We start from the raw sequence: 60948 nt of genomic DNA, 5'->3' as shown, positions 1-60948 counted from the left end.
ATAGACTTTCTGACTGGCGGAACCCCAGGCTATGATCGAGACACCTGCCTCCTGTTCACGGACTCTTCACACCCAGGGTGTGTCCAAAGCTCAGCTTTGCCCCCTGTCCACCATTAACGTTGTGGCTCAGCACGACGCGACAGTTGTAGGTCTGATGACCAACAGCAACGACACGGAGGTAAGTGATTTGGGGTCACAGTGCCAGGAAAACAACCTCCCCTTCGAAACGTCAGCAAAACAAAGGAGACGTCTGTTGACTTTAGGAAGAAGAGGAGGAAACACGCCCCAATCCACATCAACAGGGCTGCTGTACAGAGATTCAGCAGTTTAAAGTTCCACAACATTCACATAGCCAAAAACCTGTCATAGACTATGAATGCTACCAATGCTGCCAAGAGGCAGCAGTGCCTCTATTCCCTGAGGTGAAAACAGAAATCTGGCATGCACCCCAGGTCCTGAACAAATACTATCCCTGCCCCATTGAGACCATCCTCACTGGACAACTTAGAGAAACCCTAAGAGGGGATAACTAGAGACAGTATGTGTATGGCTGAGAAAACTTTTATTAAAGAGAGACTGTTTGAAAACGATAAAGAAGGCTTGTTTATGCCTCAAGCTAACATAATCTTTTGTCCTGATTTCATCCCCACTTTGACTGGGCTCAAATTCTCGTAATCATTACATATGATAGTTACAAAAAAGTTTAATCTATCCACTGTTTCTACATTGTGACCATTCCTCCCTGAATGCAAATTAGTAAACAGATAATACACAAAGTATTTCTGAAAGAAACATATTGATCGTTTTATGGTGCCAAATGATTTTAGAGTGTGGGATAATGACAAATTAAATGGTTTCAATCTACAGAACCGTCTATACTTAATATACCCGGCTACAATGTGTGCCTAAATACCTCCAGAGGTTGTCAGGAAGATCATAATGGTTCTTTCTATCGTCTACACCTTGTCAAAATCCTGTTTATAAATTAAGTTGAGGCCTTGTTTAAGAAGTTCTGTGGCATATTGTATGCTAAATAGTAAAACAGCAAATATAGTAAATAGCAACATTTAATAGAAACATTTAAGTAGAAACTAAATAGAAACATTTAAGTGACATTCTCAGATATACTGTACAATAGTTACATAAATTAATATATATATTTTTTTAAATGTCTAATTGTTAGCAAAACACTTCTTGTGTTATCTTCTCTTTATATCTGTCACCATAATCTTCAAAAATGCTCTTGTGATGTGTAATACATTCTCTTAACTGGACAGAAAACCAGACACCAACAATAAATTAGTGGCATTCGAGTGTTGGCACTGGAGAAAATGAGTGCTGACAGCCTGAAGAATGTTGATATAAAGATACTGTGAATGTATGGTGCTACGACATATATAATTTATGATCAATCCTGTTTATGGCTGCCAGCGTGGCCACTGTATATTTTCTTATAATTCACCTGTCTTGTGGAATGGTAAAGCTTTGTGATTTTTAGGAGTGAAATAAACGCTTGTTGTAGTTTCATACAGAAATGTTTTGTGAATGTGATTTAGTCTACCTTTTATCATTAAGTGTTTGCAGAATATTCCTAAATAACACTTTTAATAAATTATTTATTATGTGTTCGTAAGTGTACATACCCTGGCAGACATTGTGACATTTTGGCATTGATTTTGAAAATATGACTGATCATGCAAAAAAAATGTATTTTATTTAAGGATAGTGATATGAATATGAAGCCATCTATTATCACATAATTGTTCGGCTCCTTTTTAAATCATAATTATAAGAGAATTCACACAAATGGCACTGATCAAAGGTTTACATACCCTTGAATGATTGGCCTTGTTACAGACACACAAGGTGACACACACAGGTGAAAATGGCAATTAAAGGTGGATTTTATAATTGCAATTAGTGTATAAATAATCAATGAGTTTGTTAGCTCTCACGTGGATGCACTGAGCAGGCTAGATACTGAGCCATGGGGAGCAGAGCAGAACAGAACAGAACTGTCAAATGAGCTGCGTAACAAGGTACTTGTTAAACAAGGAACAAGGAACTTTATAAATATAGAAAATGATATAAAAAGATATCCAAAGCCTTGCAAATACTAGTCAGTACTGTTCAATCACTTATTAAGAAGTGTAAAATTCGGGGATCTCTTGATACCAAGCCAAGGTCAGGTAGACCAAGGAAGATTTCAGCCAAAACTGCCAGAAGAATTGTTCGGGATACAATGAAAAACCCACTTCAGGAGAAATTCAGGCTGGTCTGTAAAAAGAAGGTGTGGTTGTTTCAAGGAGCACAATATGATGACACTTGAACAAAAAATTTGCTGCATGGTCGAGTTGCCAAAAAGAAACCATTACTGTGCCAATGCCACAAAGCCTGGCTACAATATGCCTGACAACACCTTGACACGCCTCACAGCTTCTGGCAATTTGGAGTGACGAGACCAAAATGGAGCTTTATGGTCCCAACCATAAGCGCTTTGTTTGGACAGGGGTCAATAAAGCCTATAGTGAACAGAATACCATCCCCAATGGTGGTGGCTCACTGATATTTTGGGGGTAGGTGAGCTCTAAAGGCACGGGGACTCTGGTGAAAATTGATGGCAAGATGAATGCAGTATGTTATCAGAAAATACTGGCAGACAATTTGCATTCTTCTGCACGAAAGGTGCGCATGGGACGCTCTTGGACTTTCCAGCATGACAAAGACACTAAGCACAAGGCCATGTTGACACTCCAGTGGTTACAGCAGAAAAAGGTCAAGGTTCTGGAGTTGCCATCACAGTCTCCTGACCTTAATATCATCAAGCCACTCTTGGGAGATCTCAAACTTGCGGTTCATGCAAGATGACCAAAGACGTTGCATGACCTGGAGGCATTTTGCCAAGACAAATGGGCAGCCATACCACCTGCAAGAATTTGGGGCCTCAAAGACAACTATTACAAACAACTGCACACTGTCATTGATGCTTAAGGTGTCAATACACAGTATGAAGAAGTAAGGGTATGCCGACTTCTGAACAGGGGTCAGTTATTATTTTTTTATGAACGTGAATCCCATACGTTTTGCATGCTCACTAAAATTTTCTTTACAAATGTTACTTATATTACCAATTCTCCAAGGGTATGCAAACTTTTGAACACAACTGTAAATCCTCCATTATTTTCCATGTCTGTTATCTTTTTCATTCTCTCATTTCTCCCTCTCTCTGCTCACCCTGTTTTGCATTTAAAAAATTTGAAATCAGGAAAATCGCTTCCCTCCACCCAGTTTCTCTTCTTGTGTTTATGACAACACAAAGTCTCCAAGTAGCCTGCAGTGAATTTATATTTGGGTAAGTCAAGCAGGCGAACGTCTTACAGCCCTGGCTCCATGCCCTTCCGCAGGCTTTCCAGCGGAAGTTAGTGCCCTGTTTCCATAGCGCCAGCTGATTGGTTCAGTCTTTAATGGTTTCCTCTGCTTTCCACATCACAAATGGCATCCTATTTATTTAATAGTCCACTACTTTTGACCAGAGCCCAATAGGGCCTATGGGCCACGGTAAGGAGTAGTGCACTGAATCGGAGTAACATCAATAAGGGCGTATAAAGGCGGGTGGGCGGGCACACAAGCAGGGTTCTGCTCTCTCTCTTTCTGTTAGCCTCATCTGCGGTGCAGTTAAAGAGAGGTATCTGCCTTTTCTGTGGCCTGGGCAGATGACGTGCTTCATTATAAAAAGAACTGACTCAAATAAAAAATGAGAGCCGGCCATAAACTTTGCCACTGGTGTGTGGATTAGGGCAGGTTGACGGATAGTGGTGGGTAGGGTTTCGGCGTATGAAGTTGGACTAGAAAGTCAGACCGAGTTGCGAATGCCAAACGTAGTCAGGGCTGTATTCTGTGAGGACAAGCCTCTTCAAGCTGAGCGGGCCACGTGGCAGAACACTGCGCCGCAGCCGCCCTAGCGCTCTTTGACAAATAACTATGATGAGGATGTTTTTCGCTCAGGCACAGGAGCACCTCCGATACAGACAAGAGGAACAGAAGTTCAAGCGGCAGAACATCTGAGGGGCCGGTCCCCGGCTCAAATGAGCTCCTGTCATAGTTATGGCAATAACCAAAAGTCAGCGCTAAACACATTTGGGATGAGACTGGAGCAGTGGGGTTATAGCAGGGTTAAATTAGAACACTTTGATTGAAGCAATCTACTCTGGGCTTATATTGCAAGCCCACAGTAGCCTAGTGTAGCCTAATGTTTGGGTGAGTAAAACCATCAAGAGAACCGGGAACAATGTGCACCTGCAAAGCTGCACCACCAGACTTGAAACAACACAAAAAAACTCACTAAAAACAGAAGCTTTGGCCAAAACCACAACATAGGGCCTTTTGCCTAATCTGCTGGTTTAAAGGAGGATAAAACAGGAGTTTTGAAGCAGGGGAAAACTCCCAGTAAGAGAAACAGGCTTGGACAGAGCAGAGCAGCGAGCATTTATTTGCGTTTGAATTTGATTCGGCTAATTATGAGGAGTGGGAGTTAAGACATGCGTAAACACTCCGCTTCGGAAAAGAACAGGCCCCCGCTGAGATGAAACAAACACACACACACATTAATCAGTTTGAGTCTCGGAACAGTGCCGGCCGTAGCAGTGTGCTCCATTGCTTTTCTTGTAAGCAGCAACTGACACATGAAAGCAGCAACATTCACAGTTAGGAGATTACAAAATCAGTCAGTCTGAGTGATATAGAGACCTCCAATATAGGAAACCTGTCAAGTTTAGTTAAAATGAACTGAGATAAGTTGTCTTTTGAATTCTTGAGAATATCAAGTGTTGTGTGTGTTTATAATGTATGTGCATGTATTCTCTATAGATGGTTGGTGTGAGAGCTGCTTGGTTCGTCTACAGCTCAGTATCTGGGTTCAGGTTTAAGTTTCAGGCCTAATGACAGTCAGACTGTCTTTATCCGTTCCCCAACAGCGGCCTTCCAGTACGGCCTCTCTCCAGTGCACTTCAGTTCCTCTGGTTCCCGTAATAGAAGCAACATTGCACATCTGGTAGCTATGGACCACAGCTCTCTTCACCAGCCATCACACAATATGAAAGAGTCAACATTAACTGGGGACAGGTTATTTCCTTTAGCCCCCCCTCCAAAAGAACACATACGCAAACACAGATGCCCCCCCCCACCCCAACAGTATCTTCTTATCTTAGTGAGAGATCAGTGCTGGGGGAACTTGTACTTCTGCTTCTGTCCCTTAACCTGGGATGTGCTTTGAAGAAGGGAAAGTTACCAAGGTTTAAAGTGTTAAAGAGGGTTAAAGAGGGAGTAATGTGAGACCAGAAGTCATCTGACCGGGGGTAACCAGGGGTAAAGTGAGACCAGCGGTCATCTGACCGGGGGTAACCAGGGGTAAAGTGAAACAAGTGGTCATTCAACCGGAGGCGCCAAGTGTCCACTGGGTCTCAGAGAAACACTGACCTGCTGGAGAGTGAGCTGAAGACAGCAATATTTTCTTTGTAATGTTTTAAATATACAGACGGGTGACAAATTAAAGGAAAAAGCTGAATTAATGAGTGGAGGGACATAATGAATCAAGATGCTTCCAAACTGGTTTACTGCATAATTAAGCAATTAACAACATATCGTGCTCCATGGCCTGCTCTGAACCCAGCTGAACACCTATGGGAGATTTTGGACCGACGATGTTAGACAGCGCTCTCCAGCACCATCATCAAAACACCAAACATTATTTGGAAGAACTGTGTTCCCTTCCTCTAGTAGAGATCCAGATGCTCATGGAATCTATGTCAAGATGCATTGAAGCTGTTCTAAGCAGCGCTGTCCAGCATGCTCCCCACATGCATCAATGAGCCTCTTTTCCTTCCTTGGACCACTTTTGATAGGTACTGACCACTGCAGACCGGGAACACCCCACAAGGGCTGCAGTTTTGGAGATGCTCTGACCCAGTCGTCTGGCCATCACAATTTGGCCCTTGTCAAAGCCACTCAGATCCTTACGCTTGCCCATTTTGCCTGCTTCTAACACATCAACTTTGAGGACAGAAAGGTCACTTGCTGCCTAATATATCCCACCCACTGACAGGTGCCATATTAACGAGATTATCAGCGTTATTCACTTCAACTGTCAGTGGTCATAATGTTATGACTGATTGGTGTAAACACACACACACACCAACATACAGAACATTTCGTAGGCCATTTTTCCCTAACTTTGAATCACGGCCTTGCCTCAACACAGTAACTCAGCAGGTTTGGGTGGATTGAAGACCAAAACAAGTCATACAACACACATCTCACAGGCCATTCTACTTATTCACACATAATACACAAGCATAGGTCATTTCTTGCACACACGCAGAGGTAGATGTTGTCCAACAACCACAAGTGAGCTTGCAGGAGGCCAGCCAACCACAAGGAAACACTTGAGTGCAATGGGACAAGGCAGCCCTGTCCAATATCCCATGTAATCTGGGAGGCACTGAGACAATTTGCTCTAGATCACAGCCTACTTTCACAATTGTATATGTTTTTCCTTCATTAAAGATGGAAAAAGCATGAGCGCTGCATTAGTGCAATTGGCAAAACCATTGATGAAATGTTCTTGTGAATGCTTTTTTTCAAACCAATGAATTAAATTAACAAATAATCAAAGCCCACTGGTGAGCTACAGAACTGGCAAAAGCCGTTCAACCTTAAAATGATCAAGAGATTATTTTAACTCCACACTCCATATAAGAATATTGATAGAAATGGAACCAAGGAAGTGTGATTTGGTAAAGGGAGTTGTACATAGATGCTATCATAAAGTATTTACATATCGATTCCAGCAAAATGAACAACACTTAGTCCAAACTCCAGAAGGAGTGAAAAAATCGTGCAGGTCTGCCATTGAAGCTTTCATTTACAGACCGTTATTTCTATCAGTTAAAACAATTCATCATCCTTATTCCAATGTAAAAAAAAAACAATGTCAACATTTAATTAAACGTGCATCTACACATATTGATGTCTGCCTGAGGATGAATTAGTGGTGGGTTCATTCAAAATTCATCAGGTCCAGAGATAGACAGTAGAGGGACATCAACTTTGTTCAAAAATCACCTTTGCTTCCATTCTGTTCTGTCTTGTTCTGAAGTAAAGAATAGAGGACAAAATGGGTTAACATGCAGTGGATGAAAAACATCTAATTAATTGTAAATGCAGCTTTTGTTCATGTAAAGGCTGAAATCAAGACAAATCATGTCTTGATTTTGTAATCCTACTTTCAGATGCTTAAAAAGAACATTTAAGTAAAGTACAACAGATAATAATGACAATTAAAACACTGTCAATGCCTTGGTTACATGTGCACACCACCAACTAATACTTTATGAAAGCATCTTTTGCTTGGATTACAGAAGTCAGTTTGGAAAGGTCTCCATCAACCTAACACACCAGGAATCTGTTATTTTATCTCACTTTTTGCAGAATAGTTCAAGCTGAATCAAACTGTTAGGGTATCTCCTGTTCACTGCCTTCTTTAGGTCAGTTTAGAGATGATCTATAGGATTGAGTTCCAGGCTTAGACCAGAGCCATTCCAGGACAATGATTTTCCTTTTTGCAAGCCATTCCTAGGTTGATTTGGCACAGCCACTATCCTACTGAGAAGCAGCCCCATGGCATTATGCTGCCACTATCATGCTTGACAGTAGGTATGGTGAAATTTGGGTGCTGAGCCATGTTAGCATTGCGGCAATATATATTTAGCAATTAAGGCCAAATCATTTTTATCATAACACATGTTCCCACATGGTTTTGGAAAATAGGCTTGTATATTGTTGTTTTATTGTGAAAAATGGCTTTGGTCTTGCTACCCTATCCCAGAGCACATTATGAGAACCATGCTGTGCAGGATGTGCGCCCAGTTCCTGACAGAAAAGTCTGCAGCTCCTGAAGGGAAAGTATATTTCACGATAAGCCATTCTTTACTTTTCGCCCAGTCTGGAGTTAGCATCAGTAGCTTCATCCAAATTCAATGAAACTGTCACACCTGGTTAGCAAAAGCTGCATTGCATTGCATGCGGAAACTAACTTGAAAACCTTTCTAAATTAACTCGTCTGTCACAATAGCAGCAGCTTTTTTGATTGCATACTGCCAAAGTAGCTGCTGGAATTTGCTGGAACTATTTTCCCTGACCACAGCATCTGTTGCTCAGTGAAGATGTCATCAGAAAAAAAGAAAAATAACTACATGGGAGCCAGACACCATTATTAATAGGATATTTTATTCCGCAGAGTTTAGAATTGTGGAGATGCGGTAAAGAGGTTTTTAGAATCCACACAAACATAATGGACATTTTATAGAAATGTATGGGGGAAATATGACTTAGGGTAAAGATCATGAATCTCCTCAATGCCCCAAGCTTACATTTAGTCTACTGTTGGTAACTATGTGTATTTCACACTATGTTGAGCTGGTATGAAACAGATGCATATATATGCAAATATATGTTCATGTTACTGTCACTAATCCATTGCTTTGCAGCTGTAAATGTATTTTACTACAACCATTGATTTCTCCACGTCACCTGCACTAACAGGTATTGGAGTTAACCATGGCAACTTGATCAACCTGAAAAATACAATTTCTATCGTCCTGCTTTCCTTTTGGGGCAGGATATTTGCTCATATATTGGACTGCAAATTAGCTAACTTGCAAGCTAGCAAACTGCAAATAGTGTTTTGTTGGAACTGAAGTTATTTTGCCAGATTAGATAAAAAATGTGAGAACTATTTAGAGAACCATATTAATACTATTTGAGAAATAAAACTGACAGGTTAATATAGGAAGTATCAGGGCAGTAGAAAATAAGAAGAGTAGGAAAGAATGGCTTATTGTGAAGACAACAAGGGCCTTCAGACGCCCAAATAAGGTTTTAGGTCGAACAATCCCTTTAAGGTTGTTGGCCTCCTGGTAGCCTACCCGATAAGTGTCAGCTTACTATGGCATCAATTTTAGAGGGACGTCATGGTCTTGGCCATGTCCTTGTGGGGCCATCCTTCCGCCACTCCTTAATAATAGTCTTTGCAGTGTTCCATGATACATGTACAGCATTTCAAAGTTATTTTATATATAGTACCTCTCCTGATCTGAACCTATCAATAATAACATCATGCAGATCTTTTGTTAGCTCCTTGTGTATGCTACCAAGAGACCTTCACGGAAATCCTACAGGAACAGCTGATTATACTTACGGCAAATCGGATTTGGAATATGATTGGTTAAATATGAACACAACCCCTATAAAAAGGATGTGCACACGTATGGGCTTTGGATTCTTGTTGTTTATTTTGTATTTTTCCAACAAATAATCATTATTTTTCATAAATTAAAGATTTTGTTGCAAGATCTTATTAAACTTATAATAAAAAGTTCTGGCATGATTTGTCTTGATGAAACAAAGTGTGTAGACATTTGAAATCCACTGTAAATGTATATACAGTACACGTACATATGAAAGACTATAGGGAGATCCAGTCTCATTCTTTCATGTGTCATGCAGTGGTAGGAGGAGGACCTGTTGAGGCCTGCTGGGTAACCCTAGATCTTAGCTGGAAAGTACCCCGGTGTCTGGAGCACAGGGTTAGGGTTGAGGCTAAGGTTCGGGAGAGGTGGGGAGTCGGGGATGCCCGGAGCCGCTAAGACCCATAGAGTCTCAACAAAGCATCAGAAGGAAATAGCTCAATTTTGTCAAGACAACCTTCTAGTCCCAAGCTCACAAAATGTGTGTAGAAGCGAGGGAGGTGTGATGGTGTGCTGAATGCTGAGCATGTAGAAATGTATTTGGGGTACTTTCCCATGCGTTGTTATACCACAGCAAGCGACAACACGAATTGTCTGAAGACAGTTCTGTGGTTAGAGGGCTGGGCCTGTACCCGACAGGTCGCTGGTTTAAATCCTGGAATTGACGACGTGAAAAAACATAGTTGTCGCTATGCTCTTGAGCAAGGCATTTAACCCCAACTGCTCCAGTAAATTGCTCTGGATGAGAGCATCCATTAAACTACTAAAATTTACAGAAGTACGTCCCTACCCATTTTGTTAGTTTTAGCAATCGCACACTGCTTTTGTGTACAAACCCGATTCCAAAAAAGTTGGGACACTGTACAAATTGTGTGTAAAAAAGGAATGGAATAATTTACAAATCTCATAAACTTATACTTAATTCACAATAGAACATAGATAACATATCGAATGTTGTAAGTGAGACATTTTGTAATGTCATGCCAAATATTGGCTCATTTTGGATTTCATGAGAGCTACACATTCCAAAAAAGTTGGGACAGGTTGGGACTGGAGGATCAATTTGCAACTTATTATGTCAATTGGCAACATTATTGGGTATAAAAAGAGCCTCTCAGAGTGGCAGTGTCTCTCAGAATTCAAGATGGGCAGAGGATCACCAATTCCCCCAATGCTGCGGCAAAAAATAGTGGAGCAATATCAGAAAGGAGTTTCTCAAAGAGTTTGAAGTTATCATCATCTACAGTGCATAATATCATCCAAAGATTCAGAGAACAATCTCTGTGCGTAAGGGTCAAGGCCGGAAAACCATACTGGATGCCCGTGATCTTCGGGCCCTCAGACGGCACTGCATCACATACAGGAATGATACTGTAAAGGAAATCACAACATGGGCTCAGGAATTCTTCCAGAAAACATTGTCGGTGAACACAATCCACCGTTGCCATTCGCCTTTGCCGGCTAAAACTCTATAGGTCAAAAAAGAAGCCGTATCTAAACAGGATCCAGAAGCGCAGGCGTTTTCTCTGGGCCAAGCATAATTTAAAATGGACTGTGGCAAAGTGGAAAAGTGTTCTGTGGTCAGACAAATCAAAATTTGAAGTTCATTTTGGAAAACAGGGAAACTGTCATGCGGACTAAAGAGGACAAGGACAACCCAAGTTGTTATCAGAGCTCAGTTCAGAAGCCTGCATCTCTGATGGTATGGGGTTGCATCAGTGCGTGTGGCATGGGCAGCCTACACATCTGGAAAGGCACCATCAATGCTGACAGTTAAGTTCTAGAACAACATATGCTCCCATCCAGACGTCGTCTCTTTCAGGGAAGGCCTTGCATTTTCCAACATTACAATGCCAGACCACATACTGCATCAATTACAATGTCATGGCTGCAAAGAAGAAGGATCCGGGTACTGAAATGGCCAGCCTGCAGTCCAGATCTTTCACCCATAGAAAACATTTGGTGCATCATAAAGAGGAAGGTGCGACAAAGAAGACCTAAGACAGTTAAGCAACTAGAAGCCTGTATTAGACAAGAATGGGACAACATTCCTATTCATAAACTTGAGCAACTTGTCTCCTCAGTCCCCAGACGTTTGTAGTCTGTTATAATATAATGTGTTTATGCCATGAAATTTCAAATCAACTTATTTTTCCCTTAAAGTGATACATTTTCTCAGTTTAAACATTTGATATGTCATCTATGTTGTATTCTAAATAAAATATAGAAATTTGAAACTTCCACATCATTGCATTCTGTTTTTATTCGCAATTGTACAGTGTCCCAACTTTTTTGGAATCGGGTTTGTATCCTGGTCATGTTAGCACGTCTGTATCGCCATAACCACTCACGTGCGCCGTGTGTGTGTGTGTGTGTGTGAGTGCATCCATGCGTGCGTGCATGCGTGAGGGTGTGTGAGATCAGCTTTTGGTACAACACCTCCCAGCCACACAGGTGCACAGCTTTGACATATTCTCCAATTACATTCCCTTCCTCCTCAGACTAGGTGATCGTCAACGCCAGCCCCCCCCCCCCCCCCCCAGAGTTTTTGCCATAACAGGTTGAAACAATAGTCATTTCTCTACCCAGAGAACTGAGGCTGAAAGGCCCCCAGAGTGCACCTGGCAGCTTGACACGCATGCTGCTCACTTCCACAGGCGAGCAATTGTGGGGGAAGCCCTCTTGAAGTGAGGACATAAAATAAGATAAAAAACAGGCCTGTAATTTGGTTAGCTAGTGGGTCGGGGAGCTAGTGCTGGCTTCTCTTCTCAGAGCATTCTAAAGGACGGGTTTACCCACAGGGTGTTGAGTCCCAATGGCAACCTACTCCTTGTGCATTCCTGGTTATAAGCAGTGCACTACATAAGGGATAAGGTGAATTTGAGGAGGCATCCATGGTCTGTCCTCATCTGAGGAGATAATGTATAATTTCATTAGATCAGAGGGGTTTTGTGTGTGTTTTATGAGGGGGGGCTCAGAGGCAGACATAAACCATGCAGGTGAGATCAATGGTAATCATGAATCATCGTTTTCTTTGTTCGTTCGGATTAAATGAAGACATCCTAGGGCCATTATTAACGACCTACCTTATCTATTTTATCTCTTATGTCTGCCTATAACATCTGTGTCAAATTCTATATATAATACTCTTCAGGGTTGGAAATGAAGACCGTAAAGATCCTATAACTCAATGATAGGATCAAGACATTTAAGAGGGGGAACTCACCGACAAGGTATCACGGCATGATATCACATTTATTTTCATCTAGTTTATTACATATTTATTTATTTATCACATCGTGTCACTGATAAAATGTTTCATGTAATCTACGGATACCGAAGACAATAAATGGAGGTTGACAAACCAGGCCTATCTGATTAAGTAACCTTGCCTTCGGACCGGTACGCGTTCTAGTTTTTGGTAACAGCCATCTGCAGATGTAAGATCTACAGCAAGAAAAGAACGCTGCAGCAAAAGGAAATAATGTGGATAAAATAACATTTAAAAGAGTCCAGTATTAATATTATTCTAATAATAATACATTTTTGTAAAAGTTGATATCTGAAAATGTAATCAAAAGGAAATTACACTTTGTGGGGCGATTAACTGAAGAGCCGACATCTGTAACCATACAGTGGTGTATTGGTGTTAACAGCCAAAACATAAGCCAAAAGGCTTTATTTCAGTGGAATACTATGATCTTGAGAGGCACAGACAGCCACAGGTTTGATACCCAATCTGTTAAATAATATGCTAGTTTAAATACACATTTTTGGTAGCGTGGACACGATGTGTGTGTGTGACAGAGAGAGCATACCAACCTGTTCTGTTTCCTGTAGTGTAGGCTGATCATTACCCACATAGTGATCAGGGTAGCAATGGAGAACACGGTACCCAACACTAGTCCCAGGAGGTTTTCTGTCAAAGACACACAAACGGTTACTGTTTAACACTCCCCTTAAAGCGCGGTTGTTCAAACTCTGACGGCTGATAGGCTGGAAGCCGTGATATAGGAGACCGTATGCCACGGGTATGGCAACGGTTATATTGTGTTGGTGACCAGTTCAGAATAGCAGTCCGGGGTTTGTGCTGTTCGGACAATACAGCACAGCTAAGCGATTGCTTATTTAGACGACATAACGCAATTGTAGCACGTCTCTCCAACACAAAGACATTTAACTGAAATATTGAACAGCTGGTCACACAGATCTCCCGGTGTACATATACAGGGTCATCCCAGCATTATCATTGGTATAAGGAAGGCAGAAGGGAACAAGTCAACAACAAAATAAGATAAAGGGAGCGAACACACATGCTGGTGTTGTACCAGAAGCTCATACACATGCTGGTTTTGCTGTATACACAGACACACAAACACACACACACACACAGTCATAGTGTCCCCCCTGAAGTTTTCCAATGAATCTCTCTATATCAGGGGGTAGACAGTGCCGCTACCAGCAGTCCCAAAGCCTGGGGCACGGGTAAACAGTCAGCCCAGATAAGAGGCCAGCCTGTGGGATTGTAAGCTAGGGGCCCATGGGGACTGGTGGTCAGTCACGTCTAACATTCCTCTGATCCTGCTTCACTCCCTCAGGCGGATCATTACTCCTCCAATCCTCCCTCTTGATCTCATCGCACGGCGCAAGGGAACAACGCATTAGTGGTCCGACTGGACCATCTGATTACCCCAGAGGGGGACACGTTCGCTACACAACCAGTGGGGATTCCAGTCATACAGTTCAGTTATATTTCATACGATTCGTCCTGTTTGAATCACTTATTCAATAAATTAAATCATTCATTTTGATCATATTACTTACTGCTAAAGCACTTGGTTTGGTTTTTCAACAGATAGATATATAGATATATTAACATGTAGACTTTTTAAAAATAACAAAACCTTTTTTCATTATAATTATTTAGAGAATATAATGACCATTACGCAGTTGTGAGAAAATATTTTAGCTTCTGACATAACCAGCAGCCTAATTGCACACCAGTGATTAACTTTTTTCTTATCTTTAAGAAAAGTGAACCAGTCCTCTAAATCAGAAAGAAACTGCGCATCATCACAGACATACAGTCCCTACAGGATAACGTTGAGTTTACAGGACACCATTTGGCTTCACACTTTTAGACTTCATGTATGGTTGTAGGTGTTGGTTACCATATTATTAGACATATTAAACCTTAATACGTTTACTGTGATTGGTTAAACAAAGTTACAAAACACACATAACCAATTGGATTTTCTTATTCATCTCCCAAGACGCATATTGAAAGGAGCCTTTCATTGAAGAAAAGTAACTTTGTGGTATTATCACATAAGATTTCACTTGAACTTCGAGTCTCAAAGTAGAGAAAACAATAATCAATTGGATGAGAATGAACACAAAGCTCTGCAACAGTATATTCTGTGAATATAAATGATACTGAGAGAAAAGCAGCGATATAAACCAATAAACTAAGCTCCCTTATATAATTCTAACATCAAACTGCAATACGCACGCAAACAGGCATGCACACTCACACACACACACACACACACACACACTCACACACACACACACACACACACACACACACACACAAATCCCTAAAGCTTAACTGGTATCAGGGTTGCTGACATTTCTTTGAGCCTTAGATGAGTTTTTTGGCAGAGATGATATCATCTAAGTAATGCTCTGCTCCGTTTTTCATCAAATGCAACTTTTTGCCTCTCATCAGAATTAGTGACAGGAATAATATCCAATGTGTGGAAGTCACGTCACACAAACCACAACATCAATTTGGAGAGAGTAAAGGAAAAACTTTTCCCGCACCATTCTCCCCCCCAACGGAGTCTTCGCTTCTTGGCACTCAGTGCCTTTCTCTCTTTCTCACTCGCCCACCAACCAACACAGGAGTTCATTTGGGATGCAGGTATAAACACCCCCCCCCCACACACACACACACACGTGCGCGCACACACACACATTCTGAAATCGATAGTGCTAATAAGGCGTTGTTTACAGCTAGCATCTATGGGGGCTCTTAGAAGGACCAGTGGCAGGCTGATAAAAGCCTGAGAGGCTGTGGGCTGAAGAGCACATTACATCACACTGGACCGAATCAGTGGAACCCAGATCAAAGGAACATGAGTGGTGTCAAAGGGTTGCGTCCCAAATGGTGCCCTATTCCCTACGGGCCCTGGTCAACAGCAGCACAAGGGCCATTTGTGACTCCAACCAAAGGAATTCTTTCCCTTTCCATTACGTTGCCTTCAAGTCAAGGAGAATGACCTTCAAGTGTATCTCTAAGCGTTCTGTTCCCAGACAGTGGGTGTCGATAAGGAGAGAGGAAAACACCTTTAACGTGGAGGCTGGGGGGGTGAAATAAATGGGGCCCCTCTTCATTGCCCCCCCGCCTGAGCACTCACTCTCTTTCGACACCAGGATCGTCTTTCTTCTTCGGTGTCCTCTATCTCTCATTCTCCTTTATCTCTATCTGTCTCCCTCACTCCACCCTTCCTCGATTCTCCTCTTCGTATTAGCATGCTCCCTTTCGCCTCGTTTTCTCTGTCTCCCCCTTGTCCTCTTGCCTCCCTCACTTCTCCCTCTTTCTTTCACTCTCTCTCACTCTCTATCTCTGAGGAGATAAGCAATGTTGTCAACTTCCAGCTCCTCCTAACTGGTCTCTATCCAGAGAAAGCTCCTTCCAGAGAGACAGACAAAAAAAACTGAGAGAAATATTTCCAGAGACATGGCAGGTAAGAGGGTCAGGACAACCCAAGTTGAACAGACGTTCTCTCATTCATAGTTTGACCATAGTCAGAGCCTGCAAGTGGCTATAGGATGATAAAATACCATGCTAGCTTAGTGTGACAGTCTTTGAGCTAACATTTGCCTGCCAAATATGTGAAATGAGGTGAAATCTACAATATGGAAATGATGGGTTGTACTGTATACCAGGACAATTTCTACACAGCATCTGAAAGCTTCTAGAAGCTTCCGCCATTGTGGGTTGATTTTAAGTTCAGAGTACTTTAGATTTGGGAGGAGGTCTTAACTGTCAAAATCTATGGAGAAATACTGGATATACATTTTGGGGAAAGATATAAATAATATAAAGCCTAAATAATACTGGATATACATTTTGGGGAAAGATATAAATAATATAAAGCATAAATAATACCTCCTCCGCACAAACGCACATGCACACTTTTCTCAGCTTGGCTCTGATCCCGCACACAAGCTCCCCCAGGTCTTTGTGACAGCAAGACCGAGAAATAGTCGCAAAAGAATATGAAATAAAAGCAACGGGAGTCAAGATAAAGGAATCAGAAAACAGGCGAGGAATATTGAAGGCTCTTTTTAATCACAAAAGCCTGTTAACTCTGAAGTACCAGGATAGGTATCTGGTTTATTCACGAGTATCTTCATTCAAAAACAGTGGGGAACAGCCACTGGTTTAAATGTCTCTGACTATGGCGGCCTTTCAACAGCTCTCCCTCTCTCTCTCGCTCCCTCCCTCTACCTCTCTCTCTCCCTCTCTTTTGCCCTTTCTTTCTCTCTCGCACTTTCTGCACTGTCCCCTGTTCCCACAAGGACTCGGGAAATAAAAACGAGGGGGACCTTAATTCATTGTTTTCTCTCCACTGCCTATTTCAGTCAGCGTCACTCTACCTCTCTGTCTCTCTTCTTTCTTTCTTGCTGTCACCTCTCCTTTGATCATCCTTTCTTCTCTTCCTCCTCTCTATGAACTCTTAAAGTCAAACCCTGCCATTATCCCAGACACCAGCTGCGTAGCAGCAAGCACCTGGCTGGTCCGTTGACAGTTACAGTTAGAGTATTGGTGTTAAACTCAGTGCCGTTGGTGACTGGCCACCTAATCAACGTCCTGTTGGCTCATCCATCCATAATTCATTTCACATGAAACGTTTCAAATAATGTACAGTACTATATAAAATGCATGCAGTCGCCCAAGCGTGACATCGCTCTGGATAAGAAAGGATTTTATTTGTACGCATCTATTCCTCCATCTGCAATGGCATTGTTTTGCCAGAGAGCCCAAGAATGACTCAGCCCAGCTCCAACAAACAGTTATAACGCTTGAACTTCATTATTTCTCCCAGGCTCTTTCTAAAGTTATGAAGATCAAAAACATTCCAGTGACTTTTTGTCTTTAAGAAAACCTCCCCTGCCTCCTCATGACTATCTTCTCCCACCAGATAACATTAAAACTGATCATCAGGCTTGGCCCAAATGGCCCTGTATACGCTACTTAGCCCACTACTATTAATCAGAGCCCAATTGGCCTGGTGCACTTCCTAGGGAATATGGCGCTGTTAAGGACCATTCCGAATTCACCATCCATTACGCCCTCATAAAACCTTACAAAGTAACTTAAACGGACAGCTAAAAGCACACTGCAAGGCAAATTGTCGGTGAATGATATTAAATTATAATTAGGGACTGGCAATGTTCCAGTGCTGGTGAGAAGGAACATCCAGCTACAGTATATAATCTGCTTTGACAGAAGAAACCTGGGCGCCGCCTCTCAAGTCACTATTGTCATTATTGGAGCCAGGCTCCAAAGAGTATTTTACATTTTCTAAACATATATTCACATGATTTGCTTCAATAAAATACAGCCAAGACTTTTCCATGTGATACAGAATAGTGCTTGAGTCTCAGTAGTACAACCACCATTACCTAATTACTCCTACTGCTGAGTGTCGTTTGAATGTTTACCCTCGTCTTTAAGCGCTGGCGTGACTCACACAGGGTGAGCAGGAGTACACACAGATGCAGCTTTCCCGGTCTGTACGCCCCGTTTTGATCTTCAAAACTTGTCCAGTGTTTACGGTACGGCTAGCAGTCACATCGGATGCATCCCAAACCACGCCTATTTCCCTTTAAAGGTCACGGCGTTTGACCAGGGCCCATAGGGAGCGCGTCTCTCTCTCTCTGTGAGCGTGTGCGTGGGGCATGCGTGTTTGGACCATGCTCTTAAAGTGGCCGGATGACATCCGAATGGCCCACCAGGCAGCGTGTTGGGAAACCAACCTTAAAACAGTGTTTCGTGGAGACAACTCTACAATGATAACGAACGACGCTCTCACTTCTCATGTGCTTCCAGACCGGATCGTGGACCATCATGACTCTGGTGCAGAACACCTAACGAGGGCCAGGTGTTGTTCCATGACCCCAAAAAACTGGTTATGATGTCCCCCCCGTGTCTATTGTACACTTGATTCATTAATGAAAACAAGACGGCCTGGCCTCAAGTAAACAGCACGCCAGGGTGAACAGAGAGAATTGTAATTATAGGACGAATAAATCTGGAGTGCTGGTCTGGTTAGAAATACATTTTAAAACGTAACATCAGTGATTTTATTACTTTCAGTAATGTCCTGACAAGTTAATTCAAGAATAAATGAAAAAACAATGCCTGAATTACATTATCATTCTAATAGGAACAAATCTGTTTAGGCTCTATTCTGTCCAGCTGTGATCCAGTATTTATGTCCTTTTGGCCAGAGAAAGATCAGATAGCTATCAAAAGAAAGTCTATGTTAATGAAAAGAGGATGGAGGTAAATAGAGAAGGGAATAATGAGATAGAAGACGGATACCTCCATCTGAGTTTGGAGAGATGAGGGAAGGAAACAAGTGCATGTGGTTTGCTTCTCCAATGGAAATTATCCAGGAAAACACTGACATCTGTTGGTGACAACCGAACACTACAACAGACAAGGGAAAATGCTTGGCAAAGGCCGCCGTACCCCTGTTAGCTATTAAAACCCAATGTGGAAACACAGGTGGTTCTCATTCAAGAGCAGAGAGACAGAGAGATAAAGAGTTAGAGAGGAGAAAGAGAAATAAAGAAAGAGGTGACAGCGAGAGAGAAAGAGAGAGAAAGTGAGAGAGACCAGGGCCAAAGCCAAACCATGGTTCTAATGGAGTAATGGGATAATGGTAAGGCCTCTAGCTGAGAACACAAACCACAGTTACTGGAACTGTGAGTTTAAGTCAGGGTAATGTGCTTTTCAAATTCCCTCTGTCACAGGTTCTTATTCAGGACAGTCACTGCAAATGGTTTTTTATATTTACAGAAGCATGTTATCTGAACCACACCCTAGGAATCACGGAGCAAATGGTACCAAGTAGGCCTTACTAGCATGGGTCAATGGTGGATGTAAAATATGGTTATGGCAATTAGTTACGTTAGGGCAAGGGTTTAAGATAAGTATTGAAGGAAAGGCTTGGCGGTTACAAAGGAAAGGTTAGGCGGTAGAACGCATGTTGTACACAAAGTAAGTCAGCTCAATTCCTATATCAAACTAATTACATTGTAAACCAGTTCTTAACAGTAATAAGGAACCTTGGGGGTTTGTAGTATGTGGCCAATTAATATTGGTTAAACTAGAACTAAAGTCTTCTGTAATTGGTCTCATGCTCCAGTTACGTGTTAAGAGATTACGGTATATTGGAATCAGAATGAAAAGCTCCACCTTCACTTTTAGAAAATTCTTTATGAGACAAATCTCCCCTCCCATTCTTAGATTCAAAAGATGCTAACACCTGCGAATTTGGGATTTGTCCAAGGCACCGGAAGTGACGCTGCTCGTAATCTCACACACAAACTGTTATTTTAAAAGAAACGTTGGTACTGTTTATGTTTACATAGTTGGTCCATGAGAAATAAATGGCCAATATACCGTGGTTAAGGGTTCTGCGTTGTTTCATGCTTAAGAGCAGCCTTTCGCTGGGTTATATAGATAATTCACCACACTGGTGTGTTACTGCTGAAGAAGCGTTGAATGTCGGTCCTGCATACAGTACACTAGCATAGATAAACAGAGACTTAACCTTTGACATACACAGATAGTGGGTAAATGGGCTATGTGGCTTAGTTGGTAAAGCATAGTACTATGACAGGGTTGTGGGTTCAATTCCTGCAGGGGACCAGGATAAAACTGTGCACTCCTTTAAGATGTCTTGTCTAAGACTGTCTGCTTAAATACTCAGACTTCTACATAAAAAACACACATTTCTAAAGATCTTTGGGATGTCAGTTTTTGAAAAACATCTATGCCGGTCTTATTGTTTGTTTTTATTCAAAAAAGCACACATACAGCACACCTTTTTGTGTGCTAAAAGAGATTTGTTTCTACAGGTCAATAGGAAGGGATTTACCAGATAGGCAGTAGGTTTCATCTCCGCTCCACTCTCCACTGGGCAGGCATGTTCGTTCAGTAGAACCAAAGAGACCGTAGCCACTCTTACAGGAAAAACTCACTATCGCCCCCTCTAGGTATCGCGTCCCTTCCTTTTCACCGTTCCTTGGAGTGGCCAGCCAATCACAGGACACCACTAAAAGACAAAATGATGTTATTTACTAATAAATACATCAATATATTCAAGATTTTGCTCCAGAAATCTATTGGTTGTAGGTGTCAATGCACCATTCTTATAATTCATGTAGTCTTCATTTAGAACAGACTGGTGCAAAGTACATTCATTAACATACATAAATACAATCTGTACAAGTCACGGCTCATTACTGAACACTTTAGAGAAAAATGTGTCCCTGCATCAATCAATGCAAAAAGTAAAAAATATGAGCACAAGGCTAAATTGTGCTCCTTGTATTGAAGTGTTGGGTTAATGAGTGGACAAATGAACAGTTTGAATGTTAATGTCACTGTCCAATGGTAGTTTGTGTAATAGTGACATACCAGGCAGCAGGTCATGCAGGAGGGCCTCGTGACTCTGGAAGGACATCAAGGTGGAGTTGCCCACAGCCAGACTACGGGTGATCAAGGTGTCGTACTTGCAGAACAGGGCCCCCTCACCTATAAATTAGCAGGTTGCATTATATTATTTTTCTACTGCACAAAAGGTCAGACCGAAAATTAACCCTTCCCTTCAGGGAGCAATCATGGTTAACTGTCTTGCTCAAGAACAGTTACATACACTGTCCAAAAAAATTAAAAGAACACTTAAAATCACACATCAGGTCTCTATGAACGAAACAGTATATTAAAATCTTTAATTTGTTGAGAACAAAATGACGTAACAACGGTCAATGGAAACCAAAATCACCAACTGATTGAGGGCTGGATTCAAACTCTCACTGAAAATCAAAGTAAACAATTGAAATCACAGGCTGTTCCAACATGAGTGAATTTCATCACGGCAACTCATAATGTGACTCAGTAGTGTGCATGGCCACATGCCTGTATGCACTCCAACAATGTCTGGGCATGCTCCTGATGAGACAGCGGATGGTGTCCTGGGGGATCTCCTCCCAGAACTGGATCAGTGCATCAGTGAGCTCCTCGACAGTCAGTGGCGCCACTTGGTGGTACCGGATGCACAGATACTGCACGTAACATCAGAGGTTCCCAAATGGATTCAGGTCTGGGGAACATGAGGGCCAGTCAATGGCATCAATGTCTTCGTCATCCAGGAACAGCCTACACACTCTGACCACATGAGGCCGGGCATTCTCCTGCATCAGGAGGAACCCAGGGCCCACTGCACCAGCATAACGATGGGTCTGTGGATTTCATCCTGGTACCTAACAACAGTCAGGGTGCCATTGGATAGCATATGCCTCCCCAGACCATCACTGACCCACCGCTAAACCGCTCATGCTGGGTGATGTTGCAGGAAGCATAACATTCACCACAGCGTCTCCAGACTCTTCCACATCTGTCACATGTGCTCAGTGTGGACCTGCTCTCCTCTGTGAAGAGAACAGGGCGCCAATGACAGACCTGCCAATTCTGGTGTTCTCTGGCGAATACCAATCAAGCTGCATGGTACTGGGCTGTGAGCTCATGTCCCTTAGTTTTTATGAGCAATGTATTTAAATTGCCGGGTCTAGGGTTGGATTTAGCAACCTTTCAGACAATGGTCAGATGCTCTAACCGCTAGGCTTTCTGTCGCCAAAAAGAAATTTCAATACAGGGCATTGAAAAAATGCATTTAAATGTGCTTAAAGCGTATGCTACTTTTGTTTAAATGTGGTTGACTGTCATGAAATGTAAACAGTGGTTAGTTCCAAAAAAGTACTGTTTCCTCTGGGAATAGGGCACTGCTTGATTATACCTGGATTTTACCAAAGCCTTTAAGATTGGAAAGCAACCAGAGGTTAGTGTTTTGTACACCAACGTTGTCTCTGGTTCCAATCCTTTCTGACTTGACTCTTTTTATGATTTTCTCTTGTATTTACACTACCGTTCAAAAGTTTGGGGTCACTTAGAAATGTCCTTGTTTTTTAAAGAACTTGTTTTGTTCAGAAATAGAGTGTAGACATTGCTAATGCCAGCATCCCGGAGGTCAACATCCCAGGGGTCACCTCTTCACTGTTGATGTTGAGACTGGTGTTTGGCGGGTACTATTTAATGAAGCTGCAAGAGGACCTGTGAGGCGTCTGACATGTTTTTGACCTCCCAGTTTCCATTCCGGTTAGAGACAGTTTGCGCTGTTCTATGAAGGGAGTACTACACATCGTTGTACAAGATCTTCAGTTTCTTGGCACTTTCTCACATGGAATAGTGGTCATTTCTCAGAACAAGAATAGACTGACATGTTTCAAAAGACAGTTCTTTGTTTATGGCCACTTTGTTTCTGGCCCACAAAGGCTAATTCTCCAGATACTGATCTAGTCTGAAGAAGGCCAGTTTTATTGCTTCTTTAATCAACACAACAGTTTTCAGCGGTGCTAACATAATCAAAAAAGGGTGTTCTAAAGATCAGTCACTCTTTTAAAATGATTAACATGGATTAGGAAACATGCCATTGGAACACATTGGATGCCATTGGACTGATTATTGTTGATAAAGGAGCGTCTGTACACCTACAGTGGATATAAAAAGTATACACACCCCTGTTAAAATGCCAGGTTCTTGTGATGTAAAAGAATGAGACAAAACTTTTTCCACATTTAATGTGACATTTAACGTGAACAATTCAATTGAAAAACAAACTGAAATCTTTGAGGAAAAAAAACCTGGTTGTATAAGTGTGCTTGGGAACTGGGGATGTGGCTGTGTTCAGAGTTAACCAATCACATTCAAACTCATGTTTAACAGAAGTCATTACATACCTGCCATCATTTAAAATGACTCTGATTAATCACAAATAAAGTTCAGCAGTTCAGGATTTTCCTGACATTTTCTTAGTTGCATCTCAGAGCAAAAGCCATAGTCCACAGAGAGCTTCCAAAGCATCAGAGGGATCTCATTATTGAAAGATATCAGTCAGGAGAAGGTTACAAAATAATTTCCAAACCATTAGATATACCATGGAACACAGTGAAGACTGTCATCATCAAGTGGAGAAAATATGGCACAACAGAGACATTACCAAGAACTGGACGTCCCTCCAAAATTGATGAAAAGACGAGAAGAAAACTGGTCAGGGAGGCTTCCAAGAGGCCTACAGCAACATTAAAGGAACTGCAGGAATTTCTGGCAAGTACGGGCTGTGTGCTACATGTGACAACAATCTCCCATATTCTTCATATGAATGGGCTATTGGGAGGGTGGCAAGACGGAAGGCTTTTCTTACAAAGAAAAACATCCAAGCCTGGTTGAAGTTTGCAAAAACAAACATCAAGTCTCCCAAAAGCACGTGAGAAAATGTGTTATGGTCTGATGAAACCAAGGTTTAACTTTCTGGCCATAATTCCAAAAACAACACTGCTTTGGCACAAAATCAACAAAAACATCACCCAAAGAACACCATACCCACAGTGAAGCATGGTGGAGGCAGCAACATGCTTTGGGGCGGTTTTGCAAAGAAGAGTGGGCAAATATTGCCACGTCAAAATGTGCCATGCTAACAGACTCCTACCCAAAAAGACTGAGTGCTGTAATAAAATCAAAGGTGCTCCAAAAAAGTATTAGTTTAAGGGTGTGCACACTTAGGCAACCTGGTCATTTTGAGTTTTTATTTTTCCCCCTGAAAGATTTCAGTTTGTCTTTCAATTAAATTGTTCATTTTATAGGTCACATTAAATGTGGAAAAAGTTCTGACGTGATTTATCTTCTTTTACGTCACAAGAACCTGGCATTTTAACAGGGGTGGGTAGACTTTTTATATCCACTGTACGTAGATATTCCACAGAAAATCCATCATTTCCAGCTACAATAGTCATTTACAAAATTAGCAATGTCTACACTGTATTTCTAATCAATGTAATGTTATTTAAATGGACAACAAATTTGCATTTCTTTCCAAAACAAGGACACTTCTAAGTGACCCCACTTTTGAAAGGTATAAAAAAACACTTATTGAGAGAAAGCGCTCCCTCACCGAAGCACATGTTCAGCATATCCAGCACCAAGGGATCCCTGGGGTCTTCCACCACAGAGAAGGCCGGGACGAAGCCTGGGTCATGTTTCACATAGTAGTACGTGTCCAACAGATGCTTACTGTCGTAGGTGAACAGAGACGTCTCATTGGATGTTTTCCCTGTGCAGGAGACATAACAGCTGATGATCTAAGACCGATGGCCATATTCATTAATCTAATTAGTTATGCAGATCTAACACCAGGAGACATATTTATAAACCCCTATCACAGTAGGAGCACTGTTCTGACGTTCAGATAAGACAGTGAGGGGGACATACCAATCCAAATCCAGCCGTGTCAGAGTAGGACTACTGATCTAGGATCAGGTTTGCCGTGTACTGTTAATCTTAAATGCCATATTAATCCTGGATCATTACTCCTACAAGTCTCTAAGGCTCAGAATGTCATCTGGTGCTTACTTGGTTTGAATTACAAAGACGCCCTGTTTTTAAACAACGGCACAGGTGCAGGATCATGACCTGCCATTCATTTACAAAAGTCATCTCAGAAATGTAGTTTCTACAGTCAAAGGGACTTAAAAGGAAACAACAAAGAAACGCTTCCCATATGTTCTTTGTATAAAACACTAATTTAAAACTATTACAATGGAAAATATTTCATGCTTTGTAATGGATGGACAACACAACCCTATTGTGAAAGCTAGTACTAGATGAAACCATGGATCCTCATGACAATTTTCATAAAAGCCTACATTTAAACTGCAATATTGCATAGTGTAATATCTTTTATACTGTATGTATATAAATGCAGCCACATTACACTGATGGCTCAATGAAAGTTGTAAACTCTCACAACAGGTTTCAATCAAAGGCCATTTTTTAGTTCCAAATAGCATGTGTTTGCTGCCAGTTCACTGCCAGTGCCCATAGGAAACACCAGATAAAGCATCACAGCATGAGAAACATCCACAGCATCTGAGAATCCCAGGGCTGAAGCGCTGCCCGTTCCTCCTTGTCTCAGAAAGCAGCCACGTGGATCAATACCGTGGTCTTTGCCTAAGCCCAGAACAGCCGGTCCACCACCGGGCTCCTGCAAGCCATGATGTCCCTCCCTCACTCCATGTGCTCAAGGCCTGTCATCTATTGAAGCCCTTCAGTAGATTTTTAACTTTAAACAGGTGGTTTGAAGAAGGCAGCGCCAAATGTTCCACTCTTCCCAGAGGAGAGCTAGGTCAGAACTAAGAGGGACTGTTGTTCGCCATCCTAGATGTGCCTACTTTTATTAATCTCATAATCCACAATAATTTGACCTATTTGTGCTGTAGAAATATATATAGGATCTTTACGGTGATGCTAAAAACCAAGCAAAAATAACCAGCATACATCTGCAGTTAATGTTTTAAGTTAATGTTTCAAATCATATTTTTTACTAAATAAATCTGAGGGAAACCCATAGAAACTTTCTCGGTGGTCTATGAGTTTGCATTGATTTCTAATCTCCTTATACTCACTTTAGACACTCACGGTCTCGTTCGGTGAGGCAGGAGGAGGAGACAAGTGTTATTGTTTAGAGGCAGGAACCCACACAGTGCCCCTTTAAAGGGATTTTTCTCTCCAAATTAGAAAATAACATAATTACTTCCTTACTCTGTAAGCTAGGCAGTCTATAGACATGGTATGATGACAGATATGCCTGCTTTGGGTTTGTTAACCTGGACACTGTTTTCAATGATACCTTTATAAATATGTATCTCCTCAAGCATTATGGCATGACACCAACAAGGGACATTAAGGAAAAGGAAAGAAAACAAGGAGGTCAGAAGGAAAACACTATGCAAGCATGAACTCACATCCAGCTCCAAAGTTAAATATATCCTCAGGACTGGCTTTATCAGGAGAGACGACCTCATCCATGCTGGTCAGTAGGTCATCCGAAGGATCAGAGTTCATCTGTCCCAGCAGACCCTGTGTGAGGTTGGCATAGTCTGAGGGGAGCAACACAGTGAGGGCAATTGCACCTCCCTCTCGCCCCCTCACCTCTACCCCTACCCCCGAGGAGAACATGACGGTCACGTTCTGGGTTGTTGGGGAGTAAAGGAAAACACCTAAAATAGAGATGTTTATGTGTTGGTTTGGGCGCCAGAAACATTCAATGTAATCCCTGAACACCTGAAGCGTTTTGCTCCAGATGATTAAGCCCACATACTGTAGTTACATTGCAGTTACCCTGAAAACACTATGAAAGGTGTATTGAAGTTGAATGTACGTATGGTATGGTCTGACCACAAGTCAAAGAACAATGCAGTATCTCACCATGCAGGTCCATCCATGTCTGTTCTGTGAAGGAAAGTACCTGCTGGTTCCTCAACACCTCTAGATGGCCCTGCTGCTGAACCTGGCGCACCTCTATGACATCAGAGGTATTCTCCCTCATAGCCACGGCTGATAGTCTAGTAGCCTTGGCTAAGGTACCTGAGGGAATCAGAAATACCACATGTTAACACGCGTTAAAGTAACACACGATTATCATAACATAACCTTACATAACAAAATGAAAATGTATCATAACATATCATTACTTATCAAAGGTACTGTGCCAGCAGGGGATTACTTAAACATCATGCTCATCATGGTGGTATCCATATATATTACATAAGGGACCTACAAATTTCAAATGAGGAGGATTTCTCTGAAAAGTATAGGCCAAGGCTTCGGTTCTCAACTTCAAGTCTCGGGACCCAAAGTACAGCTGGTTTTCATTCTAGAAATGATTCAGATGTGGGATATTGGGAGAACGCAATTAACTATTAGGGAGAATTAAAATAAAAACAACCTGGGTCCTTAGGCTCAGAGTTGAGAAACACTGGGCTTCAGTACCAGAGAAAGCTTATTAACATGAAACTGTCTGGAATGCTTCATTGCCTTTGCTGTCGGCCTGAAGTGTGGACCCATAATAACATATCCTACTGGAAGGGATTACATTTCAAACACATAGCATAGAACCTTAAATATACAGAAGATATCATCTGAAATGACAGCTCTTGGCAGCAGCAACCCCAATCCAGATGTTCAACTAATCTGTCAAAAAGACTGAGCTGAATACCACTAAAATCTGTCCGTGTTCATTGATCTGGCTACAGCTGTGCTTTATGTTAAGTAAAGGGTTTGGAGAAGCTCCTAACCGACTCAGTTTAGTACGAGCTTCGCATCAGTAGCTCAGGTGAACCCAGATTGACCTCTGGAGAGTCTGGGTGAGAACAAGAGGAAACAGAAGAAATAAGCACTCTTTTTATACCGCCAAAATATTTGACTCCCACCAAGGAAGACCGCTTCCCTCTGTTGTTGCATAAAATAGAAGCATGTGTGAACACCTACATTTTTTTTTCAACCAACAAATCTATCGCAGAATTATTATCTTCCTATTGCCGGAAACCCTCAGCAGCCTAACAACGAGATCCTGAAACAGAGACAGATCAAGGGAGAGACAAAAAGAGAGACAGATCTAGGGAGAGAGACAAAAAGTCAGAGACAGACAGGTAGCTAGCATAGCCACCTGGGGTGAAAGAGGCTACACTCCAGACAGACAAATGTTTCCATGGCAGAGGACAAACTCACCGTTCTCTAGCATCACCTGCTCTGTTCGGCCCTGAACAATCAGCCCTCTTTCCGGGGACTGGACCAAATAGTACTCTCCTTTCCCATTGAAGGTGTAGCTCAGGCCGTCAAACGTTACAAAATGGGGGTCCCCCAGGACAGCACCTAAGAGGGCACTTTTGGTCATTGAAGGGATAAAGCGGCAAATGATTCAACATGACACCTGTAGCACATGACATCTACTAGATTTACACACAGACTAAACATGTATCCGTTACAACCACTACATTTTAAATGTACCAAATTTAGCATTAGCACTTATGCAGAGCAACTTGCAGTAGTGAATGTGTACACTTTCATACACTTTAGTACTGGCCCCCACTGGGAAAACCCCCTGGGGTTTTAAAGCTCCATGCCCTACCAACTGAATTCCATTGTACCTGTTGCTACCTATACAGCATTCTATCATATCCCTATTACCTTGAAAGGGACTAATCTGGAGGCTCTAAATGTTAGAACTGAAAATTAATGATTTATACATTGATTTGTATTGAATACAGAGTCATGAAGCCTCAAAACCATGTTCCAAGTGTAATTTTCCTCACATCCTTAGCTCTTACATTGAATTCCAGAATGGTAGCTTTTCTTCAGGCCCCATCCTTCAGATTTTAACAGCAGAATGCTTTGTTACTGTTGTAACAGCAGACACCTACTTTAAATCTTACTGAAGTAAAAATGTTTCAAGAGAGACCTGTCCCATTCAGTTTCCTTCCATTCTTTTCTAAACAGCCTGGGGTTCCTCACCAGCTCTTGGTGGATTGTAGGCTCCACAGCCACTGGAGGGTCTGTGGCGGAAGTAGATGTGACAGTTGTCCGACCACAGACAGCAGTAGTAGAAGGTCAGGACGTCATACTTCCAGTGGGAGAGGCCAGGGATCCGAGGGGGGGATCCGTAAGGAGGAGAGCCCCAGTCGTGGGCCCGATCTGGGGTGCTGCCTCCAATCGAGTCTCCTGTCAGAACCTGGGCCCCTGTGTGGTCATAGCAACACTGCTGACCAGCTCCGAACTTTGGGCTGCGGGTGGGAAAATTGTCTGTTAATGAAATATTTGGGAGTTTGCTACTGTTTGTGCCGTAGATCGATTAAAGACTTAGATAAGACTTCATAAAGCACTTGCAGTATTTAAAAAAAAATCTAAATAAGGCATTAGATTTAATATGTGTGCAATAAAATATACATGACACACATGAGCTGACATATCAATATCTCAAAGTTACAAAATGTATTTTGAGTGGCACATAATGCTGTTGACAGAGGAGAGAGAGTAGAGTGCGCTGAAAAGGCACTGGGACGGATTGAAACCCATGCTAGTTGTATATGTTCAATGGAGGCAGTGGCTTAGAAAGCAGGGTAAACATTCACTGATACAGTATGAGTCATAGTCCCCTTAAAAGTGTCTATTTGCATCCTTACAACATGAATTGCTTATATATGGGATTTTAGAACCACTTTAAATAAGGTCTGTGTTTCGTGTAGGTTTACACCACCTCTGTGTTTTGATAACCCTGTAAATATCTATAAATTTACCTCTATCAATATTGTCTACATATAAGTAAAGGCATTTATGTAGACAAACGTCACCTTGTCTGGAAGTGCTTTACATGGTAATAGAAACGCACACCAGCGTAAGCCTAAACAAAACACATACCTTATATGATGTGATACATTCCTCATGGGATAAATGAATGGTGAAATCCGAAAACAACAAGAGGCACATTTTGCCGCTAGGTTTTATGGGGGTCATGACACTGACTATTTCAGTCTATGGTCCACCATTGCAACACAGGTTTTTGTCACATAAAACACAAATTGCTCAAATCTGCAGAATCACCCCAAGGTTGACACAAAAATTGCCTGTCGTCCCACCTGGCTTGTATGGCTCGGACACAGTGGACAGCACCCGGGTGGTAGGTGCAAACGCTTCCCTTCTCAATGTCACAGCCGTAGTCAGTCTGAAACAACAGAGACATTTACAACCGTAGTCAGTCTGAAACAACAGAGACATTTACAACCGTAGTCAGTCCGAAACATTAGAGACATTAACAACCGTAGTCAGTCCGAAACATTAGAGACATTAACAACCGTAGTCAGTCTGAAACATTAGAGACATTTACAACCGTAGTCAGTCTGAAACAACAGAGACATTTACAACCGTAGTCAGTCTGAAACAACAGAGACATTTACAACAGGAGTCAGTCTGAAACAACAGAGACATTTACAACCGTAGTCAGTCTGAAACAACAGAGACATTTACAACCGTAGTCAGTCCGAAACATTAGAGACATTAACAACCGTAGTCAGTCCGAAACATTAGAGACATTAACAACCGTAGTCAGTCTGAAACATTAGAGACATTTACAACCGTAGTCAGTCTGAAACAACAGAGACATTTACAACCGTAGTCAGTCTGAAACAACAGAGACATTTACAACAGGAGTCAGTCTGAAACAACAGAGACATTTACAACCGTAGTCAGTCTGAAACAACAGAGACATTTACAACCGTAGTCAGTCTGAAACAAAAGAGACATTTACAACCGTAGTCAGTCTGAAACATTAGAGACATTTAAAACCGTAGTCAGTCTGAAACAACAGAGACATTTACAACCGTAGTCAGTCTGAAACAACAGAGACATTTAAAACCGTAGTCAGTCTGAAACAACAGAGACATTTACAACCAGAGTCAGTCTGAAACAACAGAGACATTTACAACCGTAGTCAGTCTGAAACATTAGAGACATTTACAACCGTAGTCAGTCTGAAACAACAGAGACATTTAAAACCGTAGTCAGTCTGAAACAACAGAGACATTTACAACCGTAGTCAGTCTGAAACAACAGAGACATTTACAACCGTAGTCAGTCTGAAACAACAGAGACATTTACAACCGTAGTCAGTCTGAAACATTAGAGACATTTAAAACCGTAGTCAGTCTGAAACAACAGAGTCATTTAAAACCATAGTCAGTCTGAAACAACAGAGTCATTTACAACCAGAGTCAGTCTGAAACAACAGAGTCATTTAAAACCGTAGTCAGTCTGAAACAAAAGAGACATTTAAAACCGTAGTCAGTCTGAAACAACAGAGACATTTAAAACCGTAGTCAGTCTGAAACAACAGAGACATTTAAAACCGTAGTCAGTCTGAAACAAAAGAGACATTTAAAACCATAGTCAGTCTGAAACATCAGAGACATTTACAACCGTAGTCAGTCTGAAACAACAGAGACATTTACAACCATAGTCAGTCTGAAACAACAGAGACATTTACAACCGTAGTCAGTCTGAAACAACAGAGTCATTTACAACCGTAGTCAGTCTGAAACATCAGAGACATTTACAACCGTAGTCAGTCTGAAACAACAGAGACATTTACAACCAGAGTCAGTCTGAAACAACAGAGGCATTTAAAACCGTAGTCAGTCTGAAACAACAGAGACATTTAAAACCATAGTCAGTCTGAAACAAAAGAGACATTTAAAACCGTAGTCAGTCTGAAACAACAGAGACATTTAAATCCGTAGTCAGTCTGAAACAAAAGAGACATTTAAAACCGTAGTCAGTCTGAAACATCAGAGACATTTACAACCGTAGTCAGTCTGAAACATCAGAGACATTCCCTTGGTGTCTTTCCCACAATGGAGAAATACAATAATGGACCACCAAATTAGGTTGAAGCTGCTCATTTTTAGAGATGGTAATTAACATATAACAAAATCCTTACATGGAACCTGCCAGTGTCCGCGCGGGCCTGTGCCAAGGTACAGGGACAGTCCACAATCTCTTCCAGGAAGTTGGGGAGGTTTTTCTCCTGGGCATCCCAGGACAGACACCGGTCCAGGGCCCAGCCTGCTGAATCCTGCCTGAAGGTCTCCTCGAGATGCCAGGCCAGGGCGTGGGCCCCACTCCATACAGCCTGAACATTCCTGGATACATTTACATGGTTAATATACAGTGGTTTATCCATGCACATTCACAGCATGTACATTAACAAGTGTAAAATTAGCTAGTGTGTTGTTATAGTTATTCAGTCAAGACTGCTGTCTGAATAAGCTGCCGGGCCAGGGCATGACTCCAATTTACACAGCCCTGATGTTTACCGAGCCCGGGATGGATGTATGATGTTAAAATAACATTTATTGAAGCAAAGAGGCCCTTAGGAGAGTAGTATATGGCCAATATAAACTGCCTTTCAGTCTATTAACATTAGGGTTTAAACCACCAGATTAAAAATACACTATATACTCTTGAATCGTTTTACAATCTGCAAGGTCCAGCTGGATGTTTGGCAGCATATTTAGAATTGGATTTCTATGGGTCTATTTACATGGGCCTCTTTTGCATAAAAAGCATATATTAAAAGCTATCCCAATCAAGTCCTTGACTACTGTGATGGCAATTTCAAAAGTCCAAACAATTTACGAAAATGGTAGGTAAGACAGAGGAAAACTCAATTGCACAACAAACAGTTTAATTCTTGCAAGGAGAGAGTACACAGGTTACAAAGTAACGGTGAATAATCTCTAAATTAATACAGGACAATCAACAGTATTTAAAGGGAAAAACTGTCCCAACTCAACAGGAGACATTCCCTTTGTTCTATCACTACCTATGCTTCGCACAAAGGACAGGCTGTCCTTCCCCCCATGGGTAACCTCTTCAATTCTAAGAGTTCCAACCGAATCCGGACAGACAATGGGATGCCCTGATGAGTTATACAGATGCTCAGATTAATGAGTATCCCTTTCATCTGCTGACACCAGTCAATGATGCCCCCTAGGCAAATACCAGATCCCCCACTCCCACATTTCTTTTCTAATTTGAACAAAGAATAAATTTTTAGAGAAATTTCTCTGACATTACCATTAGGACTGCACCCCTAATCCCAGAACAAGCTAATCAGGTCCAACCAATAAAAGATATTCAGGACCAGGTGTAGTGGGCCAGAGCAAAACATCAAGTGTTCATATTCCATACCTGGCTCCCTCTGAGTAATTACTGGAGCTCACTCGGACGCTGCCCATCTCCCAGTCAGAGTATGGTTTCTGCGAAGGCTTGGGGGTGAAGCTGAAACTGCCACTGTTGACCACGCCTCTATCCAAAGAGTACAGGTAGGTCCATTCTGCCCTCAGGGGGGCTGACGCCTCCTCCCCCGTAGCAACAGTAGTAGTGGTATTGACCTCATTATACCCCCACAGTTCTATGTTGACTGTCTCTGCTCCAACCAAAGAAGGGTTCCATGTCATCCTCAGTGTTCCAGTGGCATTCGGTGTGCCATAGTATTGCCACTGTGTTGAATTCACCAACGTCACCTTAAATGCAGCATCCATTTTACTGGGATGGACTAGCATGAAGAGATTAGAGAATGTGTTAAAAATGCTTGAAGTTGCAACTGTGTAAGGAAATTGTAAAGAAGAAAAATTTATATTTGAAAACGCTAAATTCTTCAGTGGAAGGGCCGTATAATGTTAAAGTAACGATATAATTTATTTATCCTTATCTAATCTTGATTAAAATGTTGGCAATTCAATAAACGTTTGATTGTGGTATACATTGGATCCTTTAGAGGACCGCAATCTTGTTTACGGTCAAACATGAGTTCTTACCGGACAGGAATTCTCCAGACCTGTTGTAGGTCTGTCCATCCGTGGAAACCTCGAACGGAACCCACCCACTCTGAAACAGTAAGGGAGAGACACAGTAACCCTGGCCTTCTCCGTCAGTAAAACCCACTGTCTCAATCTCACCCCTGAACCTGTAACACAAACAGAACCGACTCATGTCCAGCAGGTAAGGATGAGGTCACCCATGGTAAGGTCAGTTTAAGGTTGGTCCTAATGGTTCTCATTTGGCATTGGTGGGTAAGCTGTTAACAAAGTAAATAAACTGGTGTCATTCAAGACGTTCCCTTGAGCTTTTACTGCAGTGTGATGAAAGAGTCCAGGGTTAACCATAGTATATCTCAAAATCAGTCATGTGTTACAAAGGTCATTACAACTAGACATGCATGCATTTTTGTTGTGTGTGTGTGTTCATGACCATATACTAAATTGTTCAAGACCACATATATTTTCTACAGGACCCCTTAGAATTAGGGTATGAATTAGGATTGGGGTTAGTTTTATCATTACGGTTATGTTTAGGAGTTTTGGTTAGGTTAAGATTTGGGGAAAAGATTAGGGAGTACTTCTTGAGTCTCCAAAAGGATAGTGCTACCTAAAATGTCTGTGTGTGTGTGGACATGTTTGTGTGTGTGTGCTCTACCTGCAGGTTAGCTGCTCTTGTTTGCTGGAGTAGAAACTGGCATTGAGGATAGAGAAGACTGTTCCCCCCATCATGGTTCCCGAGTAGGGGGAGATCTGGATACAGGACTCTCTGTAGTCTCCACAGCAGCTCAGTAAAGACTCACATGCAGCACGGCAAGAGCACATTTCAAATGTTTCACCACAACGTCCATTACATGACTGACCTGAAGAAAGAAGTGATTCTGAGATAAAACTATGAAACATAGACACATGGTACCATTACATTTTTTCGAACACCAGTTTAATGAAACAGGCATGGGGATCTTGAACCCTAAAACATTTGGCCCAAATTGCTACATTCTATAGACTAAGTGCCACAAGGCACAGAAGTCCGTTCCTCCACTAATAAACCAGGGAGACCATTTTTTTTCTTCTGACGTATCTATACAAATATATACAAGACAAGAGGTGGAAAAGTGTAACATATCTCTCGTTCTACTTGTCTTTGAGTTTGAGAAAGACAGTTTACTCTGCTTTCCTGGATTACTAATAACTATATATATATGTATACATAATTATGAGAACTTACCATTTATATCAGAAATGTATAGAAGTATAAGTCCTGAAAGCAAAATACTGTCTCTCCACATAGTTGACATTGACAGTTTCTTCCGTTGCTTTTTCTGTTGCTGTTCTGGTTGTAGTGCAAATATCTTTCTGGTAACGCATGCAGACAATTTTAATGTCACTGACACACAACACTGAAACGTTCGTAGATTTTATAGAATAGTGTATAAGTCCTTGAGAATAATGTATTCGATTTTAGAGAATACAACTTTAACGTTGAGTAAATATGAGTCATAGTCAAATAGATTTAAATGCTCGGTGTCTGTTCTGTTCCGCTAGCACCAGGACACTATATTGGCCGCACGAACGCGGAATTTGTTTTTCAAAATGAAAGCGCTCATATCAATGCATTGCAATTGCCTTTGTTATAATATAGTAAATTATTACAAAAGGCAATTTTCCTGGTGTTTGAATGAAATGCTAAGTGTAATTATTGGGAAATAATATATATAAAACATTTGTTAATAAAAAAAAAAGAAAGAAACCAAAGCATGATATTGAATTCTATGTCAGATATTTAAAGTATTTTGCTTAAAACGTTTGTTTCAAATATTTTGTTATTTTCCCAAATAATTGCAATGCTTCAAAATACCATGACAAAGGCCTTTGTTTTCGGCTCACTACCTATAATGAATTTAGCACCTTGCAATACACTGAACTTAACGCTTTTATTTTTGAAGGTTCACTCATTACCATAGGACAGTTATCTGAAGGGTTGCACGCGTGCGTAAAACGCATTTATACTAACTGTAGCGCTAACAGGCTAACCAAACTGGCTACCAACATGTATTGAAATTGTTTATTTGAACAGTTTCTCTAGACCTGTTTGTTTAGATACTATTTATATTAAATGTCATTGAGACTAATCTCTTCTATATGTAACGTTACGCCATGGATGTTTCGTGTCTGATAATGTCGGCAAATTCTATAACTACAGTTAGCTAGCCGCAAGCTTGCTTGCGCTTCGGACAGCTAACAAGTCTAGTCACAAGATTCACAGTGGCATTCATCATTTGTAACCAGCTTACTTACAAAATGTATATTTTGTACACAATTATTGCTTCATTGCTTTGTTATTTGATTTTGAAATGGAGTAAAAAAATGAGATATTGTACGGATGTGAAAAGACTGGATGGCAAAACAGTTCTCATCACTGGTAAGGCAAGTAGCAAATACATGAATTGCATAATAGGACCCCGCTCAAGCATGGGTTTAATATAAATATTGTAATTAACAATCGTAACATTTATAAAAACGAACTCTGACAGCTTTTCGTGCATATTCTTATTGCAGTGTAGATAATGTAATTTTTATGTAGTCAATACATTGATTATACTAATCTATTTTGTGTTATCCACTCATCTCCTTTAGAAATGTGGTCATGCGAAATAGAAAGAATAGAAAAAAAAAGAAAAACATAAATTAAACCCCCCAGAAAATTGCAATGTATGTCAAAGCAACAGGTTACACATAAATCACTAGTATACATTTTCAGTCAGTATTGGCACAATCAATCTCAGCAGAGCAAACTTGGATTAGAAACGTGTACTGTATATCTGGAACTCCTAACTAATTTGTTTGTATATTCTACATCACTATGAACATTTCATTATATTATTAGGCATACTAAATAAATAGAAATGCAGTTAGGAAACTCACCTTCCCTATTTAGGTAACCGTTGTTGATATGCTATTGCAAATTCAAAGATTATCACAGTATTTTGATTGGCTGGAGCTTATTTGACATTATTGTCTTAAGTCTGCCTCATTGGACTTCATAGCTTTGTCATCGATTTTATAATAATTAATACCAGTCCATTTTCTCATTCTTCCCACGTTCTATCCAAGGTGGCAATGCTGGCATTGGCAAAGAGACGGCCGTTGCGTTGGCAATGCGCGGCGCCCGCGTAATCATAGCATGCCGTGACGTGGACAAAGCTGAGAAGGCGGTGAGGGAGATTAAGGTCAGGGGTCACAACGTCAACGTGCTTCACATGGAGCTCGACCTGGCCAACATGCGCTCCATACGAGACTTCACTAAGATCTTCTTAGAGAGAGAGAAGAGGCTGGACATCCTCATTAACAATGCAGGTGATGCTGAACTACATTTTGTTGTCCTAGTACTCGTCTTGTACCGAGAAATGGCAATAAAGTTGAATCTCATCTCAGGTGATCATTCCTGTGGTTTTCTAAATTCCCGTGGTTTTCTAAAGTTAAATTCCTCAAAGGCCTATTCACATTGCTTGCAGGAAGAAAGCAGTTTGATGCAACAGTCTTTGATTAGGAACAGTGGTTTCTATCTGGGGTTGTTCTTGTCTCCATTAGGACTTGTTTCTAGGGTTTCAGGCTTTGCCCTTCTGGCTGTACATTCACAAGATATTACAAAATCCCTGTGCTCAGCTATCAATGTTACCAATAATACCCCCCTTTACAGAAAAATGGAACCCCATTGAGAAGGCATCATTAGAAAATGTAATGCATATTATTTACTCTCGTTTTCTTCACCCAGGCATGCCCAGCGTGCTGGATTGGACCGACGACAACTTCAGCATGTGTTTCGGAGTGAACCATCTGGGTCACTTCCTGTTGACCAACCTCCTGCTGGGCCGTCTGAAGGAGTCGGCCCCCAGCCGCGTGGTGACCCTCACCTGCTCCAGCTACAAGTACCAGAAGTTAGACTTCCAGGACCTTAACTACAACCTTCTGCCTTTCTTCACCTACTGCCGCAGCAAGCTGGCCAATATCTACTTCAGCCAGGAGCTGGGGAGGATTACGGAGGGGAAAGGAGTGACCACCTACGCTGTACATCCCAGTGAGGCTCCATGCCATAGTATTTACACACTGGGGATAAGTGGAAGAAAATGGTCCACCACCTCTCTTGTTTTATTTGAATAAAAACGTAGTATAAAGAATAAACATGTACTATTCATCTCATTGTACTCCTGTGTTCCACCATCCTTCCTTCCGGTCTCCATTTCTTTTCCTCCTTCCAGGTTATGTCCAGAGTAGTTGGACATACCACTACTCCATCTTGTTCCGGATGCTGATGCAGGTCATCATGTTCATGTTCTTTGTGCCGTGTGAGATGGGCGCTCAGACCGTGGTCTACTGTGCCGTGTCGGACGAGGCCGCCAAGCACAGCGGGGGATACTTCATTGACTGTCGGCCCGCCACGCTGAGACCCTTCGCCAGAGACGCTGGTGTGGCTAAAAAACTGTGGGAGGCCAGTGAGAGGCTGGTCAAACTGGCCTGAGAAAGACTCATAGGGGTCTTTTAGCCTAAAATTTATTTTCACCAAAAACATTTAGAGTATTATAAGAATTCAGTTTTGGATTTCCAGTCCATGGTTGTTTTTCAGGTTTGTTTTAAATATAAATAGAACAAAAATAGAACAGATTCCCTCATTTTGTCGGATTCCCATGTTCCACTATTGTAATGTTTGTAAAGTTTAATTGTAAACTTTCTGTCTAATCAAGATATTAAGATTGGTGGACCAAAACCTAAATTATCAAATAAACTAAGCAAGCAATATGGTCAAACAACTTGAATGTTTCATTTATTTATTTGTATTCATTAATATATATATATATTTTTTTATATATATATATATATATTGGCCTGTCTGTTTTTTTATCATTGCAAAATGTCATTGATTTTGTGGGTTTGTGTTGGGTAATCTGACCATTAACAATTACAATATGTATGTATGTATGTTTTATTGGAAGTGGATGTGCCTAGATAATGAGAACAACAGAAACCTCTTTGTTTTTATTACCTCTGTAGGTTGCGCTTGGATAACAACAGGAATATTTACAATGACCATCTGGCATGGGGGGTTAACTTCTAGAAACATGATCTGTGCTAGGTAGAAACGCCCTTAATATATAGGCTAGCTGGCAACTAACATTACATTGAGAAGATAATGGAACGTTCACCAAATGACATCTGTGTTGCAATTTTCCAGTAAACTTGAGTGAACTTCTCCCTCGATTTGATACGGGTTCTACATTATTCGACCACTATGTAGCCGCTCATTTCTAACACTTAGGTGCCGTGACCCGGATGGTTGGAGATTTAGATGCTACCAAAAACCACTGTTTTTTGCTGGAGATTCTGAGAAAAAGCTGCGCACACCCGCAAGGGAGTCTGTCTTTGTTCCTGTTTCTCAAGAACAGCTGAATGGTTGGTGAGTCTGAAATCCACACCATTTAACGAACAAATCGAGTAATACAAGAGCACAGGTAGTGACAGGAGACCTAGTTACTCCCTGACTAGGCCACAAATTGCAATTGTGTAAAATATCTCTGGGGGGGATAAATTGGAGAGAAGACCTGGTTAGTCCCTGTCTAGGCTACGAATAAAATTGTGTAAAAATCTCCAGGGGTGTATAACTTGGAGAATTGAACTGAATTTCGTTGTCAATGCTAATTACTTTAGGCGATTATACAGTGACTTGTACAAGTAAAATATAATGTTGTCCAGTTGTACAAATACGACGGGAAGAGGAGTGCAGCCTCTGGCATGATGCGTTCATATTTAAATAGCAAGGCGCGATTAGGACACCATCATTAACGATGCATGGAGTCGAAACGAACAGAAAGAAAAATAACTTTTTCCAGCTAAACAAGATGAATTCAGAGGAAGTTGTATATGGACAGATGGAGAGTGTGGTACATACGAAGAGAGAAGACAAAGGAAAGTTAAGATGGCCGAGAAAGGACAACAGTCGAAAGGCGGGAAAGGAGACATTTGAAATGGACGAAGATTCATTCTGTTTGACCACCTGGTCTCAAGATGGAGTCTCTCTTATGGGATCCTGGAATCATGGACGATACTAGGAACTAACGTGAGCTTTCATAATCATTGATTCAGAGTTCTTAAATGTTTATTTCCTAATCGTACCTCACCATTAAATGAAGCTGGAACTTAAAGGAAACCTGATCACCTTCCTCGGTAACAGCCAAGCTTATTTAATAATAGCATCAACAAGGCATTTTCGCCCACAGGACTGCCGCATACTGGATGTTTTTCCCTTTTCACACCATTCTTTGTAAATCCTAGAAATGGTTGTGTGTGAAAATCCCAGTAACTGAGGAGATTGTGAAATACTCAGACCGCCCGTCTGGCACCAACAACCATGCCACGGTCAAAATTGCTTAAATCACCTTTCTTTCCCATTCTGACATTCAGTTTGGAGTTCAGGAGATTGTCTTGACCAGGACCACACCCCTAAATGCATTGAAGCAACTGCCATGTGATTGGTTGATTAGATAATTGCATTAATGAGAAATTGAACAGGTGTTCCTAATAATCCTTTAGGTGAGTGTATATTGTATAAGTGGCAGAATGAAGAATCCTCATGGTGATAGGCTTTGACTTTAAGGACAATACCCTGTGTCCCATGAGGACTGAATTTGAATCCAATATAGTCATAGCCTATAAAAGAGGGTAAAACAGCCAAAGCGAGTTTACTCCCCAAAATAAAAATGTGATGTATTTTAAATGCTAAATTGAGTTTGGTTAAATATTATAAATTGTTATTTATAGTTACCAATGATAACTGGGATAGTACTTGTTTTAAAACAGACGCTTAATACTTGTTAATGGAATTTAAATTCTAAAATGGTAAATTGACTAATGAACAAATAGGGTATTGTTGTAACAGTGTTTAAGGCATTGAGTGTCCTTTGGATTACTTATTGTACCTTAATTTTAGTGACGTTATACATCTGTTTTCTGTCTACATCGCCATTCTTAAGAGTTCTCTTAATTTCCACCCTAATGTTGATTTGCTGTGTAGATAATGATAATAATTTACAAACTGCAAAAATATTAGATGGGTTGGACACTAAATCTAAATCTTCAGTTAACAAAAGATGTGGGTTAAATTGAAAGGATTGTCAGAATTTCTATGTGTGGGAATTTATACTCATATACTTTAAACAAACATTTTGCCTTTTTAATGGCTCACCATATGTGGGTGGAGCTCAGAGCTTCTTTTACTAAGGGTTAAATTAAAGTGTTCAGACTGGTCTCATCTGTGGTAATTTAACCAACACAAGCACATTCGGTTTTGGGATAATCAAACATTAAGTGAAAGCTAAATATATTTTCCTCTCAATAGCTTTAATGATTTTGTGAGGGTAGAGACCTAAAGTCATCCCCCATTTTTGCTGATAGAACAATTAATAGAACCACAGATGTGGTCAAAGAAAAAGCATAAAGTTGTGATTTAGGGTTAAGCTGACCGCCCCTATTTGGAATAAAAATGAATATAACTTTGCGAATTCCCTAAAATTTAGGAGGTTAATCAAGACTCTTTATGTTTTTCATTAAGTTGTTTGGCTGTTGCCTGTAATAATGCTACATTTGTGTGCTGTAGCTATGCTAATACAATTGCCCTGGTGGTTGCAAGAGGTAAATCACTGCACACGGCTTTTTCACTCCTACAATTTAGTTTCACAGCTTATCCCCTAGGGGGCCAAACAATTTAGTTAGACGTGCCAAGAAACTACAGGATATTATAAATCCATGATTGCCATTTTCACAGACCTGTGTGATGGTACTGTGTTAAAGTCAAATTTGAGAGCTGTTTATCTATGTTAGACATGGGGGGTTAACTGGCAACTAACATTACATTTAGAAGATAATGGAATGTTCACCGAATGACATCTGTGTTGCAATCTTCCAATAACGTGAGCGAACTTCTCCCTACGGGTTCTACATCATTTGACCACTATATGAACCGCTGATATCTAACCGTGTGATTGCTGTTCTACAATGCTTGAATTCTAACACAGCTTTTTCTTTTGTTTCATTCAAGCCAAAGTCTGGAATAAGATATCTGGCAATGAATTCCTGACATCTTGTGATGTCTTGGTATTATGATAATGATAGGATTTAACTTGAACTACTTACAGGAGTCAAAGTAAAACAGGTTTTTATTCAGGAGACGAATATGTTCCAGAGCAGACTACAAAAGGTTGTAAAATAACACTTCTCTATAAATACACAAAACTCAATGACAGCCCATTCTTGTACCACAATCTCTATGTAGAAATTAGTCCCTGGGATTTTATGTACACGCAGTTTAACCACAATAGAAAACAAAATCGACTCATACACCCTCCGTTCCAGAACGATGTGATGGAAGTTCTATTGATTAGAACCCTTTTGGGAGCAGGTACAGAGACAAAATTCCCTTAGCACAATATACATTTGCATATTTATCTTGTTGAACACAATATGTTCCTTATCGCCTCCTGCCCCTGGTTGTGTGTCTTCCTCTATCCTGTCCTAAGTGTTTACCCAAATGGGCAAATTGCCCCTACTTACCCAAAGAAGGGAGGTGGAGAGAGGATAGTGTTTGTTTTACACCTGTTGGAGACAGGTCCTCCAATGAGACTGTATGGGGAAGAGGGGTGGGTTGCAATGGCCAATCAAGAGCTGAAATAAACAATGTGTTAATTATCTATCCCATGTTCTACTCCTGAACAATGTGTTAATAGTCTATCCCATGTTCTACTCCTGAACAATGTGTTAATTATCTATCCCATGTTCTACTCCTGAACAATGTGTTAATAGTCTATCCCATGTTCTACTCCTGAACAATGTGTTAATTATCTATCCCATGTTCTACTCCTGAACAATGTGTTAATTATCTATTCCATGTTCAACTCCTGAACAATGTGTTAATTATCTATCCCATGTTCTACTCCTGAACAATGTGTTAATAGTCTATTCCATGTTCTACTCCTGAACAATGTGTTAATTATTTATCCCATGTTCAACTCCTGAACAATGTGTTAATTATCTATTCCATGTTCAACTCCTGAACAATGTGTTCATTATCTATTCCATGTTCAACTCCTGAACAATGTGTTAATTATCTATTCCATGTTCAACTCCTGAACTGTCACTGTGCAATAGATGTTTCATTCTCACCCTTCTGCTACTCACCATCCTCTTTAACTCCTGGACTAAGGCCTCTATCTCCATGTCTTCAAGGACCTTTTTGCATTGACTCCTGCCCAAGCCTGTTTATATTCAGCCTGTCCTTCCTGGATTCCTCTGTTTCTCTCCATACACACTCTGCTCCTTTCCACCTCCTCATTCCACTTCCTCAGCCTCTGGTTCTCCTTCTCCATCTTCGCAGCATTTCCCTTTGCCCGCTCCTTCTCTTTCACCAGCTGCTGTCTCCACCTCTCCAGTTCTTATCCCTTCACCTCCACCTCCTCTGCCCAGGTCTTGATCTTCTCCATCTTTTCCTTGACAGCCATCCTTTCGATGCTTAGGGTCTCAAACTGTAGGCCTCTGCTCCCTCTTCCTCTTGATAAAGCTCTCTTTTTCTGCAGCCTTCTTCCTCCGTTCCGCCTGCACCTCCGTCTTTCTGCACCTTCTACTCCTCCACCACATGGCTCTTCTCATCTGTCACCTCCCTTCTTGATGTGGCTCCTTCCTCCTCCTAAAATCATTCTCCATCCTCCTCACCTCCTCCTTTTTTGGTTGGCCTAAATAAATTTTTACTCCTGTTCCATGGCTCTGATCCAAAGGACAGTCTAAAAGAATCACAAACAATTAAGTTTGGAATAGAGATGCCAATTTCATCTTTGAGTGCCAGATGGGCGTGGTTTACTGATTTAAAACAACTTCATTGGTCCATTGAGCCAGACAACCTTAATCACGAACAATGTATTTGACATCAATGTTGATAATGATATTTCATCAAATAATATAATGAAGTCATTTTTAACATTAAATTATATACACAAAATAAAAACCAGACACTTCAGAAACTGCCAGTCTTCCTGACCTCCCCTTCATTATCAAAAGCAGAAATTACACAAAGTACCGCCTTTATTTTATATGTACAAAAGGGCAAAAAATAAATAAGTTGAATAATGAACAAAGTATTCGAAGTAACAAATAAAAAATAAGATGGGGTATATATAAAGTTGTGGTCACGAGATTGCATACCCTTGCAGAAATTGTGAAATTATGGCATCCATCCATCCATCTTCTTCCGCTTATCTGGGGCCGGGTCGCGGGGGCAGCAGTCTAAGCAGGGATGCCCAGACTTCCCTCTCCCCAGACACTTCCTCTAGCTCTTCCGGGGGGACACCAAGGCGTTCCCAGGCCAGCCGGGAGACATAGTCCCTCCAGCGTGTCCTAGGTCTTCCCCGGGGTCTCCTCCCGGTGGGACGGGACCTGAACACCTTCCCAGGAAGGCGTTCCGGAGGCATCCGAAAAAGATGCCCAAGCCACCTCAGCTGACCCCTCTCGACCCCTCTCGATCTCTAAGGGATCGCCCGGCCACCCTGCGGAGAAAGCTCATTTCGGCCGCCTGTATCCGGGATCTTGTCCTTTCGGTCATGACCCAAAGCTCATGACCATAGGTGAGAGTAGGAACGTAGATTGACTGGTAAATGCCTTCTCCAAATCCACAAAACACATGTGGATTGGTTGGGCAAATTCCCATGAACCCTCCAACACCCCGTAGAGGGTATAGAGCTCGTCCAGTGTTCCACAGCCCGGACGAAAACCACACTGTTCCTCCTGAATCCGAGGTTCTACTATCGGCCGTATTCTCCTCTCCAGAACCCTGGCATAGGGTTCTGGAGAACCGGGAGGCTGAGAAGTGTGATCCCCCTATAGTTGGAACACACCCTCCGGTCCCCCTTCTTAAAAAGAGGGACCACCACCCCGGTCTGCCATCCCAGAGGCACTGTCCCCGACCGCCACGCGATGTTGCACAGGCGTGTCAACCAAGACAGCCCCACAACATCCAGAGACTTGAGGTACGACCTACGGGTCGGGGATAGGTCTCTCACTGTTGTTTGTGCCTACGGGCCGAACGGCAGTGCAGAGTACCCGACCTTCTTGGAGTCTCTGGGAGGGGTGCTGGAAAGTGCTTCGACTGGGGACTCTATTGTTCTACTGGGGGACTTCAACGCCCACGTGGGCAACGACAGTGACACCTGGAGGGGCGTGATTGGGAGGAACGGCCCCCCTGATCTGAACCCGAGTGGTGTTCAGTTATTGGACTTCTGTGCTAGTCACAGTTTGTCCATAACGAACACCATGTTCAAGCATAAGGGTGTCCATCAGTGCACATGGCACCAAGACACCCTAAGCCGCAGGTCGATGATCGACTTTGCTGTCATTTCATCTGACATGCGGCCGTATGTCCTGGACACTCGGGTGAAGAGAGGGGCGGAGTTGTCAACTGATCACCACCTGGTGGTGAGTTGGATCCGATGGCGGGGGAGGAAGCTGGACAGACTCGGCAGGCCCAAGCGTACTGTAAGGGTCTGCTGGTAACGTCTGGCCGAGTCTCCTGTCAGAGAGATCTTTAACTCCCACCTCCGGCAGAGCTTCGACTGGATCCCGAGGGAGGCTGGAGATATTGAGTTCGAGTGGACCATGTTCTCCACCGCCATTGTCGAAGCGGCCGCTCGGAGCTGTGGCCGTAAGGTCTCCGGTGCCTGTCGAGGCGGCATTCCCCGAACCCGGTGGTGGACACCGGAAGTAAGGGATGCCGTCAAGCTGAAGAAGGAGTCCTATCAGGCCTGGTTGGCTTGTGGGACTCCTGACGCAGCTGACAGGTACCGACAGGCCAAGCGTGCTGCAGCCCGGGTGGTTGTGGAGGCAAAAACTCGGGCCTGGGAGGAGTTCGGTGAGGCCATGGAGAAGGACTATCGGCTGGCCTCGAAGAGATTCTGGCAAACCATCCGGCGCCTCAGGAGAGGGAAACAGTGCCCTACCAACGCTGTTTAGAGTAGAGGTGGGCAGCTGTTGACCTCAACTGAGGATGTCGTCGGGCGGTGGAAGGAGTACTTCGAGGATCTCCTCAATCCCGCTGTCACTTCTTCCATTAAGGAAGCAGAGGATGAGGGCTCAGAGGTGGACTCAAGGCACCGGGGGTGGATGAGATCCGCCCTGAAATTATGGCATTCATTTTGAAAATATGACTGATCATTTAAAAAACTGTCCTTTATTTAAGGATAGTGATCATATGAAGCCATTCATTACCACACAGTTTTTTGGCTCCTTTTTAAATCATAATAATAACAGAAATCCCCCAAATGGCCATGACCAAAAGTTGACATACATACCCTGAATGTTTGGCCTTGTTACAGACACACAAGGTGACACACACAGCTGAAAATGTCAATTAAAGGTGAATTTCCCACACCTGTGGCTTTTTAAATTGCAATTTCTGATTCTTATTGATTCGAAGTTTATTCACAAATACCAAAAGCAATATAATAGTACAGTCGTTGCAACAAAATCACATCGGTATAATGAATAGGTCCCCCAAAGAAGCTAGAGAAGCTTATGGGTGGGGGCCCGTAATATTACAAAAGAAAGGTGGTACAATAAAAATACATGGTCACCATCAGTTACTAGGCGATGATGACAAAACTCACAAGAAAAAACGCACAAAACATACAGTACATACACATACATTCATGCTCATTACATCCCAGTAGTCCATGAGAAAGCAGTTATATATTAAATATAAGTTGATAAATAATATTTTTTTAGTTGTTTTTTGAAATTGGAGATAGAGGGCAGCACCTTAAGGTCATCATCAATCCCGTTCCAAATCTGAGGCCCCCTACATACAACACTCATACTAGTGCGCAAATATCTGCGATATTTACCAAATATTAGTGATTTAGTTCTCGTTTGGTATGTGTGCTGGGGGCTATAGATAGGAATGAGACTATTTAATCTAGAGTTCAGATTATTTACAATTTGGAAGATAAGGCAAGCATTATGATATTTATTTAGCTCAACTACTCTTAATAACTCAAATCGAAAAAATATAGGGTATGAAAAATAATTTATCTCTGACCAGGAAAGAGCCCGTATGGCTTTCTTTTGTAATTATATAAGTTTTTTAAGATAACTTATAAAGGTGTTACACCATATCACATTACAATAGTTAAGATGTGGTTCAAACAGAGTTTTGTACAACACAAGAAGAGCAGACAGAGGGAGAAAATGTCTGATCTTATAAAACAAGCCGACATACTTTGAGAGTTTGTTAACAAGATGATCAATATGACATTTAAAAGTAAGAGAATCATCAATGAGGACCCCCAGGAACTTAGTAGAAAACACTCTTTTTATCAATTGATCATTTATTTTAATCAAGCAAAGATCAGTGTTTTTAAATAGTTTTTCTTGGTCGATTTAAATAATATGTAGTTTGTTTTGCTAGTATTTAATGACAGTTTATTGCATTTAAACCAAGTGTCAACTTTGATTAATTCTAAGTTAACTATATTTTGAAGAATAATTGGGTTACTATGTGATGTAAACAAATTAGTATCGTCCGCAAAGATGATTTTATGAAATATTTTAGATGAATTTACAAAATCATTTATATATAAGATAAATAAGAGTGGCCCCAAGATAGAGCCCTTGGGGACCCCAACGGTTATAAGCTTACAAGAAGAGTTACAATCATTGACATAGACATACTGTTTTCTCTCATATAGATAACTTCTGAACCATTCTAGTGCTAAACCTCTGATACCATAATGATGCAATTTGTGCAATAAGATATCAAAATCAATGGTATCAAATGCTTTTGATAGGTCCAAGAAAATGCCAACACCACATTTCCACATTTCCCCTCTTCAATACAGTCATTAATTTGTTCGATTAGGTCAAGTATCGCCATACAGGTTGTGCTCTTTTTTCTGAAGCCGTATTGTGATGGAACAAGAATATCAAATTTGTCAAGATAGCCACTTAGTCTACTGTATACTATCTTCTCAAGTACTTTAGAAAAAGTGGGTAGAATTGATATTGGCCGGTAATTGTTCATATCGTTTTGGTCGCCCGATTTATAGATTGGAATTATCTTAGCGATTTTTGTCATTTTAGGTACATTACCAGTAGATAAAGAGAGGTTAATACAATAAGCCAGTGGCTCTACAATGATGTTCGCAATGGCCTTCATAATCTTACTAGATATTCCATCTACACCAGTAGTGTTTGAGCTCCTTAGGTCAAAAATGATCTTAAGGAGTTCAGTACTGTCTGTTGGTCTCATGAAAAATGACTGAATGTAATTTCCAGAGAGGAAATGCTTAAAGTTGACACTCTTCGGTTGACTTATATTTTTAGACAAATTTACACCCATTGAGGCAAAATGATTATTAAAACTCAGTGCCAGATCATCTTTAGCATCAACCAGATCAGGTAAAATAGTATTTTTATATCTCCTATTGAGAACTTCATTTAACACATTCCATGACCTCCTACTGTCCCCTTGTGAAGCTTTTAAGAGTTCTGTGTAATGATTTCTTTTAGTCTTTCTTATGATCTGTGTTAATTTATTTTTATAGGAAATATATTTTTCTTTATTTAAACTAGAAGGATTTTTCATGTACAATTTATAAAGCCTACTTTTACATTTAATAGATTTCAAAATTCTGTTTGTAATCCAAGGGTTCTGGAGAGTAGTGCTACATTTGACAGTATTCTCAGGGATTGTATCCTTAATGGAATCTTGAATGATCTTTATCAGACTGTCATATGCAGCATCAGGAGTCCTGCTGTCATAGACAGAGGCCCATGACTTGACCTGTAGGTTAGCAGTTAAATGCTGTAAGGATCTCTCATTAATGATTTTAGTTTTAATTATAGTTTTAATTATAGTGTCTGTGTATACATAGTCAATGAGTTTGTTAGCTCTCACATGGATTCACAGAGCAGGCTAGATACTGAACCATGGGGAGCAGAAAAGTAACTGTCAAAAGACCTGCATAACAAGGTAATGGAACTTTATAAATATGGAAAAGGATATAAAAATATATCCAAAGCCTTGCAAATGCCAGTCAATACTGTTCAATCACTTTTATGAAGTGGAAAATTCAGAGAGCTCTTTATATCAAGCCAAGGTCAGGTAGACCAAGAAAGACTTCTGCCAAAACTGCCAGAAGAATTGTTCTGGATACAAAGAAAAGCTCACAGGTAACCTCAGGAGAAATACAGGCTGCTCTGGAAAAAGGACGGTGTGGTTGTTTTAAGGAGCACAATATGACAATACTTTATAAAAAATTAGCTTCATGGTCGGGTTGCCAGAAATAAGCATTTGCTGTGCCAATGTCACAAAAACCCTGGTTACAATATTCCTGACAACAACTTGATATGCCTCACAGTTTCTGGCACACTGTAATTTGGTGTGACCAAACCAAAATAGAGCTTTATGGTCACAACCATAAGCGCTAAGTTTGGAGAGGGGTCAACTAGGCCTATAGTGAACAGAATTGTCATGGTGCGGTGAGCAGCAGCGCCACCGTGCCATGTTTTCACAAGTTCCCATATCTCACGAACACATCCCGGACTGTCACATGTTTCCAATCTTCCACACCAGGTCCCAATCTAGCTCGTTTGTATGTGTATATATGTTTCCCCTCTGCTCCCCACATTGTGGCTCATTGTTCTTGTCATGTTTGGATGTCGTGTGTGTTGCCGTTATTTTAAGTACTTGTGTCATTTCATATCGTCGTTTTTGCTGCTTTAGTCAGCCCTTTGCTTTGTGCTCGGTGTTTTGTTTATTTCTTATAATTAAAGTATCAACACCGACTACCCCTGCCTGCACCTGGTTCCTTGTCCATGCAACACTGCACTACACCACTGTTTGTGACAGAATGAGCCACCTAATCTGGAACCCGCAGGCTATGACGGAGGAGGACCACCTGTGGAATCGCCGCCTCCTCTCATGCATGCTCGGCACGTTCCTCTACCGAGACATGGAGCGGGACGCTCCCTTTACGGTGGAGCGTGTCGAGCGTGTACTCGTGGAGGCATGCAGACAACGGGCCATCACCAGCACGAAGGAGCTGCTGGCCCGGTACCCATTCCGTCTGCGGAGGGACATCTTCCCTTCGTCTGGGAAAGCACAGAAGAGGGCAAGGTGCCAACGCTCAGCCCGAGGTCCCCCCAGGAAAATTTTAGGGGGGGGCTGAGTGGGTGCCCGAGGGAAGCCCCGACGGCGCCCCCTCTATGTCCGGGGCCTCCTCGACCCCGTGCAGGCTGGCCAGGCTGTAGGCTGGCAATTAGGCGCACACCGCTTCCTGCTCCGCGGCCTTCCGCCGCCCCTGTCCCTGCGCCACGGCGCCGATTGCCCCCTGCTGCATTGGAGCAGCAGCCAGCGCCTCCTACCTGCCAGCAGCGGCAGTCAGCGCCCCCTGCTGCATTGGAGCAGCAGCCAGCGCCTCCTACCTGCCAGCAGCGGCAGGAAGCGCCCCCTGCTGCATTGGAGCAGCAGCCAGCGCCTCCTACCTGCCAGCAGCGGCAGTCAGCGCCCCCTGCTGCATTGGAGCAGCAGCCAGCGCCTCCTTCCTGCCAGTGGCAGCAGCCTGCACCGCCTGAGGCCGAGGAGGAGTGGCCTGCACCGCCTGAGGCCGAGGAGGAGTGGCCTGCACCGCCTGAGGCCGAGGAGGAGTGGCCTGCACCGCCTGAGGCCGAGGAGGAGTGGCCTGCACCGCCTGAGGCCGAGGAGGAGTGGTCTGCACCGCCTGAGCTTGCCGGGGTTTGGCTGCCACCGCCCTTTCCTGTCCCGGCCGCCCCGGCGCCCTTTCCTGTCCCGGCCGCCCCGGCGCCCCTTCCTGTCCCGGCCGCCCCGGCGCCCCTTCCTGTCCCGGCCGCCCCGGCGCCCCTTCCTGTCCCGGCCGCCCCGGCGCCCCTTCCTGTCCCGGCCGCCCCGGCGCCCCTTCCTGTCCCGGCCGCCCCGGCGCCCCTTCCTGTCCCGGCCGCCCCGGCGCCCTCTCCTGTCCCGGCCGCCCCGGCGCCCTCTCCTGTCCCGGCAGCCCTGGCCCCTCCTTCGGCTCTTCCGGCTACCGACCCACCGTCGGCTCTTCCGGCTACCGACCCACCGTCGGCTCTTCCGGCTACCGACCCACCGTCGGCTCTTCCGGCTACCGACCCACCGTCGGCTCTTCCGGCTACCGACCCACCGTCGGCTCTTCCGGCTACCGACCCTCCGTCGGCTCTTCCGGCTACCGACCCTCCTTCGGCTCTTCCGGCTACCGACCCTCCTTCGGCTCTTCCGGCTACCGACCCTCCTTCGGCTCTTCCGGCTACCGACCCTCCTTCGGCTCTTCCGGCTACCGACCCTCCGTCGGCTCTCCCGGCCTCTGACCCTCCGTCGGCTCTCCCGGCCTCTGACCCTCCGTCGGCTACCGACCCATCGTCGGCTCTCCCGGCCTCTGACCCTCTGCCGGCTACCGACCCTCCGTCGGCTCTCCCGGCCCCTGGCCCTCCGACCCTCCTTCGGCTCTTCCGGCTACCGACCCTCCTTCGGCTCTTCCGGCTACCGACCCTCCGTCGGCTCTCCCGGCCTCTGACCCTCCGTCGGCTACCGACCCATCGTCGGCTCTCCCGGCCTCTGACCCTCCGCCGGCTACCGACCCTCCGTCGGCTCTCCCGGCCCCTGGCCCTCCGCCGGCTCCTGATCTTCAGCCGGTTCTGCCTCCCCGGCCTGTCCCGACGGCTCCGCCACCCTGGTTAGTCGCGGCTGTTCCGCCCCCTCAGCGGGTTTGTGCCGATGGGGGTACTGCGCTGCCCCGCCCCCCCTCCCTTGGGCTGGGGTTTGTCTTGGCCCGTCCGGTGGCCGGGCCTTTGGGGGGGGGTACTGTCATGGTGCGGTGAGCAGCAGCGCCACCGTGCCATGTTTTCACAAGTTCCCATATCTCACGAACACATCCCGGACTGTCACATGTTTCCAATCTTCCACACCAGGTCCCAATCTAGCTCGTTTGTATGTGTATATATGTTTCCCCTCTGCTCCCCACATTGTGGCTCATTGTTCTTGTCATGTTTGGATGTCGTGTGTGTTGCCGTTATTTTAAGTACTTGTGTCATTTCATATCGTCGTTTTTGCTGCTTTAGTCAGCCCTTTGCTTTGTGTGTTTTGTGCTCGTGTTTTGTTTATTTCTTATAATTAAAGTATCAACACCGACTACCCCTGCCTGCACCTGGTTCCTTGTCCATGCAACACTGCACTACACCACTGTTTGTGACAAGAATACCAGCTGAACTGAGCTTGTGGTATTAGTTTTAAAACAGCAAAAACAACAGCAACAAAAAAGACTACCAAATTCTTATGCACATATTCCCCATTTCCATATGAATTCCCTTATTCTTTTGCATAGTGGGCATTAAGCATGCAAAGTAAAGAAAGTGCCTTTGAAAAGAATGACCATGTAACGAGGACGCGTGTGGAGGACGCGCGCCACCCCTCCCGACGTGGTGTTCGGCGCGCGTCATCGCCGGCCTTCTAGCCACGCCGCTCCTCCTCCCACGGCACTGTCATGTCTTGTTATTGCACACACCTGGTGTCCATTCCCTCATTAGGTTGCCTATATTAGTTCCCTTGTTTCTGGGTGTCTTTGTGTGGTATTGTTCTATGTTTGGTGTTTGTAATTGCAAAGCTGTGCACGCTTGTTGTTACGCGTGCCATTTTCTGTTATTTAAGAAAGAAAGAAAGAAAGAAGAGTAACTACCTCCCTGCGTTTGGCTCCCTTATTCACGCACCTCGACACACCTGTGACAGACCAGAAAAGTGCAATGTGGAGTAATAGCCGTCTCACCCGTACACATGCAAATCTATGGAACCAAAGGCCTGTTTATTGCCCTGGAACTTAAGCACAGGCAGGAGAAGACAAAATAATTCTATGTGTTAGAGACTCCTCCTGCTCTCTGCAGGCTGTCATCGACAACACAGTATAATGTTGCAGACAGGCACAAAAAACTGCACAGCCACGGATGGCTGGAGGGACAGTTTTTCACAGCCCTTAGGCAAAATCCAAAAGAAGGCTACTGCTGTGGAGCTTGGACCTGGAGATGAGGGTGGTTCACTTCGGTTGAACATAGAGAGCGTTAGGGTTGGTAGGGAGGAACAATGTCTGAGAGATAAAGACTTGTAGGTCAGAAGGAGGATCTTTTCATCATTATGTTAAGGACCTTGGAGCCAGTGTTGTCCACACTCTATGAGAGGGATCTTGCTGTGACCTGTATCACTGTTGTTGACAGGATATAAAACAAGGTCAAGTTCCATTTTTCAGAGTCCTGTGGGCATTTATTATGGCAATAAACAATAAGTACAATTAAAGAACTAGGATTTTCAAGTCCGCATGTCACTGTCCTTTATAGTAGAAGGAAGTGCTTTACATTCTGGGACATTCTGCAGACCCTCAGCTACATGAAGGATGTATTGAAAACAATAATGTGAAATATTCAGAGAAAATGTAAAAACGGAAGTTAACATGTTTTGGTATTTTACAGAAAAGGAAAGTGAGATATATAGGTTGCCTGTTTTACATTGCATTTGGATACCCCCAGGGGTTCTGAAAAACTACAAGTTTGTACAGTTTAGATTTTTAACTGTCATCTGTTTTTTTCTGTAAAACTCTGAAAATCACTCAAAAAGCCTGTATTTGGTCCCTGAATCAATGATATTGTACTTACAAAAGCCACCACTAGATGGCAGTTCTCCCTTATCTTTTGAATTGAGGATTATTTATATTTTTATGGGGTGCCTTGAATAGGGGGTGCTTTTATTTCCTTTTCGAATTTCCTACTTTTGCCCTATCTAGAAGCAGTGGAGATTGGAACAAGGATGTGTCCAGGCTTCCTCTGGATGTTTACATTCTCAGGAGACACCCCACACAACTCTGCCTCAACAGCTCCACAAAGACTGTGTGGGTGATGAAGCTCTTGATTGGCATGTTTCGATTCTTCTGGAGGTCCTTGTATATTATGTACACATTTGTCATGGCAATGTCTATAAAGTAAAGGAACAATGTCCTGTGTACATATCCTGGTCCTGTGGTGCACTGTGCAGTGTTAGATCAGCTGGTAACCCAAATCATCAAATAATCCATGTTTGTGAAAGCTTTCATTTGCTATTTGCATCAAAAAGATGCAAATAGCCCTATAGATTGTCTAGGGTTAAGGTCAGGTGAGTTTGCTAGCCAATTAAGAACAGGGATACCATGGTCCTTAAACCAGGTACTGGTAGCTTTTGCAATGTGTGCAGGTGCCAAGTCCTGTTGGAAAATGAAATCTGCATCTCCATAAAGTTGGTCAGCAGCAGGAAGCATGAAGTGCTCTAAAACTTCCTGGTAGATGGCTGCGTTGACCTTGGACCTCAGAAAACACAAAGGACCAACACCAGCAGATGAAGCACTGACTACAGCTGCAGTTCACTCTTTGTGAATCTCCCCCATATTTTTGAATTGGTTTTGTTTCACAATCCTCTCCAGGGTGCGGTTATCCCTATTGCTTGTACACTTGTTTCTACCACATCTTTTCCTTCCCTTCGCCTCTCTATTAATGTGCTTGGACACAGAGCTCTGTGAACAGCCAGTCTCTTTAGCTATGACCTTTTGTGTCTTGCCCTCCTTGTGTAAGGTGTCAATGGTCGTCTTTTGGATAGCTGTCAAGTCAGCAGTCTTCCCCATGATTGTGTTGCCTACAGAACTAGACTGAGAGACCATTTAAAGGCCTTTGCAGGTGTTTTGGGTTAATTAGCTGATTAGAGTGTGGCACCAGGTGTCTTCAATATTGAACCTTTTCACAATATTCAAATTTTCTGAGATACTGAATTTGGGGTTTTCATTAGTTGTCAGTTATAATCATCAAAATAAAAAGAAATAAACACTTGAAATCAGTCTGTGTGGAATGAATGTATAAATTATACAAGTTCCACTTTTTGAATGGAATTACTGAAATATATCAACTTTTTGATGATTTTCAAATTTTATGACTAGCACCTGTACAATGTAAATGGCCTACTCCATGCTGGAAACAACAGCTGTCTTCTGTGGAAGCCACAGATTTAATATTGTCTTTACATCACAGCCGGGGCGCCTCCAGCAGGTCATGCCCCTTAACACGCCATCGTTCTTCACATTAGAACTATACCGGCTACAATGATTAAAATTGTGGATAAAGCTTAACTAGTTAGTCCGGATAGTTGTTGACGTTTGACAACCAAATATATTAATTCTTCCTGTCAGGTAGAAACGGCTGTGACATCACGTCATTTAATTGTATCTATTAACGACAAACTCATCCACTTACATATAAACGCTGGCTATTGTCACCATATCAACATTAATCTCTGCAACATTTAACAAACACAAGTCCATAATACAGCAATCAAAAATCGGATTTCACGAGTTGGTTCAAGTCATTAAGAGAATGCAGCGCTTCTAACAGGGAAGTCCCAGCATTCGCCCACACTAACACAGACAGTTATTCTCAAACTCGCAAATGCTGCAGTTTGTAATTATCGTTGCCTGTTAAATATTTCTACCAATGTGAAGAAAACAATCTTGCGTTGATCCCCGTAGTCCAATTTCATAAGATGTTTCCCACACATAATTCTGTGCTTGTGGAAAAACTCCATACTACACGCACATGTTAAAACATGGAAGGTTAACACCCACTGGTTGTACCACTTGTCAGAACATAAAATATCAGGGGGGTTTAAAAAATTGCTTAACACTGGTGCCCTTTTGTTAAACACCAAACATCTTGCTGCTGATATAACACTTATTTATTGCCCGGGAATTTAACATTCTGGAACCCTAAGACCCCATTGTTAAACATCAAACATAACGCACCTGTTATAACACTCGTACCAGGTGTTCACCAGTCGTTGTAAAACAGAAAACATGGACACATCAATGCAGTTATACATTACAAAGTCACTGGACATACATACGTCATTCCAGAAGTCCCGCCCTAACACACGTCATACTGGACGTCCCACCCAGCAAACCGGATTTCCTGCCCCCCTGTCAAATCAATCTGGATCCTCCCCCCACAAAAGTGACACAGTATACCCTACATTTACTACTTACATTTCCCCTGTAGTCCCGCAGAGGGAGGTTCAATGTGGTCTTCCAACCAATCTGTACACTATTGGAGGAGAACATTGTGTAAAATGTCATGTTACTATGTGCCATTGTTCCCTCCAAGTTTTACAGCTTCCCCAGACAGGTGTTTGGCCTAGTAGTAGCTAGCTAGGGCAATTCTAGTGTCACCTCAACCTCCATGCTCATGGGATGAGCCCCACTGGTCTGGACCACCACCCTGGATGAAGTTCCAGACGTTGTCAAACCCTCCGTTAACAGTTGCTGAATCATCAGACTTCCAGATGAGTTGTGTCAAGAACAGAGGACAAAGGAGAAGCTGTGGTGATGAGTCCTGGTAATGAGCAATCAGAGGCCTGTCAAAACCATTGTACGGTAAGAGGTCCCCAGAACTTTCTCTTACACACACACACACAGACACAAAGAAACACCTGAAAACAAGTGAAAGGCACTGTAAGCACTTACATACATACATACATACATATTCCTATCTTAATGTGTGCAAATTGGAGGAAACAGATTTTTCAAGGGTCAGTTTGTCCTGTCTCAGACGCTGTTTATTTAAAAAAAAAAATACTTTGCCAGTCAAATGATATGCTTAGGTATCCTTGAATCTTAGAGATGCTCCTTCTAATTTCTCTGGTGTCTTGTTGAATCATAAGTGGGGACATTGAACTACATCTCAGGACTACCTGACTGAACTGCTCTTAGTTGTCTACAGTCCACCCTCCTGCTGTCACTGCCCACATCCCACCTGGTTGTCACTCATCGGATCTGGATTCTGCAAAGACTCTGCCAGAAGAGGACTGGCCACCCCTAAGCTCCTTTCTAGGTTTCTTCCTAGGTTACGAGACTACCAGGGAGTTTAGCCACTGTTACTTGCTCTTTGGGGTTTTAATCAATCAATCAATCAAATTTATTTATAAAGCCCTTTTTACAACAGCAGTTGTCACAAAGTGCTTTACAGAGACACCCGGCCTTAAACCCCAAGGAGCAAACAACAGTAGTGTTGAATTTCAGTGGCTAGGAAAAACTCCCTAAGGTCGAATTTTAGGAAGAAACCTAGAGAGGACCCAGGATTGTTGGATTAGGATGGATATTTGCATAATGTGACAGATGCTAATGTCTAGGGCTTCATGAAATAGATTTGAGTAAATAAATGTGAACAAATGGCTCCATCCTTGTCTTCTGTTCTTTATTTACAGTATGACTACATATAATAATTTATTTTCTTGTTATTAACTAATAACATGACAATTACTCCTATCTGTCAATATGTCCTAGATCAGGACTATTCAACTCTTGTTCTGGAGGACTGCACTCACCTGGTGTCTCAAGTCTGAATCAGTCTCTTATTTAGAAAAAAGACCAAAGTTAAAAGTATTTCCACCCTCAAGGAACATGGTTGAATATTCCTTTTGTAGGCAAGAGACATTCTGGCCCCACATTAAGAATATAGATTATAATATTATTGTCTGTTTTAGGAATGACTCTGCTCCTTAAACATTGATGTTCATCTGTGGGATTCCATTGGAGTACCAGTGCATATCAATTTCACACAGCAAAACTACAACTACAAATTTCCCAATCTTTTCTAGACTTTATTTGGTCTAGAATTGCTAGACATATATAGGAAGCCAAACCATATATACAGAATCTAGGCCTAAGAGCAGGATATTATACTGTTGGCAACGCAACAGTTGAAACTTAATAGCAATGGCTAAAACTCTAAGACTTATAGGTGCAATTGTTTGCACTAAAAATGGAGTCATAAAGATATTTTCTTAATTCAACTGGATTTTCCTTTTTTTCAGGTGTCAGGCTTTGGAAATGCCTGACACTGCTTTATGCCTTCAGTGTGTAAATATTCAGAAAACTGCTTTCATCAGAGTCAGCTGGTACCTTATCCTCTAATCGTTCTAATTTCTACCAATATACATTCACTAATCAATTGATCTGTTTTAAACCATGACAATAAAGTTTGGCAGATGTCATTTCAGGAATAACCAAACAATACCCTTACATTGATTTTACAAATGCCCTATTGAATTTGTACATTTTAAAATTCATTAATGGAGCAAAATTAACTTAGCAAATAAATGTCTCAACAGAATGAAACATTGAAGTTATTATCAATAGAACACAAATACATCTCTTATTAAAATGATTGCTACCCTGTTGCTGCTGCTAGGATTTATAAGACAATGACATAAATCTATAACAAAACATAGGTACATGCATGCCTTTGAGTGGTTGTGTAAAAATAGCCTTTTCAGTAGGAAAAGGAACTGAATAGGAAAATATATAACAAGATATATGAAGCTATTAACACAATAATATGTCACCAATAAATAGGTTATGTTCATCAGGGAGATGTTGAATTGTGTTAGACACTCACATAAAGGATTATTAGGAACATCATACTAATACTGTGTTTGACCCCCTTTCGCCTTCAGAACTGCCTTAATTCTACGTGGCATTGATTCAACAAGGTGCTGAAAGCATTCTTTAGAAATGTTGGCCCATATTGATAGGATAGCATCTTGCAGTTGATGGAAATTTGTGGGATGCACATCCAGGGCACGAAGCTCCTGTTCCACCACATCCCAAAGATGCTCTATTGGGTTGAGATCTGGTGACTGTGGGGGCCATTTCAGTACAGTGAACTCATTGTCATGGTCAAGAAACCAATTTGAAATGATTCAAGCTTTGTGACATGGTGCATTATTCTGCTGGAAGGAGCCATCAGAGGATGGGTACATGGTGGTCATAAAGGGATGGACATGGTCAGAAACAATGCTGAGGTAGGCCGTGGCATTTAAACCATGCCCAATTGGCACTAAGGGGCCTAAAGTGTGCCAAAAAACATCCCCCACACCATTACACAACCACCACCAGCCTGCACAGTGGTAACAAGGCATGATGGATCCATGTTCTCATTCTGTTTACGCCAAATTCTGACTCTACCATCTGAATGTCTCAACAGAAATCGAGACTCATCAGACCAGGCAACATTCTTCCAGTCTTCAACTGTCCAATATTGGTGAGCTTGTGCAAATTGGAGCCTCTTTTTCCTATTTGTAGTAGAGATGAGTGGTACCCGGTGGGGTCTTCTGCTGTTGTAGCCCATCCACCTCAAGGTTGTGCGTGTTGTGGCTTCACAAATGCTTTGCTGAATACCGCGGTTGTAACAAGTGGTTATTTCAGTCAAAGTTGCTCTTCTATCAGCTTGAATCAGTCGGCCCATTCTCCGTTGACCTCTAGCATCAACAGGGCATTTTCGCCCACAGGACTGCCGCATACTGGATGTTTTTCCCTTTTCACACCATTCTTTGTAAACCCTAGAAATGGTTGTGCGTGAAAATCCCAGTAACTGAGCTGATTGTGAAATGCTCAGACCGGCCCGTCTGGCACCAATAACCATGCCATGCTCAAAATTGCTTAAATCACCTTTCTTTCCCATTCTGACATTCAGTTTGGAGTTCAGGAGATTGTCTTGACCTGGACCACACCCCTAAATGCATTGAAGCAACTGTCATGTGATTGGTTGATTAGATAATTGCATTAATGATAAATTGAACAGGTGTTCCTAATAATCCTTTAGGTGAGTGTATAACTGGGTGTCATCAGCATAACAGTGAAAAAGTACATTGTGATTTCGGATTACATTGCCCAGAGGCAGCATATATAGTGAGAACAATAATGGGCCCAGATCCGAGCCTTGAGGAACACCAAAGCATACCTTTGACCTGTCAGAAGATATGCCATCCACACTAACAAACTGATATCTTTCAGATAAATAAGATTTAAACCAGACTAGAACATGTCCACTTAGCCCAATATGGGTTTCCAGTCTCTCTAAGAGAAGGGAGTGATCAATATTTTCAAAAGCAGCACTAAGATTTGGTCTGAGGCCATTAGAAGGTAATTTACCTTCACGAGTGCAGTCTCAGTACTATGATGGGATCTGAAACCTGACTGGAGCATTTCATAAATGTTATTTGTCTTCAGGAAGGCATTCAGTTGTTGGGAAACACATTTTTCTATTTTTTGAATAGAGTTTGGTACACATCCGGAGGAAAGGGAGCAATTTATTATGTTCAAGATTGGCTGACCTAGCACAGGAAATAGCTCCTTAAGTAATTTTGTTGGAATCGGGTCTAGCTGACAGTTTGTTGGTGTAGAACTCATTACAGATTTAGTGAATGTGTCGAGCGATACGGTATAAAAAAATTCACGTGTCGCCATTGAGACCTGGTCAGGGAGGTTCAGGAAATTTTTAGGACAACTGAGATTTTGAGGACCATAACTATTTAAGGAGGAGTCAGTTATTTGTTTTCTAATGGTGATGATCTTTTCATCAAAGTAGTTCATGTATTCATTAAAACTAAAGTGAAGGCCCACTTCATTTGTTGAGCTTTGCTTTTTTGTTAACTTTGCAACTGTATCGAAAATACATTTTTGATTGTTTTTGTTCACCTAAATCAGGTTGGAGAAATAAGCTGATCGAGCAGACGTGAGTGATTTTCGGTATTGTAGTGTACTGTCTATCCAGGCTAGTCTGAATACTTCCAACTTGGTGGAGCGCCACTTTCGCTCCAATTTTCTGGAGGCTTGCTTAAGTGTTCTAGTATTGTCTGTGTACCAGGGAGCAAGTTTCTTGTTGCGTATTTCTTTTGTTTTTAGTGGTGCAACCGTGTCTAATGTATTTCGCAGTGTTGAGTTTAGATCCTCGATTTGATCGTTTACAGATTGATTTACTCTTTCGTTAATGAGCGAACTTGTAAGAATATCAAGGAATTTATTTGTAGTCAGAGAATTTATATTACGGCTTTTGAAACTCATTGTTTGCGGAGCAAGTGGATTTCTAGTTTTAACAGTGAATGTAATAAGACTGTGATCCG

General features: G+C 42.2%; 2 protein-coding genes across 2 annotated transcripts; one reads left to right on the top strand and one right to left on the bottom strand.

Annotated features, from left to right (window-relative positions):
• Positions 1-6128: 6128 nt before the first annotated feature.
• Positions 6129-35418, bottom strand: susd2 (sushi domain containing 2). The gene is made up of 15 exons (XM_010876042.3): positions 35101-35418; positions 34531-34735; positions 33873-34021; positions 33244-33610; positions 31991-32192; positions 30135-30220; positions 29014-29282; positions 28231-28374; positions 26929-27087; positions 26466-26720; positions 24617-24775; positions 21028-21144; positions 20486-20662; positions 13125-13221; positions 6129-7147 (listed from the first exon to the last, which is right to left on the bottom strand). The coding sequence occupies exons 1-15, from the start codon at positions 35168-35170 to the stop codon at positions 7099-7101; spliced, it is 2505 nt and encodes an 834-aa protein (XP_010874344.2). The 5' UTR covers positions 35171-35418; the 3' UTR covers positions 6129-7098.
• A 433-nt stretch (positions 35419-35851) lies between these two features.
• On the top strand, positions 35852-38680 carry si:dkey-174n20.1 (uncharacterized protein LOC796174 homolog). Its single transcript, XM_010876044.2, has 4 exons — positions 35852-36294; positions 36987-37229; positions 37648-37950; positions 38132-38680. The coding sequence occupies exons 1-4, from the start codon at positions 36174-36176 to the stop codon at positions 38389-38391; spliced, it is 927 nt and encodes a 308-aa protein (XP_010874346.1). The 5' UTR covers positions 35852-36173; the 3' UTR covers positions 38392-38680.
• Positions 38681-60948: the final 22268 nt, after the last annotated feature.

This window comes from Esox lucius, chromosome 13, assembly GCF_011004845.1.
Source record: "Esox lucius isolate fEsoLuc1 chromosome 13, fEsoLuc1.pri, whole genome shotgun sequence".
Lineage (NCBI taxonomy): Eukaryota > Metazoa > Chordata > Actinopteri > Esociformes > Esocidae > Esox > Esox lucius.
The sequence above is the reverse complement of the archived record's forward strand: the minus strand, read 5'-3'. Positions and strand labels throughout refer to the sequence as shown.

Excerpts from the sequence above, each read along its gene's own strand:
- si:dkey-174n20.1 (XM_010876044.2), top strand. The coding sequence starts at position 36,174 with ATGTATATTTTGTACACAATTATTGCTTCATTGCTTTGTTATTTGATT. Across the intron at positions 36,295-36,986 it reads CAAAACAGTTCTCATCACTG|GTGGCAATGCTGGCATTGGC; the intron begins GTAAGGCAAGTA and ends GTTCTATCCAAG. Across the intron at positions 37,951-38,131 it reads CACCTACGCTGTACATCCCA|GTTATGTCCAGAGTAGTTGG; the intron begins GTGAGGCTCCAT and ends TCCTCCTTCCAG.
- susd2 (XM_010876042.3), bottom strand. The coding sequence starts at position 35,170 with ATGTCAACTATGTGGAGAGACAGTATTTTGCTTTCAGGACTTATACTT. Across the intron at positions 34,736-35,100 it reads ATACATTTCTGATATAAATG|GTCAGTCATGTAATGGACGT; the intron begins GTAAGTTCTCAT and ends TTCTTTCTTCAG. Across the intron at positions 20,663-21,027 it reads CCTGCATGACCTGCTGCCTG|TGGTGTCCTGTGATTGGCTG; the intron begins GTATGTCACTAT and ends TTTGTCTTTTAG.